This window comes from Chanodichthys erythropterus, chromosome 11 (assembly GCF_024489055.1).
Source record: "Chanodichthys erythropterus isolate Z2021 chromosome 11, ASM2448905v1, whole genome shotgun sequence".
Classification (NCBI taxonomy): Eukaryota; Metazoa; Chordata; class Actinopteri; order Cypriniformes; family Xenocyprididae; genus Chanodichthys; species Chanodichthys erythropterus.
Genome location: NC_090231.1, coordinates 32,518,460 through 32,577,136, shown reverse-complemented (window position 1 = coordinate 32,577,136; position 58,677 = coordinate 32,518,460). Strand labels below are relative to the sequence as shown.

General features: G+C 37.9%; 1 protein-coding gene across 2 annotated transcripts; it reads right to left on the bottom strand.

Moving 5' to 3' along the window:
• Positions 1-23,219: 23,219 nt before the first annotated feature.
• Positions 23,220-55,975, bottom strand: kcna4 (potassium voltage-gated channel, shaker-related subfamily, member 4). Of its 2 annotated transcripts, none has more exons than XM_067399472.1 (2): positions 52,649-55,975; positions 23,220-23,408 (listed from the first exon to the last, which is right to left on the bottom strand). In XM_067399472.1, the coding sequence occupies exon 1, from the start codon at positions 55,973-55,975 to the stop codon at positions 53,954-53,956; it is 2,022 nt and encodes a 673-aa protein (XP_067255573.1). In that variant the 3' UTR covers positions 23,220-23,408; positions 52,649-53,953. The 2 variants fall into 2 exon arrangements, with proteins under 2 accessions (XP_067255573.1, XP_067255574.1); XM_067399473.1 differs by lacking the exon at positions 23,220-23,408 and adding an exon at positions 23,603-23,633.
• Between the last annotated feature and the right edge of the window lie 2,702 nt (positions 55,976-58,677).

Here is a 58,677-nt window from a genome sequence, read left to right as displayed (position 1 = left end):
TGTTTAATTGGCAGCTTACAGAGCCTAGTTGCAGAGCGAGGTTGTAAAATGGATAATGTGCATGGCTGCAACAGAGCTAATTTGCAATAGACCAAATGAACCTACTCTTTAAACATGCAAGCTTTGCCTTTGAAATAACTATATTTATCAACTGATCATCACAGCATTCCTGTGCACAAGTCAGTGCTAGCATGAAGGAGAGGGAGCGATAAAGAGATAGGTCTGCGGTGGGCGTTTGACTGCTCTTGAGGAGCCAACGTTGTGGGAGGGATCCCAAAGTGCACACACGCTCCTCGAACGTTGGCAAAAACATTTACCCAATATCCAAGCAATGTCTATGATGATTGCATAAGATTAAGTGAATTTTTGCTAGCTAAAATGTTAACGTTTTTGAGTCTAGCAATATGAGACATATGTGCTCAAGCCCTTTTTCTTAATCAGATCGGTTAGATCACGACTCTGCTGTTGCTTTGAACCACTATCAGACATGAGTATGAGCACGCTAAGTGCTGCCTAAGGCTTAACCTAACCTGTGATGGAGTACTGGGAGCTCAGGAGAGGGGATGAGCGACCCGGTCATGTACACAAAAGTGAAGTGCACCAGATACACATTACACTGACAAAACCTCCTCCTGGCTGGAGATTTGTTTATAGCTTTCATCAGGAAATAAAAGTCACTAAGATGTAATGTACATTTAACATTATGCATCATTTAATTGCATTTTACAAACAAAAATGTTATATTATATAATGAAATATTCATCAAGAAATACAAGACACTAATACGTACTTATATGAATTATACAAATGCATTTTAGAAAAAATAGCTGACAAATAACATGTATGTTATTTTATTAAAATATAGAATTTTAAGTTTTTTTTTCCTTAAATTCTATTTAGTTTAATAAAATATCTGGATACAGTCAGTCAAAATCATGTTAATTATGGAAATTTATATGAATTATAAATCAGCACAGGTGTATTCATCTTCAGAGAGTGATATGGGAGAAGGTCAGAATACACCTCTGCTGTGTCATTATTTAGAGTCAGCCGAAGAGTTCATCGCCCACAAACTCATCCACATCTCACTGATGACTGTGTCGTTATGAAACCGTTGCCGTGGCACTCGTGCTTTGGCAGGAGTGAAGGATTCCAGGCTCTCACTCTCTGCAGAACAATGCCAAAATATTACACAAACAAACAAAAGAATAACATGGAATTAATAGGTCTATACTGAGAGGTCAAGTAAATGTATGCATTCATACATGTCAGATTTGTCAGAAATCAACGATGATTGGTCATGTCAAACTAGACACAAGTCTTCATATTTGAATGCCAAAAAATAATATTTAATGATATTTAAATTATAATATTTACACTACTGTTCAAAAGTTTGGAGTCTGTAAGGTGTTTTATGTTTTTGAAAGAAGTCTCTTATATCTCTAATATTGTGAAATATTATTACACCATTTTCTATTTTAAAGGTGCAATAGGTGATTCTCTACAGATTTTTTTTTTTGGTTGAAACTCTCCTCATATCCTGATAGCAATCACCATGTTAAACAGTCTAAATGTATTTTTATAAATATGTATCGTCTGTGGAAGGCGTAGGACCATAAAATGTTCATCCAATTATTATTTTCGGTTCAAGTTAAATAATACAATGTCCTACCTGCCTATCAATGTATGTTTTTACATAGCCTACCCTCATGCACCCTGTTTGCACAGACATCATCAGTACATTTCATGCTCTGCAGAGTTTATGTAGACAGACATCAGTCACGGAGCACCGCAAACAAAGAGCAGCCACCTTTTACAGTTCCTACCGAATCAAAACAATGAGCTTATGCTGCGTTTACGCCATAACTATTTCAATTAAGAGATGGCAACCCATGACGTTCTAACCATAGCTGTTCAGTCAGACTCTGAATTATGCGTATCTATGTCAACAGTATTGAACCACCGAAATTACAAGCTCTCTTAAGTTATTTACCATGAGGTGGTTTAACACTGTCTCTTATGACGCTTTGCCGAAAGCAGCTGTGTGTGTTTGCCTTCATGTGTTTTGGAGGAGACGTGGCTTTGGACGCCGATTTGCAGGAAGGGTGGAATCATATGCTTTCAATGCTAGCAGGTTAACGTTAATATTTCCCAGATTACCTTCTGCACTTTTAATATATTTTAAAATGCAATTCTTATTCCTAAGCTGAATTTTCAGCATCATTACTCCAGTCTTCAGTGTCACATGATCCTTCAGAAATCATTCTAATATGCAGGGTTTTGTTTTTTTATGCTTAATAAACTTTTCTTATTATTATCAGTGTTTAACTTGGTTGTGCTGCTTAATTTTTTTATGGAAACTGTGATACATTTTTTAAGGATTCTTTAATCATATAAAGTTCAAAAGAACAGGAAATAATTGAGATGGAAAAAATAAATTTAGAAAAAAAATTATCTGTTTTATCTATTTATGTATCTAGGGTAGTGTATCTTAAGAATATTTTAATATTTACATTCCTGTCTGCTCTACACTCAAAGCTATTGTATGACTTCAGAAAACGTCATATGGACTAACATTTTTGTCATAATATGAGTGTGAGTAAAATATGACACAATTTTCATTTTTGAAAGAAAATAAAAAAATATTGTGATTTTATGAGACCTTTATTAGCTCTATTAGCTTATTAAATCAGTGTGCCACTCAGAGATTTGGTATGGAAAAGAGCAAGCTGGATACATATGTCACAGCAGGTCTGACTAGGATGCTGGCTTTCATTCAGACACAGCTGGGATGTGGCCTGGATTTGATGTGCTTTGATTCAGATGACTGATGGTGGATCAGTTTATCACAACAAGCAGGAGCATTGGCTGTATTCTGTAAAGGGAAAATTGAGCCTCTGCATTACATTTGAAAAAAAGAAAGAAAAAAACATTAGTTTAATTCTGCACTCTTAAAAACCAGCCAGTGATTTTACAATGCAATTAGAGCTGTTTTTGATTGAGCCAAGATGGCCAAAGTGAAGCCAGCTACACTGAATGACAAGCATTATATTTGAAAGTCAAGACGTTGCAGAGAGTTTTTCGACATTCAGTTGTTACCCTTTTATGATTCACTGGAGACAGATCGGATACATTTTGCCCAGATGTGATGCAATGACAGTGTAACATCATCCAAAGGAGACACCTGCTTTGGTAAAGAGTAAAACTCATAGACACTCTATTAAAAGAGACATCATGAAAAAAAAAAGTTTATTTTGTTAATATGGGTTAATGATATGGGTTAATGTGAGAAGCATCTCTAAGGACAAATGTGCCATCTGTTTGCAGCAAGTGTGAGTCTGTCTTTTGCCACCAAGCACAATATCAGGACAGCACTACTTGTTTATTGTACCTCTCCTAGAATTCCTTCTTTATTCTTCTTCTTTTTCTTTTCGGTTAAAGGTGCACTAAGTTTTTTTTTTCCCCACCTAAAGACACATTAGTGACCTTGAAAAATATCTGTGAGTGAAACAACAGTTTACTTTGTATACTTACTTTTTGTGTCGGATGCTGACAAATTCATGAAGTTACTGCTGTGCTGTGACCAATGTTGGGGGTAATGCATTACAAGGAACGTGAGTTACATAATCAGATTACTTTTTTTCAAGTAACTAGTAAGTAGTGCATGACTTTTACATTTAAACACAACACAATATCTGAGTTACTTTTTCAAACATGTAACATTAGTTACTGTTTCCCCATATATTGAAAGATACCTGTCCTCATGTTGAGAGAAATCGGAAATAAGTGTGCGCTATGTAAACATGATGATTATAGTTGTAGACTAAATAAGCAGACATTTACTCATCTCACAAAAACAGATTCAGTATTCCTGAAAATGAATATAAACTAAAATGCAAACTCTGAATATTACACAAACCTGCAATAACTAAATATGTTAAATAACACAAATATACTTTGTGTTTAATCTCACTTTATTAACCAATGTCTTTGCTGTTCCTTCAATGATTCAATTCAACCATAATATTAAGCAAAAATGACTTCAGATAAACATCACATTTGTTTTTTTTGTTTTTTTTTGCTGAAGAAATACTTTCTTCTGTGTCCTGTTCTTCTGCAATCCAGAATGTCAGCACAGCTGAAAGGTTTGTTTGTGCTGCGCTATTGTACCTCTATTGTTTTGCATTTGCACTTTTGGTGTGAAAGGGCCTTTACATTTGCTAAATATAGAACTTTTTATTATTGTTATTAAATAACAAGAAAAGTAATCCAAAGTAATGTAACATAGCACTTTCCATAAAAAGTAACTAAGTAATGCGATTAGTTACTTTTTTAAGGGAGTATCACAATATTGTAACACATTACTTTTAAAAGTAACTTTCCCCAACACTGGTTGTGACATTAACATTGTTAAATGTGAAGTTTCATAAATACAAGGTATTGCAACTCTGCATATTCTAATCATACTGCATGTTATTCGGCCCTGTGTGCGAAATGCACATCTGTTGTGATATTGTCATGTGTGTGATGATTGTGAAACCTCCGTTGAAGTGTCCATGGTGGTGGTGGAGCCACTGGCATCTTTGCGTCATCCTAGCAACCTCCTGAGGGAAGACCACTGGGATGAGACAACTCTCCATCTGCCTCCTGTGCCAAAGCTAGCAGGGCCACTCCGTCTTATTCGGCCCTGCTGAGTTTACAGTCTTGGTGACTGGCACCAATAGCAGTCTCACGCTGCTACTGAATCATGAAACATTTCGCACTGAAGCAAAAGAGTGTGTGTGAGACTGAGGACAGATTGAATGATTGTAGTCATGTACAGTCAAGCTGGTTCATGACTGGTGCCCTTTGAAGCACTTAGCTGAGTCTTACAAGTGAATACAGTGACTTCTTAAGTGGCAGATATCAAATTCTCCTTTAATGCTTTAAATAAAAAAAAAAGAAGAAGAAAGAAACATAATCTTTATTTTGTTAACCACTATGCTATTCATGTTTTTATGCTAATTCATTTTGGTCTCATCTACTCCTACAGCCATTTCCTTACTTTCTGCCCTATAAGAAGTATACCGTGCGACCTTGGGTTTGCCATGCCTCAATTTGAAGTGCCAGCTGAACATTGACTTTTCTCAGGGTTTGCCACTCTTCTGAATCCAGACACACATGGTATACAATAGGATGACAAAAAGCATCACAGAAAAACCATAAACTCTAAGACCATGCAAACTACATGGACTTACATCGGCCATTGCTTGTAAGCGGTGATTTGCTTGTACAGTATATGTATATATACTATATATATTATAAAAGTATATACTGTACTATTGCTCTTTCTCTCAAGGTCGATGACAAAGCTTCAAAAAAGTGTGAAAACTTAAAACTAACATTTTAGAGCAATAATTAAAAAATAGAACAGGCAATCTTAAATGTATTATTTATTATATAGCTTAAATGTTTTTTTATTTCATAAAGGGACATGAATTGCAGTTGCGCCACCTGACTTTTGCAACTGTTTTTACATTGAACAGGTTTCTAATTGGATGTATGTATAGCGTTTGCCTAGTTTATACATGGAATTATTAAACAATAATGTTTATGATAAAACATTTTTCTTATTTTGGTTGTACCACCTGACATGGAAAGTGTAACAACTTACCCATACTTGAAAGTAGCTACTTTTAATCAGTATTTCAGAGAGAACTTTTCACTCTGCCACAAAGATCAACTGGGGTCCTCTGAATGCTGCATTATCATGCTACTGTTATTACCTTGTCAATTCATAATAAAATACTCATGTTTGCAGTTGTGCCACCTTGACGTCTGAGAATATTACAAACTGGACAGAAGTTTTCCAATTATCTGAACAGCTTTAAAACTACTGATATTTATACAATTTGTTAAAGGTTTCAAACATAAAATTATGCTATTTTTTTTTTTTATTTGTTCTCTATAATTAGCTTATTTATACATTTATTAAGATGTTCATAAGTTCCATACTGCATTCTTGCTGGGCTAATAAACAGTTTATTTCCCTATCTTTTATAATGATTTTAAAAAATTGCTCTTGTACAATACATAACAGTTATTATTATTCTGGCTTGTGATAACTCAGGCACACTTTATCACCACAAGTCAACTGTTCTTACATACCTAAATTTGAGATATATGAGCCAGTGCAGGCAGTATGACAGAATAGCTGAAGAGCACATTAAGATCACATATTATGATTCTGGGAGTGATGGCAGCAGAGTGGGTGAGTTATGCACACACACCTTGTACACATTCATAAGATAAGTAGACCCTGGAGCGGCTCTGGGTGAGTAGCCACAGGATGGATGTTTTAGAGGGATTTACAGCAGTGATGGCTTGTAAACATTTTTAGGCATCATGCCAATAAAAAAAGATGCAGCTGCGCCAAAGAAGGCGAGAGAGTTCCTCTGATCTAACCTAACTGTGCTCTCCTCACTTCACCTGAGGAATCGCTACTATCGGAGCATTTTTAACCAGCCATTACCTAGAATTGGGATGTTAGCATGCTCGTTTACAAATCTCTGCAAATGCGAGACAATAAACAGATGTTCAGGCAGCATTTTGGTGTGTTACTGCGCACGTCGCTGAATCGCTTTCACACTCGAGTATTCCAGATGGAGTTAGAACTCAGTACTTCACTGAGGCAAAATGTTTGTAGCCGAACCAGCGAATGCAGATCTCAACCCAGCATGTGAGATCTTTTTATATGAATTTATTTATTTATTTCGGAGAGCGCTCCACGGCCAAGCAGCAAACCCTCTGCAGGTAGTCCTGTTCATCACAGAGACAGCATGTGGATCTGAGCTTAGCCAAGTCCAATCCCAGCCTCTCTCTGCCTGTCACTTAGCCAGCACAGTGTGACACATTCAAAGCCTCTCCACTATTCATTAGCATAGAGACTCTGTAGAATGAAATAAATATCTTTCCCTGCCTCATCAGTTTGAATTTGAGGAAGGAATGGTTATGTAAGTCTGCTAAATTTATCAATGCTCATTTTATGCAAAGCCCAAGCTTACAGGCGGAGCCTGTGCGGTATTCCAACAGGAGGATGCCTTTCGTTTCCCTCCAAGCCATTTTATTCTATTTCTGTCCATGAAAAAAAGAGGAAAAAATGCAAGATATAAAAAAAAAAAAAAAAAAATGTCAGGCCATTTTTAGCAAGAATTTCTTTCATTTGGGAGCAAAAATTAGCTTGTATTTGCTGTCCGTCAAATTAGAGTCATCCATAAAAATAAAAAAAATCATTTGTGACTTTCCTTACTGTGTTTGGGGGCAAAGCCCTGCAAGAGAAAAGAGAACATGTACTGTATACCCTGTCATTGAAATAGCTTTGTACATGGCAAAATGAAAAAGACTTGTAGTGTGTGTGTGTGTGGTTTGAGTCTTTGATGAATGAATTGGTATTCTAACAGTGTGAGGCTGAAAGTGAACTGCTCTGCTCCCACAGGAAACTGTTAGTGTCCTTCTTTCTTTTGGTCTCTCTCTTCTCTCTCACTTACTCTCTCTGTAAGGCTGAATGATATGCCCCATGCCTGTGAGCTGCTCAGCCGTATACAGGGCTGAGTGACAGCTCCCTCAGAGCAGCTTAAGCTAAGACGGCACAGTGTAACACAGCACAACATAGTTCAGCACAGCTCAGCTGAACACTACACTGCATACCATTTATCTGTACAGTACAAAATTAGATAAACGCAGGACTACATGTCTAAAGTTCTGGATTTAGACATAGCGTGTTTCAAACTGTTTCGCAGAGTGGAAATAACTAGCTCAAAATGTGAGAATCCGTTCATACCATGCCATAAATAAAAAAAAAATAAAATAAAATAAAAAAATATATATATATATATATACGTTCTGAAATCAATCAACACGTTAACGAACACTTCAGTGAATGGAATCAGTGGGAGCAGCTAATGAATCAATAAACTGCAGGTTCCATGCAAAGAATCATTAGAATCATTCAATAAATCCACTATTTGCTTTGCAACCAAGAAAGCAAAATATATATTCCATCTGTATCTTTTATCTGTAGCTTACCATAACCCTTACAGTAATGCAAATGAAAAGTAGGCTTGCCTAATTTAATACAAATGACAAGAAATATAAAAAAGAGAACTAGAAGAGAATCAAAATAGAACAATCAACATAATCGCACTGCAATTTGTAACTAATGTATGTTTTGGCAAATAGAATTTGTACTGTATCTCATTTGTACATTTTCATACAATCTGCTTACGCCCTGGTTATGTTAAAGGTGGGGCTGGGGTGGACCTTCATGCTTTTCTTTTTTTTTTTTTTAAATCATACATTTCATTTTCCTGTGAGATCGTGTTGGAACAAATGCATGTATTCTTATTTCACTCTAAAAATTTGTTTGTTGTCTTGAGATTTATTACCTCTCTAGGTGGGTCCTAGTATAAAATAGTTTGGGAACCCCTGTTATACAACACACTTCATCACAGAATGCTGCAGTTATCTGCACCAGAAATGCTAAACAGGAATTCTAAAAATGTGCACCACAGCATGTCTCAACACAGGGGGCAAATCTCAAGATGGCATAACTTCAATAGGAAAGAATGACACTTATTCTTATAATCCTTAAACTGTCCTGCCAATCAAACCACATGCATGAGGAATGCCACTTGCATTTGCAGCTTTTCCAAGAGATGTTCTCTGCATGCAGTCTCTGTCGCTCCATTGCTATTTCATCCCAAATTACCACACACTCTTCTGCCCTCATTGAAATCAGCTAGTGACTCACTGTAGGATCAAAACACAGCAACTGCAAAAATTCCCATTTTCTCCACATCACCCCCATGCATTATCTCAACCTCCTCCGAACATTCCTCGTTGAAATCCGAGTCCAAAGCTAACTGCCTTCAACACCAAATGTTTATGCTGCAGCTCTCATAAACGTCTACCCATTGTTAATCATGCAAGTGTACACGGGAGGATGTGCATGAAAGTGATCACATGACCTCTGTTCAACCTAGCACGGCTGTAAACACAACTCAAATTTGATATCTGTTTTAAATGCGCAAATTTTTTTTAGCCAAAGTGACTTTGTGGTACGAGAATCTGAATAGTTCTAACACGTTTTTGTGCTTTTTATATCAAACTTTGAAATGTTCCCACAAAGTTTCTTTGAAATCTACAATTTATCCTGAACAGTATAAATTAATATTCTTTTTTATAAATTAAAGTACATTTTGTTTTTAGCATTTTTATTAAAACAAAAAAGGTTTTTAAAAACAGTAAAAATTTAGTTTTATAGGGTTAGTTCACCCAAAAATGAAAATTCTGTCATTAATTACTCACCCTCATATCGTTCCACACGCATAAGACCTTCATTCATTTTCAGAACACAAATTAAGATATTTTTGTTAATATCCGATGGCTCAGTGAGGCCTCTATTGCCAGCAAGACAATTAACACTTTCAGATGCCCAGAAAGCTACTAAAGACATTTAAAACAGTTCATGTGACTACAGCGGTTCTACCTTAAAATTATAAAAGCGACGAGAATACTTTTTGTGCGAACAAAAAAACAAAATAATGACTACAATATCTAGTGATGGCTGTTTTCCAAACACTGCTTCGAAGCTTTACGAATCTTTTGTTTTGAATCAGTGGTTCGGATCGCGTATCAAACTGCCAAAGTCACGTGAACTACTGAAATTTCTAAACGCTTATGACATAACAAAGCCTCATTTACTGAAATCACGTAACTTTAGCGCTCCAAACCACTGATTCGAAACAAAAGATTCGTAAAGCTTCGAAGCAGTATTTTGACATCGGCCATCACTAGATATTGTTGAATAAAGTCCTTATTTTGTTTTTTTGCCACACAGAAAGTATTCTCGTCGCTTTATAATACTAAGGTTGAACCACTGTAATCACATGAACTGTTTTAAATATGTCTTTAGTAGCTTTCTGGGCATCTGAAAGTGGAAATTATCTTGCTGGCAATAGAGGCCTCACTGAGCCATCGGATTTTATCTGAAATATCTTAATTTAATTTAATTAATCTTTAATTTGTGTTCTGGAGATGAACGAAAGTCTTATGCTGTGTTCATACCAAACGCTAATAGAGCGTCTGGCGAAAATGATTTCAATGTCAAGTCAATGTAAAGACGCGTTTACGCGTGTCTGGAGGTCTCGCGGCACGAATGAGGCATTTAGCACGGCGCGGAAGACGTGAAGTTCGTCTAGTTCGCACGAATTACGCAAATTGAGCGTTTCGCGCAAATTGAGCGTTTCGCGCAATACGCGCGAATGGTGCTTTTTGTGCATTTACACGTTTGACGCGAATTCGCGTCTGACGCCCGAGTTGAAAAATTTGAACTTTGGTTAACGCGGTGCGAATTTACGGCAATCAGGAGCCTGCTTGCTGCTGTGGCGGCAGGCCTGCCCGGAGTCACTCATTCAAAATGGAGGAACGACTGATATTATCAGTGAGCAGTGAGATCATTTATGACACAAGTTCATACTTTCGATAGAGACAGGAATAAAAAGGACCTCGCTTGGAAGAGTGTCGGTGAGGAGATTGGGCAACCTGGTAAGTTTCACTTTTGAGTCACGTACACGTTTATCGACACCTCCCACAAGAAGCGGATTTCGCCTCGGACGCGCGTAGCCTGCATGCCAGCCGAACTTAGCCCCGCCCACAACATTTTGAGGTCGGGGAGTTCGGTTTGGACTCGATCTGTAGAGGAGTAATTATGCCCGAACAGAAACTGTTCGGACCAATCACATTTGTCAGGGCGATGATTGACAGATTATCACCAGAAACGTGATCAGCCACCTCATCAAAGAGCGCTTGGGTTGAATTAGTTTACAACAGTGCCCAAGGAAGTCGACCGGAAGTTGAAGTCGGCCGGGTGCCGCCATCTTGTAGCAGAACTTCACTTGCGTTAGCATCCCCATTGACTCCCATTCATTTTGGCGTCATTTAGACAGTGAATAACTTTACATCTGAGGCGTTTAAAGACTCCATTTGTCCATTATTTATTTCCAAAGATACACGACAATGTATAAAGGGCTCCATTATCTTCTATGTTACATTATGGCCCCGTAGAAACAGTTTTTGTAAAAGTAAGCTAACGATTGCGTCATAACCACTCGACTCTCTGTCGCACAGTAGAGAAATAACCGTACAGACAGGAAGAGAAGCTCGCAGGCAATCGGGGAGATTATCTTAATATGGCGTACTGGCGTTACATTTTAAAATACTATACAAAATAATTAATCAGAATACTTTCTCCTGCTCACTCACGCCAAAGAACTCCCCGCTCAAGCTCGCCGTCTCTGCAAGATTAACGATGGCAGTTTTCACGCACAGCTACTAGAAGATTTACATCTGTCAGACAGGTTGCGGACGTCATCAAGCTTAGTGTGAGTCTGCGCGTCAGAAAGGGAAGTGCTAAAAATCGCTAAAAATGGGCTTCACTTGACTCAATTGAGTTCCAATGGGGTCGCTGTGTCCATTTCTTTTACTGTCTATGGTTTACAACAATGATGGCTGTTGTTGAAGAACTGAGATGTGTAGATTCCGCCATCGCGTCCGTTATAGAAGATATCGACAGCGCATTAATTGGCAAGTACTCCGTGTATACTTATTCTTTTTACAACACTGGCAAAGATTGTTTACGCTCATCTTCTACTAGTTCCAGCATGTGTGCAGTTGAGTTCTGTTGACAACTATGCGTCGCTCAATATACATCACTTACTCTGTAGCTCTGATTGGTTGTAGATCTATCCAATTGAGGTCTTTCCTGGATCGGTTGAAATACGCCCCCATAATCAAAGCCCAATGGAGCAGTATCAGACTCATATTCGAACTAGAATTGAGTATGACCACGTCAGGCTAGGACGCGCGTCAATTTAGATTCGAACGCTTGTTTTTCAAGCAGCAAACTAGACGCGGTAGATGCGAATTTGACGCTCTATTCGCGTTTGGTGTGAACGCAGCATTACAGGTGTAGAACGACATGAGGGTGGGTAGTTAAAGGTGCCCTCGAATCAGAATTTGAATTTACCTCGGCATAGTTGAATAACAAGAGTTCAGTACATGGAAAAGACATACACTGAGTTTCAAACTCCATTGTTTCCTCCTTCTTATGTAAATCTAATTTGTTTAAAAGACTTCCGGAAAACACTCGGATCTCAACATAACACTGACTGTTACGTAACAGTCGGGATCATTAATATGTATGACCCCAATATTTGCATAATGCCAGCCCATTCGACGCATTAGACAAGGAAAGGCAGTATTAAAGTCTGGATCTGTGCACAGACAAGGTAAGCAAGCAAGAACAACAGAGAAAAATGACAGATGGAGCAATAATAACTGATCCATGATATCATGATATTTTAAGTGATATTTGTAAATTGTCTTTCTAAATGTTTCGTTAGCATGTTGCTAATGTACTGTTAAATGAGGTTAAAGTTACCATCGTTTCTTACTGTATTTACGGAGACAAGAGCTGTCGCTATTTTCATTATTAAACACTTGCAGTCTGTATAATTCATAAACACAACTTCATTCTTTATAAATCTCTCCAACAGTGTGTAATGTTAGCTTTAGCCACAGAGCATATAGCCTCAAACTCACACAGAATCAAACGTAACCATCTAAATAAATACTTTACTCACATAATTCGAAGCATGCATACAGCATGCATGACGAACATCTTGTAAAGATCCATTTGAGGGTTATATTAGCTGTGTGAACTTTGTAAATGCGCTGTAATATAGTCGAGAGCTCGTGTGGCAGAGGAAGCGCATCTCTTAAAGGGGCCGTGCTGAAAAAAATCAGTGCATAGTTAATGATGCCCCAAAATAGGCAGTTAAAAAAATTAATAAAAAAAAATCTATGGGGTATTTTGAGCTGAAACTTCACAGACACATTCAGGGGACACCTTAGACTTATATTACATCTTGTAAAAAAACAAATCTAGGACACCTTTAATGACAGAATTTTCATTTTGGGTGAACTAACTTTTTCATTCATTTATCAGTTAAAAATGTATTTGGATAATGTATATTATATATTCAAAAGTTTCTGCTGATTGATTTGATCCAAGAATATGATATTCCGATTCCAGAATATTGGTGCTTTTATGTCCAACCAATATGATTCAGGAATTCTGTGACATTGTTTTAAGGTCATTTCTAAATAGTCTCTACACAGCTGTGTACAAAGGCTTTCATTCTCATTTAGTCTGAAACTTAATTTGAAACTCTCATTCCTAGTCTCACGCACACACATGCATACATACATGCACGGCCACCTAGGATGATGAGGGCACTGGCAGGTCAGGGGTGTAACAGCTAAAAATATCAGGCTGACTCCTGTTGCTCAGGTTCAGCCCAGGCCTTCGATGAGTGGCAGAAGCCTTTGAAAGTGTGTGCCTGTATATGTGTCCATAATGATTTTGTGCGTCAGTCAGAGGCCTTTCCAAAAGGACCCGGCGCATTGTGTACTCCAAAAGGTTGAGCGGGTGAATGGAAATATCCATTGTAGGTGATTGACATGGCCTGACACCCTTATATATCACTCAGTTGAATGCTCATAGAAAATATACATCCCTCCCCTGAGTCTAAATCCTCAGAGATAGAGCCGCTTAAGCAGAGTGCTTCTGCACGACTGTGTTCACGCACTATTCAGAGGCATGAATGTACCATTCAGTCGCTCACAATCGGAATAAATGTAACCCGACACCTATTCCGCTGTGAGAAGAAGAACGCCTCAGAATATACAGCGTATATGAATATCTGCAGCTAGACTTGACTAATATATCATGTCAACTTCATAAACTTGACAAATCCAGTTATTCATGTTTGTAGGCATGTTGGAAAGCTTTAGCTGTGAGCAGAAGAGGGAGATTTTTGCAATAAACTGTTTACAATAGATAGTAAAAGAGTGCACCTCAGCCCTAAGGTGCATTTATATATATAAAAAAGTCTCTTCTCTTCTCTTCTCTTCTCTTCTCTTCTCTTCTCTTCTCTTCTCTTCTCTTCTCTTCTCTTCTCTTCTCTTCTCTTCTCTTCTCTTCTCTTCTCTTCTCTTCTCTTCTCTTCTCTCCTGCACTTGTATTTTTGCTCCAGACAATTCACACTGGCAGTTTCCATGACAACAAATAGAAATTTCCCTTCACACCTCATGCGGGTGCATTTCACCGCCAGTGCAACGAAGACAGCGCCCGCCTCCCATGTCACAAACTGTCTGTGCCATGCTCATGTGCTCCAACCTCCATTTCTCCCCCCAAAATACCCTCTTCCCCGCACTGCTACCCATGTCACTAAGCCTTAGCTCCAAGCTAGAGCCCAATAGCTTCTTCAAGGCCTCACGCTGACGCGAGGGCATGAGTGTCATATAGAATCACGCTCTCTGGTCCTCATTTCCCTATCTCTCGGAGGTTGGTTTGGTATTATGGGTGGCTTAAGATGAGTCCCATGTATGGAGTTATCAGAGCTGAGAATGATGTCAGTAATTGCACAGAGCGGCTGAGGATGTGCCGTGTGCCTGTGGCGGTGTGTGTGAGTGTGTGTGTGAGTTATGGATGGCTGAGTACATGCAGTCTTATGTGTTCTGTTCTCTTACAATTCAATCGTTTCTGCATCAACAGTCTTCTGTCTTTCTGCCATAGCATTATTTCCATTCACTCTTCCATGCTCCTATTCTTGTTCATACATTTTTTTCTTCTGCACTCTTTCACAATTTTATCTCTTCCTCTCATTCCTGTGAAACTGTCCCTCGACTGTTATTCTGCTCTGTCATCCATTGTTCTACTCATTTATTTGAGTCTTTTTTCACTCTCTGCACCTCTCCCTCTCTCTTATCTCCCTCTCTTTGTTTCATAGTCCTGCAGAGTTACCAGACAAGTCTAACATATATTCATAGCTGCCGAAGGGACCCATTTCAAAAAGAGGCTTTTGTTGCCAAGACAGCAGATTTTCTCTCTGCAAATATTACAGGGTGTAGTTACAGCACATTTAAGAGCCCGTCCACACGGAGACACGTTAAGCTAAAAATATTGTATGGTATCGGCATTTCGTCCAGACAGATCTGACGTTTTGGGAGCCTGAAACCGCTACTTTTTGAAACCGGGTCTCAGAGTGGATAAATCTGAAAAGGACACCCTTGTGTTTTCATGTGTACAGCCATTTAGGGCTGCATGATACATCGCGATTTATCGCAAATTTTATCGCACGCGATTTGGCAAAGGTTGTGATTATTTTATGTGCAGCTTGTCAGAGCTGTACGGCACTGTGATCAGTAGTAAATGCTTCTCCATCTGAAAGTCAGAGGGCGCTCTTGCGCAGAAACTCCAAATGTGCCCTGGCACAGAAGTAGATAACATGAGTCATTCCCCCAAATCCCTATGTGGATCATATTATCGCTGAAGCTGAATAAACAGAAGATTGAAATGCTTTGATTGATTAAACGTGACTAATTAAACACACGACTACAGAGCCCTGCACATGACATGCAAGAGAAAAAAAAAGTAAATCGTGCACACAATTTACTATTTCGTTCCCTCGATTTGCTAAATTGTGCGATCGTAAAACGTGCGCACGTTTTATTAATCGAGGGAACAACTTGGTAAAATTGCACACGATTTAATAAATCAAGGAAACTAATTAGTTAAGCGTGCGCATAATTTATATTTTGAGGGAACGACTTAGTAAAGCGTGCACATGATTTAGCCTACCATTTCGATTGCGATTTCATAATCACACTAAGAATCACGGTTAAGTGAAATTTTATTTTTCGCATTATGCGATAAATCGTGCAGTCCTACAGCCAATCCGTATATTTTTTGAAACATTGATGTCTTCACCCCACGTCTCGACCCCTCGACTTGCATGCACCAAATCTTCTTCTCTTCTTCTTCTGTATCTCTGTGGCAGAATTGCAGCGCCACATACTGGTCTGGTATGTATACTACTACATCGTTTTGTGACGGTTTCAGTGGTTTTGTGTGTGCGCAGATATTTCTTGAGATGACGCTATGTTTACGGAATTTTCATTTAGAACGAGGGGAAAAAAAAGATTGACTAGGGAAAGCTCTGGCTTTGTGTGGATGTGGTCTAAAAGTGAAGTGATGTTGACAGCCCTTTGTATGTCTTATTGTGAAGTAACTCGTTGTGATTGCTATCATCCATCAACATAAGTCAGCTAAGGTTGAAAGAATTGGCTCCCTTCAGATTCTTGAGTTAGAATTCAATTGAATTGGCCAGTTGAACTGGAATGTGTTGACTGTCATGTTAACATTCAAAGATGATCTCGATAAACCTGCTCTAGTTAACATTACAGTACTTAATGGCTCACAACCCTGTCAACGCATGTTATCAAACTTAAAACTTTGACAAAAACTTTGAACTCAACCTGTCAAAAAGATGGATGGAAGTTAGTGTTGTCACAAGGCAAATATTCAAAAGATACGCATCACCATGATCACTAAATAGTCCCATAATTGCTGATCATGACAAGCATGTCATTTATTTCGCACATACCTCATAAATGATGTTAAACCATGATTGATCTCTTCCTCAATTGCTGTCCAAAGGGGGAAAATAATTTGGCTAAATCTTTCACGGCCCATGACCGACAATCATTTTTGGGCAAATCAAAATTTTGATTATCACTTGATTGCTTTAATTGCTTTAAAATCAAACTGCGTCTGGAGAGGCCCTGGGAAAAGAGCTGGTAATTAGGCTACAGATTCGTGATGAGGAAAAGGGCACGATAGCGTATCAGGAGAGAGATTGGACATTATCTGAGGATAAGTTTGGGGAACCTAAGAACGGGGGAGATTAGAGTGAAAAGAGAAGGACCAGAGGTACGGCGCAGAGAGAGTCAGGTTAAAGGAAACTGTTGGAGCGTTAAATGGTGTAGAATTTCTAGGGACAGTAACGGGCCAGGGATTATGTTTCCAGTAGCATTAGGGATAAGGCTAGCCACTTACAGCCACGTTCCCTGGTAGTGTGAACGCTACAGAATGCCCACCATGTGCTTGGCTATTGTTCTGTGTCAGGTTTAATGTTACACCTTTGAATGATGTGTCCTATTCCTGGAAGACAGCCACAAGCTCCAACTCAAAGCCAGCAAGACTGACTCCAAACCAAATATAATACTACTCTGCACAGGGCATTCATGGGCTGTTTCATTCAATGACCTTGCATCAGAGTGATGCATATAGTATCGTGCTCCTCAGACCAAACACGACTAGCACATTGGCGAGCCAGTCTACACAAATGAGCGTATGCACCCTGACTGTTCCAGCCAATGGTAACAAACATGTTCGGACACAGCTAATGCGAATGTGACAGCTGACATTCCACGTCCGAAACGTTACGCAAGCGTGCCGAAGCATAGTGTTTGCAAGCTGGAGTGGAAACGAAGACGGGAAGACCTCAAAGATTGTTCCGGGTTCTCTGACAAGTTCACCCCCGTTTTACAGACAGCAATGATGGGTGCTAGTCTATAAATATCAGCACCCCAGTGCTGATTTACACCCTGTGGCCGTAGCCCAGAGTCCACAGGCACTGACCTTCAAGGCGGAATGCAAACACACAAAGACAAATCTGTCACTTTCCACGTCAGCTTCTGCAGTTTACAGTAAATAAAGAAGCCCACAGAGAGTGGGACGATCTATAATTAAAGTAGAAAGGTCACCTGTACCCTAGTACCTGTTGACTCTCGTCCTCTAGCCACTGGTGACTTTTCCCTGAAGTCAAACAATGGCAGGAGATAAGACTGGGACTAATTAACACCTCGTTTATTTTGGTGCACTGGTGTGGACAAGTGAATGTGCGTAACAGGGGAAGGACCACATCAACATTCAAGTGTTATTGTGTTTACATCGGCGCATTTGAGCGTATGCGTGTGACCCCTAGATGGAGCGTGGTGCTGTGCTATTTTGTTTGCAGGGTGTGAGCTCAGGCACATTGTCTTCGGTGGGAGTTCAGCTACTGCGTCTGGAGCAAATCCAAGAGTCTAGTAATTACTCCATGCAGCTTCCATGTTAAATATTTAAACGCTGCCATACATGAATGACTGGAGGATCAGGTGTCAAAAACAAGTCCATGAGCCCTTGCATCAGAAAATGTCCTTTAATGGCAAAACTCCTTGTCCTCGGTCACAGGCCTCAGTAGGAGACGGCACGAACACACGGCGAGGGTCTTGTAAGACTCTTGCTACATCGACTGTCACATACACACACAAATGGAGATTTGAGTCTCAGAAGTGGAGCAGGATGAGTGCTAATATAATGAAGATTAATTCAAAAATGCACACACAGAAGAGAGATAAAAATGGCCTTCTTTGTTTTTATTTAATATATTATGTTTTGTTTTTTAATTTTCAACATTGCACATAATTTCATTTCCATCACATCTCATATTGCTGCCTACAAAATGATATGCATGTAGAAAAATCCAGAAGATTAATGAATTAACCCCCCCAAAAAAGGAAAAGAAATAAAGAAATGATACAGGGTCTCCAATATACAAAAAAAAAAAAAAAAAAAGAAATAAAGAAAGAAAAAAAAAAGGAATAAATAAATAACACAAATACATCGTCAATCAGGATGCAAGTTTTTAAAACCAAAGCATCATGCAGAAAGAAAGGGCAAGCCCATCCAAAACTCACATGAATAGAGGAACATCTGGTTATTTATTTACTTCTTTGAGGGGGGTGATTCTATACACTTTCCTGCCGTTCGGATTGTTCATCGAAAGAATGAACTCACAGACTCACCAAGCGCATCTCCCTCAGCATGCTTGTTAGGAGGCACAAAAGCTGACCCAACACACACCAACACACCTCTCATCAAAAGCGGAAATACACAGAGGTCCACCTGTGATTACCAAAATGATCCGATATTAGATTCATATTTCTGGCGTGCGATTGCCTGTGTTTGGTTAGTGACCTGTAGCTGTATACAGTGCTGTATGATGGACACTAGAAGTAAGGTGATCTGGTAATTGAAAGAGATCTTTTCCAGTCAGCAGTGTTCTCTTGCGATTTCGTTACTGTGTGAGCAGCCAAGCGTTACACTGGTAACTCTGTCCATTACGACACTTTACAAAAGTGAAAAAATGCTTAATCATGATTCTGAAGAATTTATCTAAGCTCACTGAAATACATTAACAATGAGCAGACACTCACTTGTACACAAAGTACAATATATTTCATGCTGTAATGAAAGCCACAACAGAATTTTTATTGTTCATACATTACATCAAATATCACATTGGTGTGCTCAGGTTCTCTTTCTATGATTGCTATATTTTCTGAAGAGTCTCTTCATTTTGACTCAGTATCTCTCACATAGTAGTTGGGAATCAAATAGTGATAGTCAATATTACAGATATTTTCATCTATATATTGTGGATATGTCGATCGATACTGAATATAATTTTATGCATGCTCATTTCCACCTTTACATTTAGATAATCTTTGCCGATTTAATAAATAATCAGTTTGATAACACTGAGCAAATCTCAAAATGAATGTCGTTTACGTCGTAATGTTGTAAAGCCTAAACACCACCTCAAAATTGTATTTTTTATTTATTTGAGTTTTATTTGAAACAAAATAGCATTGAATTTTTAATCTAATCCATTTATTGTCCATCAGCCATGACATTTTTATTGTCAGTGCAACCCTAATAGTCTTGTGTGGATTAAATAAGTGAGCTTTTAGATATCTCTCCATTGCCTTACACATTCCTGTGTAAATCAGTTTAATCGCAGCGAGTTGAATATGAACAAAATAATCGATCAACTCAATGAGAGGATGTGCTGATCTGGTCTATCTCGTTTAGCAGGTAATTCTCCTTCTTTTTCACAGGGCAAAGCTTCCTTTTCCTCCAAAGCCAGCTGACCAGTCAGCACTGGCAGAGCATCTCCATGGTAACAAAGTCTCCTCACGGTTGGCTGGTAATTCTTGGCTGTTGACTCAGTGTGTAAAGAAAGAGCCATGCGCATCGCATCGTGGATGTTAAGGAATTCTTTTGTTCTCAAGTGTAAACCATTCCGATCCACTGCATCGAGCAACATGTCGTGGTGACATCATAATAGCACTAACACATATTTACATATTAGAGTCACATGCAGATCTACAACATGTGACGTGACGCAGCGCTCCATGTTTAGTTGCTTCATGGCGCTGCTCCACCTGATGATCTCGGCTTCAGTTTATGAAACGCACTCAGCAAGTGGTCCTCTGCTAGAGAGTCCAGTCAACTAACTAACTAACACACACGCTAAAAAAAGAGAGAGAGAGCTGAGGAGAGAGAGTCTGCAACCGGCAGGATCGGCTTCCACGAGGTGCACGAAACCATTAAGGATTTAGAGAACGAGAAAAAACAGGGCCTGGGACTCGAGAAGGCTAACAGTCAAAAAGTAGATCTGCCTAAAATGACGCGTGACCTTGAGGACACAATAAAATAGACATCTGCTTATGTACATACGTCGTGTTTCATGTGCATCTATTTTTACTAGGTCTAAATCTCTTCAAGAAATAAAAAGAGGTCCAAACATAAAACATAGATTTCCAGGGTTCGACTTTGGTTATATAATATTCAAGGCTAGGTTTAAAAAAATAGATAGTACACTTCCATAGAACTTTGCATACAGATTACTTGAATGTATTTCCATGACAACGAAGCAGCTGGTTCATTCTAGGTTTGAGTTTTAATTCTATACGATCAGACCACGTTTATCCTAGAATTCTGACACGTCGCCTATTCAGAGTAGTTCCAACAGGAAAGACAGACAGACAGATAGACAGACAAAGACAGAGAGGGACAGAGATAGAGAAGACAACTGTGTGCATAAGTCTGCATGCTTGGTTGCATGTCAGATAGGCAGGGAAGGAAAGCAAAAAAACAAAGAACGAAAAAGGAGTGGGAGATGAAAAGAGAGACAGAGACAGGGAGGATTGTGGGGCAGAGAGAGTATCGCCTCTTTCTGTTGCCGTGTCTCCCAACAGAGTGTTAGCTAACCTGGAATATGACTTGCAGATCTGTTTATATGTGGCTTTATTGTCTTGCTGTCGGTGTGTGGCACTGTAATTTGCAGTCATCTGTTTGAGGGCACTATTTATAGTGGGTATTGCAAAGAGGCGAATTGAACTGCAATACCAAAATTCCCAGTCCACAACAGCAGAAACTGTTATTCCTATTGCAATAAACTAGTCGGTAATATTTATTAACCAAACTCTGTAATGGTTCACCACTGATATTTAAAGTGGATGCAGACAGAGAGAAGCAGACTCGGCTCACCATCTGAGCGCTGGGCATCAGTCCAGTAATGCACCAACTCAAATGAATAACCAGCTGTCCACCAAACCTGATGGCACCCACAATTCAACCTTCATCATTTATCTGCACCTTGGAGACCATGAAGGCCACCAAACATATAGGTCTATTATTCAGATGACTATAACTGATTACTGTTTTACTCCTCCGGGTGTGGAAGGGACAGTTCACCCAAAAACGATTTACTCACCCTCGTGTCGTTCCAAACCTGTATGACTTTCTTTCTTCTGTAAAACACAAAAAAAGATATTTTAAAGAATGTTTCTGTTCATACAATGAAAGTTAGTGGGGTCCAAAACAACACTGGACCACATTAGGTATGTTTACATGCACTAATTTTCGTCATTCGAAATGAGTCCAAACCATTTTTAGATTCTGAATGATTTTTTTTTTTATATTGTTTTTTTTTTTTTTTTTTTTTTTAACATTGCAATCCGATTCATATATTGGTTTAAGTGCCAAAATAACATCACTGGTGTTGCGCGACTATAAAGTTTTTTTTTGCCTTGATGATTATCTATATAAAAAGAAAGCCGACATTTACGTCACAAGAGCTTTTTTAGCAAATGTTTAGTAAATATACAGTCTCCTCCACTGTCCAGTTTGTAAGACGTGACAATTAAACATACGCACGTTTGTAAGATTGACAGCACTGCGCATGGGTATTTATGAATTCGATTGAGAAAATAGTTGGATTCAAGCATTTACATGCACATTTTTTTTCTGTTTACCAAGTAATTTCAGGTCTACACAATCCTTTTCAATCTGTTTGAAATTTAAATCAAATGAGATGTTTACATGAAAGTGTTGACTATAAATAGATCGCACGTCCTGATTTTGCTGAGTTAGACAAATTCCTGGGTCAACATATTTTGTTGATCCTGGAACAACACTCCTGTCTGAAAATTTAATCGTAACCATGTCCCTAGCTCTAAACCTAACCCTACCCATAACTTATCCCTAAATAAGAGGGAATGACAGGTGAATAACAATGATGCAGAAGCACCTCACCCTGGTTGTAAGCCTAAACTTGACGTAAACCGTGGACTTATCTCTCAAATCTGATTGGTTGAATGGAATGTTGTTCCAGGAACAACAAAGATTTTGATCCAGAAACATGTTGTACTTGGTGAAATCAGGTTTTGCAAATAGATTATTTGGGTGCATGTAAACGTTGCTATTGGCTTGCATTGTATGGATAAAAACACTAAGGTATTTTGCAGAAAATAGAAAGTCATACAGGTTTGGAATAACATGAGTAAATCATGACAGAATTTTCAGAAATTTGGGCCGAATTATCCCTTTAAAAACATATAGCACAGACACAGCCACACTAATCTAAAAAACAGACTGTTCTTGATCATTGAAGATTTGAACAAAAGCAATGAGTCTGGTGCTGAGGGGAATGTGATTTGACCCTGCATTCATACTGTAAATGTGTGACCCGTCCAGACTGACATCATTGAGCACTGCCGCTGAATTTCTCCATTTCAGCTGGCAGTCTTTTGGTTTAGGAAATGAAAAGAGATAAAACTAGATGGAAGAGGCTGCCACAGACAGACAGTAGACTTTCCCTTCACTTATATTTAACAGCTTTCACCAGGCCTACCACAAAAAAACAAGTGGCAATATTACACCCAAACAAATATTTCTCTATTATAAGAAAATATTCACATCTGTTCTTGCAAGACACTGATTCACTCATAAAGAGAAAAATGAAAACATGTCAAGCTTTTTTTAAGAAGTCTCCTGCTGCAGGTTCCTCTACATAGAGATGTAGTGTACTGTGTCTTTAAGGCATTTATTGGGGCGGGTCTTAAACAGTTTGACACCTGGCTTGATGATGGACTTCCTGTCTTACTGCTCGTCGGAGAGGCTGCAGTGTCTGATGTGCAGTGTCAATCTGATGTCCAGCAGTGGCTTCAGTGACACCTGCGTCAACGGGTCCGTCCCGTTCACTTGCCGTCCGTTGACTGGCAGTCATGGCCGTCCCCCTCCGTAGGAGTCCAAAGGCTGACGGAAAAGTCTCTCATAGGCAAGACTCACAACACTGCAACAGAAAGTAAACAAAAGTTTTTGATTACTGACTTTTACCATTTAAATGGACAATTATCACATTTTTCTCAATGTCCTTCACCTGGCATAGAAGCAAATTAAAGTAAGAGTTTCCTCAGTGTCATTACAGCGTCAGTATTTAAAGTGACAAAGAAGAGCAGTGTCAGGTGACACACATGAAGATTGTCCTGTCTGGCCCATGAACCCAGACAACCTTCACCTGTAAAGAACATACAGTACTTTACCATTGCTCAACAACAACAACAAGCTAATGAGATTAAAGGTGAATTCATTAAAAGAAAAGTACCCTACTCACTCCAAAGGGCAGAGCACTTGAAGTGAGCACTCTGAAGGGTGCAGGTATTATTGTCTCATTTGTGGCACAATGACGTACACTACAGTTCAAAGTTTTTGAAAGAAGTCTTTTATGCTCATCAAGATGGAATTTATGATCAAAAACACAGTAAAAACAGTAATATTGTGAAATATTACAATTTTAAATATATTATATATATATATATATATATATATATATATATATATATATATATATATATATATATATATATATATATATATATATATATATATATATATTAATATTAATTATAATTAACATTATATATATATATATATATATTTAATTAGACTGTAGAAAACAAAAGTTTCTGTCAAATATATATTTTATGCACCTTTAATTGTATAAATCACAGGTAAGTTGAGGTAATACCTCAGTATTAAAAATGAATCAGGAGGATACATCACCCAGGATCACATGATCGTAAATGGTAAAATGACTTCCTCAATCACATGTACTGTTCCCTAATGGCTTCTGTATTTGGTTGCTCACTTTTGTTTGGAACAACCCTTCCAGTAATGTCCCCTTCCCGCAGTGCCCTTCAAGGACACAAAAATGCTGTTTGATATTCACCTTAGGTAGTACCATGCATATTCTGCTCTTCAACAGAAAAAAACATACTTACAGCACATTATTAATGGAAAACCACTTTTGAAACCGAAAGTATGTTGTTTTCTTCCATGGAGCTATAAATGAGACGTTAGGCAGAACGACAGCCGCAGTCACCATTTACTTTCATTGTATGGAAAAATATGCTATGGAAAAAGACAGCAGTCTGCCTGACATCTCCTTTTGAGATCCGTGGAAGAAAGAAAGTCATTCAGGCTTGGAACGAGTGAGAGCAGGTGAGAATTTTCAGTTTTGGTTGAACTATTCTGTTCCTTTAGGTCATTTACAATACAGCTTTAATTTACAAGTGGACAATAACATCAAAGACCAAATTACATGTACTTTAACCATAGAGCTCAAAACAATGCCAGATAAGTTATAGGTCAGTGCAAGAAAGCCCACAATTAGTCATTTTCAGTGCATTCCATAATGCCTAAAATGCCAGCTGTGACAAGAGCGAGGGCCACTGGATGACGTGCTGTTGCACATTTCACTTACCAAAGAAGCAAGACACTACGTGAGCTGCTCATCTAAGTCAGAGAAGGTTTCAGAACAGATGAACAATCCAACCTCCAGTATAGAGTGATTATACCAGAACAGCACCAACATGTCCAGAAACACAAAGCCTTTTGCCTGCCAAAATTTGTGGGAAAATATCCCACGAAGTATGATCTCTTGCAATAGACAGTCACGCAAGATACTGGAAGGATTGCAAAATCAAGATTGATAATGTTTGCAGTTATTTCTACTTTTTTTTAACTTTTCTTTTTCAGTGAAGTATTTTATTAAATACAGCTTAAATGAAGTCTTCATTGTGTATACTGATACTGTTTAGTTAATCAAGCTCATAGGAAATGTGAAAAATGTTCCCATTCTCTAAACATATTTGATACATTTGATATCAGCGGTCTAATATGATAGTTCACATTTTATGTTTATAATACTCAGCGACATCATTACATGCATGCATCGTGGTGTTCAGGTGAACAGTATCGGCCAATTATGAGTCGCTGTTTTGACGTAGAAACTGGAAGCGCTGCACTGTGTTTACTGTGTCAACTGCGTAGGAGACTGACATGGAAGAGAAGAAATTGTTGAATAAAGTTGTTATTTTTGTTTGTTTTTTGCACACAAAAAGTATTTTCGTCATGTTCATAACATGGAACGACATGAGTTTAAAATGTATTTTATTCAAAATCATTCAAAGTATATTAAAATAGAAAACAGTTATTTTAAATTATAATAAAATTTCACAATATTTCTGTTTCTACTGTATTTTCTGATCAGATAAAGCCTTTGTGAGCATAAGAGACTTCTTTCAAAAAAACGTTAAAAAAATCTTTAAAAATGAATGGTGTACAAGATTAAAAAAAATGACTTTTTACACAAAGTATTTTAATAATTGTAATAATCTCTATTGAATTTAATAGGGCTGGGTAAACTATCGATTTCTCAATTTTAATCGATTCTCATTTTTTACAAACCGATATCAATTCTTAAATCCCAAGAATCAATTAGTCTGTTGAATGAATGAACAGAACATGCAGCGTTTGTAGCGTCAGTGTTTCAACCGAAAGACGTCAATAAAACAGCTTGTAAACAATGTTACGTAACGTCACATTTACCTCAGAAAAACATATTCAGTGACCATAAACTCATTAGTCAGCAAGAAAAGTGAACTCTAGAAAGCAGCATTCTGATAAATATAGCTATGCACCGTTACATATTCATTGTAATGTTCTTCAATATTTAATGCATGTTTGAATAAATCTGTTATGACAGCCACGACTTAAATGTTTATATTTAAAAAAAAAAACAATTGGAGAAGAAATATGATTATGTAATTATAAACTTTATTTATTATTAACAAAAAAACATAACTGAGTGTAATTTGTTTGTATAAGTTAATTTTAACCTTCAACATTATAGTAAAGCATACCAACTGACTCCCATGTGTAGTTTACAGCATTAGTTGAGAGATTTTTTTCCTCTAGAAAATTTGCCATGTACTACATCCAAAATAATCGATACTGAATCGAATCGAAATCGAATCAAAGCAAAAGCATGTGAATAGAAATCGAATCGAATAGTGAAAATTGTGTCAATACCCAGCCCTAGAATTTAAATCTATGAAAGAACTGAAGATGATTATAGTTTTGTGCAGTTGTGTAGTTGAGTAGTTAAATACTGTAAATACTGTAATTGTGGATGTGACAGCTTTATTTATTTTGGACTTCAAACTAACATGCCTAAACTATTTGAAATGCCTGTTTGTTTTTCTAATTCTTCTCTTACATCTGAATTCTTAATAAACACTAAAGTAATAAATAAACACTGATAAACACTGGCACACTGTTGGGCTGGCAAGCCATCAAATGTGTGAGATCTGATTCTATCCTGAGAAGTCAAACGTATAAACAGCCAAGCATGTGGTCTAATCAAGCCATAATATTTTGAGTTGATTCGTGCCACTGGAAACAAGCGTACCCTCAGAGCCCCTGACGAACACATTCTCCCTCTGACTCTCTCTTTGCTGCTCTCCTCTTTTTCCTCTCTCTGCTACTAAACGACGTTCATATTTTCCTGGCACAGGAGAGGTCAAAACATGACTGAATAAGGAATTCTCCAGTAATTGAGTCCAATTTTCCTTTTTCTGAGACATTTCATTCCATAGCTAATTTTAGCCCTCCTGCACAGTCTTTTTGTGTTGTGAACAGGGATCCAACAACAACCACAAATCCCATGAACTCAGGCGAGGTTGAAGCAGCACTGCTCAGATTTACTGTACAGCTGGGATCCACAACTAATAAAAGTGGAGGTAAGAGAGAACACATACACTGAGTTTCAGAATAATAATCAAAATGAGTCATTTTTTACAATGATAATATTTTATATACACGTCACTCATCTTTTTTGTACCCAAAATGAAATAATTATATATTTAAAGGTGCCATCGAACGTTTTTTTACAAGATGTAATATAAGTCTGAAGTGTCCCCTGATTGTGTCTGTGAAGTTTCAGCTCAAAATACCCCCTAGATTTTTTTAAATTAATTTTTAACTGCCTATTTTGGGTTCAAAATTTGTTTACATTTGATTCTGAATGAGTTTGAGGCTGTGATCTGTGGCTAACGGCTAATGCTGCTGTTGGAGAGATTTATAAAGAATGAAGATGTGTTTATGAATTATACAGACTGCAAGTGTTTAATAATGAAAATAACGACGGCTTGTCTCCGTGAATACAGTAAGAAACGATGGTAACTTTAACCACATTTAACAGTAAATTAGCAACATGCTAACCAAACATTTAGAAAGACAGTTTGCAAATATCACTAAAAATATCATGATATCATGGATCATGTCAGTTATTATTGCTCCATCTGCCATTTTTCACTATTGTTCTTGCTTGCTTACCTAGTCTGATGATTCAGCTGTGCACAGATCCAGACGTTAATACTGACTGTCCTTGTCTAATGCTTGAATATGAGCTGGCATATGCAAATGTTGGGGGCGTACATATTAATGATCCCGACTGTTACGTAACAGTTGGTGTTATGTTGATATTCGCCTGTTCGTCGGAGGTCTTTTAAAATTATATTCATATAAGAAGGAGGAAACAATGGAGTTTGAGACTCACTGTATGTCATTTCCATGTACTGAACGCTTGTTATTTAATGCCATGGCATATTTTATGCCATGGTAAATTCAATTTTTAATTCTAGAGCACCTTTAATAATTATTTATACACAGTAGTTGTCCGCCAATTTGATTGAATAAGCAGCGTTCCATGTGTGTTAGGACTTTTTATTGTATTGCTTGTGTATAAGTGATGTTGATTCTTTAGTTTGTTTTTTATTTTTTCTTTATTTTTCTTTCTGCAGATTTCATTGTTATGCCAGTAGGTGGCGACAAGTGAAGAATCATTCACTGACCAACTGTTCAAAATCATGAGAATGACTGCTTCTGAAATCGCATACAGTACTCATAAATGAGTAGGCCGAATGTACCTACTACTTCTGGCAAGATTATGAAGTGTGCATACAATGGACACTTTACTATCCCATGAGGCCACGGTGAATGTAGTACATACAGATTACATTCATACTACACACATTCATACTACAGTATACAGAACATACTAACTTTATGAGCGCTAAAAAAGTATTATTCAAATATAACTACCTACTCATGCGAGTATGTGATTTCAGATGTGAATGATTCAGGAATGCCACAATAACTGTGTTGCATGATTAATTTCACTGTAGCTTTGTTTGGAACTTTTTTGGGCAAAGCAAAAATATACTGTAACTGATAATATTCTGTCTACAACTTAAGTTACTCAGAATTATTTTTTGTTTATTGAACTGTTGTAAAAACGCAAGATCACAACATTGTATAAAAGCAAGATCACACTCAACTGCATTGTTGGGCTGAAAGTCAACACAGCCAATATCAACAGAGCGGTAATGATACTCAGAAACAACAGCAATCTTGCTTGTGTGACATAGCCTATTTAGCCTAAAATATAAATCTGGCCATATAGCAACAATAAAAAAATAAACAAACAGCACAAGAGATTCCTGTAGGTTTTTATATATATATATATATATATATATATATATATATATATATATATATATATATATATATATAAAAAAATCACTCCTGATATTCAAAGCAAGACCATCATACACTTTCAGTCGAAAACAAAATGTTCATAGCAGAAAAACACATCATTTATCACTGCAGATCTATCCTCTTTGGCTTGCCTGATTGCCTACATAGCTGCTGTTGTTTTTTCTCTCGTTCTCTCTGTCTCTCTCTCTTCTTATCCCTCTTTCCCTGTCTCTTGGCTGCCATCCCTGTAGCAGGCAGAGCATGTAGTAAGTATGTGACAGAGTGTAGCAGTGGAACCCTCAGCATTCTGATTTCGGGGGGTGGGGGTGGGGTGCACAATGGAGGCACATGTGCCTGATGTGCCTCTGAGTCATCTGACTCTATGACAGACCGTCAGTGCGAATTAGCAGCATCCCGCTCATAGGGGCGGGGGCTATGGAACATCATTAAAGCAAAGACGTCCTCCGCCCCCTCAAAACAAGGCACAAACACAGCCACGTACGACTAAACGCATCTACCCAGAATACCTCCTTCAGCACAGAATGCCTCTTATCAACAACACAGGAATGAGAATCGATCCTTGACAAAGTCAGAGTTACATCAGGGGTCTCTGTGAGACAATGAAGACGGCAATGTGAGGTGCTATGCCCTGTCGAGCGATTATTGATTTTTAATCAGAGGAAGTTTCATTGTCTCTACAAACAGCCTTGAGTTTGACAGCAAAGCATTTACAATTAGAGATCGTTTTCTTGATTCATCCATCACAAACATCTCTAATTCCATAAAATTGAATGAAGTGGATTAAGAATTGGAGAGCTAAAATACGACACATGTACACTGAATATACACTGTATAACCAGTAATGTGACACAAGACTTTGTATTAAGCTCTTAAAAACCCTTCACTAATTTAGTTGCGCAGTGAAGCTTGACCTTGAATATTAGTGTGCACTTTCCAGGGTAAAAATGAGACTGGAGCGCATACACTTGTCATGTTAAACATACACCCTACTTACTTCATATTGAAAATGGGAATAGCAAAAATGTATCTAAAAAATTTAGTTTTAAAAGAAAGAAACTCAGACAATGGAAATAAATTAGTAAAAAGTTTAATGAGAGTCAGGACCACAAACACAGTTATATCTTTTAATTCTCTTCCACATACTAAAGCATAAATCAAAGTGAATATATCTGTTATTAGAGGTTATTTGCAGGTTTACCCTTCTAACAGCCAACAAAATAGTACATTCCCCAAGTGGATGAGCAACCAATTTTGCGTCAGTGTACGGACGTTTTAGCTTGTAGAGGGTTATTAAACTCCATTTTTAGTGGATTCTTCTGGCAGTGTTAACAAACACGTTCTTGTAGCAGCATGGTGACTAAAAAGGGCAATGTTCAGAATGACGTTAAAAAAGGCTTGTCAGTGGTGTTGCTCTGAGGCAGTGTTTATTAATAGATTTAAATTAGGGGAATAGTAAAAATGGATAAAGTCTAACAGATTTAATTGTACACTCTCCCTCTAGCAACAAAATGTTAAAATGTACAAACAGATGTGTGCATGAAATTTACATAAACACTTGAGAGTTACATGTCCAAATAGGGACATCACTGTCTGACTAATTCCTCTGTAAAATGATGTTTCAATTAAATTATCAAGCTTCAGTTAATTCAGAATTCTCTCTTGGCACCGGACTCGATTTCAAATACCCCAATAAGAAACTTAAAAGACACAGTTAAGCTGTTTTTATTTACTACATTCTTGTAATCTGGTATGTGGTTTGGATTCACCTCAGTTTATGTAAAAGTAAATACCCATATCAGAAATATTTTATATATATATATATATATATATATATATATATATATATATATATATATATATATATATATATATATATATATATATATTTTATGTACAAAAAAGAGGGTCAGTATGAACCAAAAACAGAAATATTGTGAAATATTATTACAATTTACGATTAATCACATCCAATATTATATATATATGTGTGTATACTGTGTATATTTATTATGTATATATAAATATACAAAAATGCATGTAAATATTTAAGAATTTTTTAGATTTACATATAATTTATTATTATATAAATATAATATATATATATATTATATATAAATATATTTTGTGAAATATACATGCTTGTGTATTTATATACATAAAATATACACAGCATACACACATATTATGTAAACACAAACATTTATTTTAAATGCGATTAATCGTTTGACAGTACTAAAATTAACTCTTTTCAATTTAATTGTTTTAAAATATAATGTATTCCTCTGATGGCAAAGCTGAATTTTCAGCATCATTACTCCAGTCTTCAGTGTCACATGATCCTTCAGAAATCATTCTAATATGCTGATCTGCTGCTCAAGAAACATTTCTTATTTTCAATGTTGAAAATGGTTGTGCTGATTAATATTTTTGTGGAAACTGTGATACATTTTGTCAGGATTATTTGATGTATATAAAGTTCAAAATAATGTAAAACAATGTCACTTATGATGAATGTAATGTGTCCTTGAAAATAAACTTACTGACCCCAAACTTTTTAACAGTACCATGTACAGTCTGTATATTACTTTTAGTCTAATTTCCTCTTGCCTAAAGACTAACTAAGAATAAAACACACTTCTACATAACGCATGTGATCATGTAACTGATCTTCATCCAGGATAGGTCAGAGTTTTGTGAGCCGTCATAGGTGATGCTGCTGTGCGTAGACTTTGGTGTCAATGTACAGTGTCTCTTACAGACTATAATCATTACCAATCAATCCATTAACCAAAGAACATGCAGAATGTGACAGAGATGATGAAGCCAAGAGTGTCTGCTTTTGATTCACACATCTCTCTATCTGTGATAGAGTTGAATGCCAATATGTCTGATCATTCAGAGCATAAATGGATTGTGAGTGATCTAAAGGAGGGACACAAGTGTGCCAGTGCCTTTCTGCTTCTCTTCACCTGAGAGGAGATTTATTGTTTGGTTTCAACCTCATCAATCACACAGACTTATCTGAAACAGAAATGATATCAGCAGTCATCCCATGCCCGTTTTCATCTCTTTTCATGTGCTAGATTTATGCTGCCAATGACCTTCATCCCTATTAGAGGAAGACAGATCTAATGCCTCAGACGGGATCTGCCTAATGCCAATTATGTCTCGCTGTACAGCCATGAGAAACACGTCTGGCCTTCCAGCAATGGGTGGTACAATGTAAGACTATCACAATGTCACAGACCGCTACATTGAATATGCCCTGTACTACTGCTGCCCTAATAAAGTCAATGCTGGTAAGTTAGTGGGTGCCTGTTAACAAACATGTTAATGATCATTTCCTACATGGTTTCTTTCCAAAGCAATTTAAAATACAATGCACATAAGCTGCAAAATGTGAGCCTTTTGGGTGAATAACAACTTAATTTAGGGCCTGTAGCTCACAAAAAAAGCTATTGTATTGATTCAAAAGACTTGGAATAATGAAAACATGGTGCACAAGTCATGCGGGTTACTTGTATTGTATTTCTGGAGAATAACAGCTCCATTTATTTAAAAAAAAAAAAAAATACAGCCTGGACATTTTGATAATTAACTACTTTTGTGTTCCACTGAAAAGAAGTCATACAGTTTCAAGACATTGACACAATTATAGTTTTTGGGTGAACTATCCCTGTCCCAAGTGCCTTGCTCAAGCGCAAAGTGATTATAGCTAATGAAACGTGAAAGTGGGGTTTGATTTTAAGGTTAAATACTTCAAGGCCACATCTTTAACTATAGACCAACTCAAACTGCTAGAAATGTTTTGTGAAACAGCAGACAGACTGCAGAACACAACAGAATGTCACTAACAGAAAAGACAATTCCAATACCCAACTTTTTGTGACTTTCCATACATAATCAGTCCAAAACCAGCCTTTAAAGGGTTAGTTTACCCAAAAATGAAAATTACCCCATGATTTACTATCCCTTAAAGGGATAGTTCACCCAAAACTGAAAATTTGATGTTTATCTGCTTACCCCCAGTGCATCCAAGATGTAGGTGACTTTTTTTCTTCAGTCGAACGCCAATTATGATTTTTAACTGCAACCGCTGCCGTCTGTCAGTCAAATAATAGCAGTGATTGGGAACTTGAACAATAAGAGTCAAAAAAACTTCCATAGACAAGTCCAAATTAAACCCTGCGGCTCGTGACGGCACATTAATGTCCTAAGACACGAAACGATCGGTTTGTGCGAGAAACCGAACAGTATTTATATCATTTTTTACCTCTAATACACCACTATGTCCAACTTCGTTCAGCTTCCGGCTAGTGAGGTCTGATCGCGCTCTGACAACGGAAGTGATGTCTCGCGCTCATTGAAGTATATGGGCGAGACATCACTTCCATCATCACAACGCGTTTTTTGACCTCACTAGCAGGAAGCTGAACGAAGTTGGACATAGTGGTGTATTAGAGGTAAAAATCTTATAAATAATGTTCGGTTTCTCGCACAAACCAATCGTTTCGTGTCTTAGGACATTAATCGTCACGAGCCGCAGGTTTTAATTTTGATTTGTCTAAGCAAGGTTTATTCACTCTTATAGTTGAAGTTCCCATCTACTGCTATTATTTGACTGACAGAGGGCAGCGGTTGCAGTTAAAAATCATAATTTGCGTTCGACTGAAGAAAAAAAGTCACCTACATCTTGGATGCACTGGGGGTAAGCAGATAAACATCAAATTTTAATTTTTGGGTGAACACGGGTATTTGAACTCGAAGTCTAAAGTGAAATGACGGAGAATTTGATATAAGAGGAGCTTGAGTTTGTTGCCCAGTCCTATTTGTTTGAACAGCTTACACTACTCCTACATCACATTAGGGGTTACTCTTTTGGCGTAAGTCAACGTGCGCACGGACATCTGGAAGCATGTTATTTTAGTTTTTAAGTTTTAAATATGGTTATTTTTATTACACAAATGCATAGCATCACTTTATTAACACCTGGAGCCATATGAATTTTTTTTTTTTTTTTTTTTTGATGGATGGTTGCACTTTTTTGGGCTTTAAAATCCTTTATTCACTGCCATTATAAAGGTTGGAAGAGCCAGGACATTATTTATATAACTCCGATTGTATGAGTCAGAAAGAAGAAAGTCATACACCTTGGATGGCTTGATGGTGACTAAATCATGGGGTAATTTTCATTTATGGGTGACCTATCCCTTTAAATGGAAAATGTGTAATTTCTGAACCACTAGCATCACCTAACAGAACAGAACTGAAAAATAATGAATAATTTCCCAACCCTCTACCGCATAGTGTTGCCATATGGCAACATACACTTTGTGTTCATTTCCTTGCCACCGTCTCTTTAACAGAACATTCTTGTTTTTTTTGTTGGTAAGAGAAGACTTTAGTTTAGCCAATGATGTGCTTTGGTTAAGTCACATGACATGCGATTTTTTTCTGTTGTGCGATTTTCTGACAGACTGCCGTCTCTTGTATGTAGTTGCTGAAAGCAAATTAAAACGTCAGTAACAAAAAAGGACCCGCCCATGTCACATTCACAAAAAAATTGTTAACATCATCTCAGGTAAGTTATGATAACATATTCACCACAAATTTTTTTTTTTTTATGAAATTAGTTTTTGGTAAATCGATTAAATGTCTGTGTTGCCATATGGCAACACTGCGCAATAATGGAATGGCATTAGGTAAGATAGCTAACAAAGGCCAGCTGCAGTCTGTTAAGCTGTAACAATAAAAACATTAATGCTAGTGATATAATGTTGATTAGTCATATGTCAAGGACTGCCATGGCATTTATATTATGGATTAAATCAACATCATAGATCTGCCACCACAGCCAATATACTGGCCCAGACCTACCACTGGCCTACCATGGTGTCTCAAAAAGGCAGGTGCAAGTGGTTGTAAGTGTATTGTTAGGGTGAAGTGCACCAAATGTGATGTGTACGTGTCTCACCTCTGAAAAAAAAAAAATGCTTTTTGAACTTTCATACAGAAAAAAGGTGAAGTTTCAAAGATTATGGGGGGTTCATGTTCATAACCTTCCTCTCATAAGATTGTGTAATGTTGAATTTTCATGAACTACAATATTTTTGGTTTTATGTAAATATTTTATAATACATGAACAGTATTAGATTTGTTTTTAACTGTCTACATTTGCAATTTAAATAATATTCACGAAAAACGTAATGAAATTCAAAGAATATAAAGCATTATTCAGCAAAATAATAAATTCCATAGTTAAAAGCACAAGATGTTGGAAAATAAGTATAAGGTGTTGTTTATATTTACTGCTAAAGCTTATAATAGCACCAATTTATTCAATACAAACAACATTTCTGAGGAAAAATATTAACTATATACACTTACACTTATTTTAAGTCATTTCCACTATTGCGCGTTGTTGCCATATGGCAACATATCATAAAGTACCTTAAAATAATATTTTTTTCCAAATTTTTTTACAGCACTTCAAGTTAGGCCATTTTAAGAAAAGAAAAAGAGTCAAATATTTTTTTTTAATAAATGTATCATAATGCGTGCAGTAGAGGGCTAAACAGTCCACCCCTTAAACGCACAGTAGTTCTGCCTCAAATGCATACCATAAAATAATAATAAATAAACACAAAATATTAATAATAAATAATATTTAATTAAAAATGATTACAATTTCGGTTGATGAAATCTGCCTAATATGTTGCAGTTGATGGGTGATACAGTCGATGGACCCATTGTTGGTGCATTCAAACCAAAGAAGCAATAATAAATTGCGATTTCAAGCTGTTGCAGCTGATAGACATTTTGCAGCACTGAGTGAAGGTGAGTGGGAGGTCTTGAGAGTTTTATCAGCGTCAAGCATCTTCATCATGCTGTTGCCCTGTGCATGCTGAAAACACCCTCTGCATAACACCTGCACGCAGCCATGTACTTATTTGCGATTCAACAGTCACTGCCTTTGATATTACCTCACAAAGTGAATTTAAAAGCCATTGATTTTTCTCCTTCTGCCCTAGCAGCCTATGATTCAGCTGTCAGCGTCTAAGCTGCACAGTCGTTGGATTAAAATGCTTTCTCTGCCTCCTCCAAACACAAATTCACATACATAAACTCACACATACGCATACACATAAACACACATATGTATGCACGAATCAATAATGCTTTACCTGACATTATCTGTTGCAGGAATACTTAGTTTTGTCGTATGCACTGAGGCATAGTGTTATGCATTTCGTGTTTGGTTATTGCAATTTGTGACAGATGAATGAATACTCTCAGGGCTCAAGATGCCATTTACATTAGCAGTCAGGCTAATAAAAATGAATAAAGCGACGGTGGTTGAATCACATGTAGCCACATATATTGCGGCTAAAGAGAATGGAAAACAAATAAAAGGAATTTTCAATGAGAGAAAAAAAAGAATCCTTAAAGAATGAACATCTTTGAGGAATTAAAGAGACTCTGCTACTCTAAAACAAAACCAATATAGATGTAGACTGCCTTTTAACTTATTATCTAGCAGAAATGTTACTTTTACAGTATGTCAACACAATTTTATGAAATGTCTTGCTTCAAAGTCTCAAGCATTTGCTTTACTGTCTGGACAATCCACTTTATATAAGCCTGCTTCATCTACACGGGTATTTGAAGCATAAGAGTATTTCTAGAGTGAGACAAATCTCCCTCACAAGCTCACAATGTGCACTGCAGTCTACTGCCATTTTTCAAACTTCCTATAAATGAAATCAGGGCAGCTAGGTGGTGGGAGATGCAAGAAAGATGTAAAGTGCAATGTCACCAAAGAGAGAACGAATGTTGTGTGACAAGACCTAAACAAGTATACACTGGAAAGATTTGAGGAAAAAATAATCTAGCTGTATCTAAAAGTGTGTGCTTAACATTATAAAAGGTAGAAACTAATTTGAAATAGGAGAAGAATTACGTTGTTGTATTGTTCTTGTCAATTGCAGTATAAGCTTATTAAAAGGGTTAGTTCACTAAAAAAATGAAAATAATGTAATTTATTACTCACCCTCGTGTCGTTCTACTCCCGTAAGACCTTCGTTCATCTTCGGAACACAAATTAAGATATTTTGATTAAATCCGATGGCTCAGTGAGGCCTCTATTGAGAGCAAAGCCACTGAAACTCTCAAGGTCCATAAAGGTACTAAAAACATATTTAAAACAGTTCATGTGAGTTCAGTGGTTCTACTTTAATATTATAAAACGACGAGAATACTTTTTGTGCGCCAAAAAACCCCCATAAATAACGACTTTTCAACAATATCTTGTGATGGTCAATTTCAAAACACTGCTATGGAGCTTTTACGAATCAGTGATTTGGATCTCCTATCAAATGGCTCACCTGCTGAAATCACGTGACTTTGGCGCTCCGAACAACTGATTCGATTCGTAAAGCTCCGAAGCAGTGCTTTTGAAATCTGCCATCGCGAGATATTGTTGAAAAGTTGTTGTTTTGGGGTTTTTTTGCCGCACAAAAAGTATTCTCGTCGCTTTATAATATTAAAGTAGAACCACTGAACTCACATGAACTGTTTTAAATATGTTTTGAGTGTCTTTATGGATCTTGAGATTTTCAATGGCATTGCTGTCAATAGAGGCCTCACTAAGCCATCGGATTTAATCAAAATATCTTAATTTGTGTTCTGAAGATGAACAAAGGTCTTACAGGTGTAAAACGACATGAGGGTGAGTAATAAATTACATTATTTTCATTTTTTTGGTGAACTAACCCTTTAAGAAGAGTCATTTAATAAAAAAAAATTGTTTTCCTTAAAGGCTTTGCAAACAAATATTCCATTGCACAGAGGTAGAATAACATGAATAATACTTTAGATATTTAAAATAATTCATAACCTTTTATCTTCAGATTCTCCACCTCTGAAATGACTTTCACTTTAGGCTGATATCACAAATCCCTCTAACTCCAACCACCTGGCTTCATTCTGATTTGTAACACCCCTTTTAATGATCCAATCAATTCCTGGAGAACAAAATCAAGTCTCATCCGATATTATTTTTTGTCGAGTATTCCGTTTCTGATTACAGAAGAGAAATAGGTTGCAAGCGTCTTGAAACTGCTCCTTTGGAGCGCTCAAATTAACACATTACTGAACCCAATGCCGTAAGCAGGGTTTTATAATCACAGAGGTCCCAAATTTGATCTTGTTACAGGGGCTTGGGCATATATATATAAAAATATACCAAAATGTATTAATACATTTATTTTATAAGTGTACTTCAAATGCATTTACCTTTTTATGTTTCTTAATGTAAATATCCTGCAATTGTACTTTTGGTATACTAAATTGGTATACTTAAAGTCTGCTAAATTATAACTACTAATTTTGTACTTGATGCCCTTTAGTTATTCGGAAATAGTGCTGAGGTCCAACTAAAGATATATTTAAGTATATTTGATTGTGCTAAACTATTTCATGTATACTTCAGGTACACTTTAAATATCTTGCATTTAAAGAATGATATTATACAGTGATCCTACTATCCTTACTAATAGTGATATTAAAACACATTTTAGGCTTAATAAGAAATGTGCATTGTGCAATAAAGAAGTACTCCAAGTAAGTTAAATTATACTATTTATATCAGTAAGTCTCAAGACATATGTCAGTAAATATGTTAATGGTTTTGTGCTACACTCTTTTCTTTTTCTCTTAGTCTCCTTATCTTGCCCTGTCTCTTCCCCTCCTAAAGCTGAGCTTTGACTGATTGTCTTTTCATTTTCATCTGTGTCAGTGAAGTAAATATAGGGCCAACAGATATTTATGTTTTACAAAAAAGTTAATTTACTGAAGGCTACCAGGAAAGCTAGGTAACCAAGTTCACTAAATTTATTCACAATATGTGCACATTCATTATTAATCTTATGCCTAATATGATGAAAATGGCTTTGTTAGTGTTTCTTGTCCCCTCACATTAGTTACTAATAATTACATTACATAACCACATAAATTATATAGGCCTATTTTCAATTCAAAATGCCGAACTTAGATTAAAAATAAATAAATAAATTGTTTGCATCCCTGATTATTTTTGTCGATCATTTAACATTTTATATTCTAAAACAGCTGTCAAATATGAAATATTTAGTTTAGCTACCTGCATCTTATCTTGGTGCTGTGCAGCACTAATGCAGAGTTAATGTATTATGCAATTATTTCACAACATTTATATTTATTATATACACCTCGGAAAAAATACAGAGGTCCAGACCTCGGTCACCCCATAGCTGGCTATGGCCATGACTGAACTGTAAGGAAAGACCTAAAATTGGACATTTCAACACATCTCTATGATTTACTTATAATCCTCTTGTTTACTGGTAATATTAAAAGTGTACAATAATCGTCAGGACACAAATCAGCCAATTGTGTAATTCTTACAGAAACATACAGAACAAACACACAGTGTCATTGTGGTTAACTGTGCTAAGCTGAGGCAAGAGAGTTTGCATTATTTAAGCGACAGGGAGAAACTTGTCAAAATCCATGTGGAAAGAGGGCAGCAGCTGCCATGATGAGCTGTGCTTGGGGATCCAGCCTTCTCTCAGACAGCAAGGAGAAGGAAAGCACTTAAGTGCTCCACATGTTGCATGCAGCAAAGCCTGAGGGAGCGGCAGCGATATCATGAGCCGAGTCGTGGCGTTTACCGCCACACTGCAATGAATATGGAATCAGTATAAACAATACAGATAACTGAGCGAGAGAACACAGCAAGCGAGACGGAGTGTGAGTGATGGAGGGGGAAAAATATCATATAGGCAGGTTTAAGAAGTGCCAGGCGGGGACACGACTCCTCAAGTGGCCAGTGCTGAAAATGTTTTACTGTTGTGGAATGAGCGTGTGAATAAAATGAAGAAAATGAATGACCGTTGTGGGCAGAATGGTTTAGAAATCTACCCTTTTCATTCTGTGCCTTAAACTTGACTGTTTCCATGACAACCAGTGTTGCCTATGATACACTGTTTCCTACAATTGTGATTACTCTGCAAATATATTCATGTCCCTTCAGCTCATTAAAAAGTTCTGTGTAAACATACCTTTCTCATATATGTGCCCAGAGTTCAAAATTAACACTTGCCAAATGTCAAATTAAAGAAAATCTGACTCAAATTTACATTTGACTGGTAGCTTTATTAGGAGCTGTAACGTAATGCACTCTTTCAGTGCCAATAATGATAGTTTTCTCACTGTTTTTTGTACTTGACATAACTGAAATGAGTTAATCAAATGTAAGACATACAAGCACTCTACTAAAGTGACTGTATAATAATGATTGGTGTGTGTTTACATACACACAGTTCTCCAACTCTGATCTTTCTGGACAAGACGTTCTGTTTGCTCATAAAGTGATGAGCTCATAAAGTGACTGTCGAGTCCTGCACTTCTTCTAACAACTAAGCTTTTTTTATAGAACTGCATGTCATGTCACATTTGTGACATTAGTTGCATTAAAGGGTTGGTTCACCAAAAAATTGAAATTCTGTCATTTATTACTCACCCTCATGTCGTTCCACTTTTTGTGCACAAAAACAAAACAAAAATAAATACTTTTTTCAACAATATCTTCTCTTCTGTTTCATTCTCCTACGTTGTTTACATTCAGCGCTTCCTGTTTCTACGTCAGCTTTGAAATTGGTAATGACGTTGAGGTCTATCAGCCAGAAGTGTGACGGGTTTCATCAAAAATATCTTAATTTATGTTCCGAAGATGAACAAAGGTCTTACGGGTTTGGAACGACATCAGGGTGAGTAATTAATGACAGGATTTTCATTTTTGGGTGAACTAACCATTTACGGGTATATAATTATTATGAGAGAGAGAATTTCACACAGAGACCGGCCAATATAATAGCGACACTCTTTTTTCTAATGTAAATTCATACTTAATTTCCATTTGAGATTTCATCAACATTGCACAAAACAAGAAAACAAGACTATAATATTCTCATGTTTATATAAACATACAGTCGAGTCACATCAAAATCTCATCAAGCTTATGCCTTTTTTAATTCACTAACTTCAAAATAAACATTCACCACCTCCTTCAGTGACACACGTTAAAAAACTCTGCCTGTTATCATCTACTGTATATCATCTAGTTATTGAGCAAAACTTAACAAATAAATAAAGCAACAAGCAAGTTCTGCTTGCGCTCTCATTCTCCCTCAAACACACACATAACTCTGGAGGTAGTACCATAAAATAGATTTTAGCTAAGGTTTCCATGGCAACATTAACATTTCCGCCCCCCAAACTAAGACAGCTTTATAGCTATACAGAGGCTGGTAGAGGGTGGGAGAATGGAAAGGGAAGAAGAAAAAAAAACTCTCCCTCCATTCCTGCAGACAGAACAACAAGGGGGAAGTCAATCATCTTGCTAGGCCTCATCTGTCTATCTGTCTGTTACTCTAGAGTGGGGAAGGAAAGAGTCTTATTTGAATAAATATGTAAAGTTTGCAGATACATTTTGGCAGAGACTGCATACAAGCAATCAAGATAAAATGCAATACATTCATTCTAATACATCAATGATTTAATTTGGTGCATTTCAAGTTTCAATCCACAAAGTAGAAATGCACCAAATTAAATCATTGATGTATTAGAATGAATGTACTGTAATCTAGAGTTATTACTTGGTTGTTGTTTAGTTTAAATTATTGTAAACACATCTGGCACTTACAATAGGAAGAATCAAAACCAATTTCAATAAAAAACTCATGGCAGGAGATTGGTTATCATGTCACCTCATTACATTCACAGTGTAAATCTGGATGGGACTTTCATAAAATTATCATACATTAATGTCACCTCACTTTGTCTGTTCCTCAATCATGAAACTATATCTTGTAAAGTAAAACGTGTTTTTCTTTGAAGACAACATTACCAAACCAACAACTATATTTTTATAGTATTTTTTCAAGTGTTACAAGAAAACATTTTGTCACTATAAACAGATTTACAGTAGGTCCCTGTGATGGTCTTTGAATGTTTGGTTAGCAGAACAACTAAATGAGGCAAATAAAAAAAACTCTCCTGAGAAATGCTCTTGTACCCACCACAGCAGTACTATAAATAATAATAACAAAAAACACATTAGTCTCCATTTATACTAACATCAGTGTGTCGGTCCCACAGAGAGACAGGAAGCGATGGCTAATTCCAGAGGCCTAGACTGCAGTTTCTCAGCCTGCTCTCTGGGGGCAGCATGACAAGCCAATTAAAGCACAGGAAACCCACCAAGATAAACATTCAGACCAGAATTATCACAACAATGAAGACTTCCTTGCTCAGCAAGAGGGGAAACTTAAATGGCTGTCCAATGCTAGAAGCTGATAGGCTATTTCAGCTGCTATATCATAAGATCCATAGACAACATGCAGGAAATTATGGGCTTGCTTGTGCAGCAGCATACTGCATTTACAGCTCAGCAGTTTCCATGCTGTATTTCCAAATGCATGAATGTCAGAAGGTCACTGACTCCCGCTTGGCTTCGCTGTCTGCTTATAACCAGCAAACAGAGCAGGAATTACATCAGGGCATAGTCAGTCCCGTTTGTAATTCCTTTCTCCTGATGAGTGTGTATGTGTGCTCTGGATTGGAGATGGTCTATAATGCAGAGCAAGGCCACGTACCTCCCCAGGACACTACAATGTCACATCTTGAAAGATGGAGTCATTTAGAGGGAATGGATGGTTGAATAACTTGACAAGGAAGGACAAGAAACTGAACTGTTATACAATTTGATCTTATGCATTTGGGAAATGTGTCTTTGCTGTGATGCAACTAATAACTAGGGGTGTAATACTTCATTTGTTTTGCCAATAAACCACCAATAACAAGTACAGGTGTGTTCAGACCACTGATTCAGTTGGTAATCCAACTCAGTGCAATGGCCACTAGAGAAACAAATATGGAAGCTTGTTTCCACCACAGAATATATATATATATATATATATTAAAAAAAAAATTAATTTCGACTTTTTATCTCACAATTCTGACTTTTTTTCTCAGAATCATGATAGAACTCACAATTGCATGTTATAAAGTCAGAATTGCGAGATATGTTTGCAATTCTGAGAAATAAAGTTGGTCTTTCTTTCCTCAGAATTGAACTCTCAATCGCGAGTTTAGCTATATCACAATTCTGAGAAAAGAAGTCAAATTTGTGAGATGTAAACTCGCAATTGCAAGAAAAAAGTCATTTATATATCACAATTCTGACTTTTTTATTGCAACTGTGAGTTTATATCCCATAATTCTGAGAAAAAAAGTCAGAACTACAAGATATAAACTTGCAATTGTGAGAAAAAAAGTCAGAATTTTCTTTTCTTTTCTTTTTTTTATTCTGTGGTGGAAACAAGCTTCCATAAACAAATTAATTTAATGTGCACTAAGTAATTTATTGATGCCAATGGTCACCATGGACTTTATGCTGACCTCTAACAGAGTGGATGCAGGATCACACTAACTTCCATTGTAGAAATGCACTATTCGCAAGTCAGTGACATAAAATTTATTCCACAAGTGTCCAATAACAGCAGGGTAGTCATGTGATATTAATATGTCTGCCCCCATGAAGGTATGGGTATGTTAAATAGCTCATCTTTTATTTGAGCTATATATCATGTGAATGTACATGAATTTAAAGGTGCTAAAGAGGATGTTTATACATTTTTGCAATATTACTTGAAACTGTCGTTACTAACTGATAAAAGACTACTTATTAGGTGCACTGAAAGGAATAATAATAATATACATTATCTGTGCACGAGGTAGAGCCTTTAAAACATCAGCCAATCGCGTAAACGATTGGCCCTCTGGCTTGTCAATCACTGCCGTGACGTTCCTTGTGAGAGACGAGCGCAGCGCTCCAGTAACTTTCCACACTCCACAGGCACCGCATGCAATGTTTTTGTCAGGAGACAGGAGTAACAACTGCAGATTATGAGTTACCTGCTGTGAGTCCGACATAATGAATCCACTAACATGACACATCGAATGCCGATGGTAAACACTCGTGTTCCAATACGAGCGTTTACGAGTTTTGGGAGGCGTTCCTTCGAAGGAGGGGGTTGTTCTTACGCATGCGCTCATTTAAAAAACTCAGTAACAGTCTTTGGTTTCTCAGTCGATGAAAAGATCCTCTTTAGCACCTTTAACAATGAAAATACATTTTTCAAATGTACTATTCATTTCGTTGTGTGTAACTTTTTAATTCAGAAATAATTGAGTACAAAATTGAGTCTTTAAACTTCATCATCATTATCTGTATGCAATGTGGATTTAAAAACAAGTGGCTTTGAGGTAACCCAAACTCAACTAAAGCTGATTATTTCACATTTACATTACAATCATATTATTTAGATTATATTATATATAGATGGGTATTTTCTCTATCTCAGGCCATGAGGTTTGTTTTGAATTATTTGTTGCATTCCAAGTAGCCTGTATATAATGCTTTTCCTTTTAAGGAATGCAATAAATAGTCTGTCCTTCTTCTCTGTCTTGGCCAAGATACATTAGGGAATCATATAAAAGTATCGTAGTTCAGATCGAATTGCTGTCAACTCTAATAACTACATTTATATACATAAATGATTAGATCCTTTAAAATTGAGGTATTGAGAATAAGATTCTGATATCTCTCCAATTCCAGAAATGTTCTAGCACATGCCAAGTTCAATTGTGATGATGATATAATGATGTTATTTATGCTAGAAATGTCTTTGTCAGGGATTGCCTTCGATCTTCACTCTTCTTATTTAAATTACAGTTTATTCTTGTTCAAAACTGACAACAACTTTAGTCATTTTTTACAACAGATCTGGCATCTAGTGATATTCAGATTTTACTGTTTATCATATTGAGCAATCCTGCAGCATCAGTCATTTTTTCCACAATATCTTGAGAACAGGATTTACTCTGAGCAGAATTCAATTGCATTGCCTATCCTATTCCCTCAGCATTATTGCCATTCTGAAGTGTGTTCGCAAGCATATGTCGGTCAAATGAAAGACAACTCAAGTAGATATTGCTTGCAGTATACTAAGGAAATACATACGTATATAGTCAAAATATAATTTGATACAAAATGGCAGGTCAGCTGGAGGGAACATCTGTTTCATTTCCAATTGAAATGTTATCATTAATTGCATGTTATCACACTACAGCAATGAACTAGGTAGTCATATGACACAGACATACTACCAATCATTTTCAAAATAGCTTTGGGAGCATTTGGCATTGTATTTTGATTACTTTTTCAATCACTTGCTCTTCTTCTTGCTGGATGTGAATGCAGAAAGCAGACATGATATGCTGGCCTCTGCTAAGGTCATGAAGTTTGTTAGAGCATCCCATTGCGTGTGTCCCATCTTGGGTCTCTCATCAGAGGGGTCAGTCCTATTAGTACAGACAATGCACCCTGACCCTCCGGGCATAAGCCGTCAGATAAGAGAAACACAACCCAACAAGACAGAATTGCTCAGCAACACACACATCCTGACCTCCAGTGCCCTGCCCAATGGGAGTGTTATTAAACCCCGAAGGGAAGTGTTTTTGTCTATGTGTGTGTGTTTGTACGTGCTCGTGACAAGTCAACCACACAAACAAACATGTCAAGGAGGGATATGCTGACAACAATAGAGCTGAGCTTTAAACTTCCTCATGGAACACAAGCGGGAGAAAAGGAATATTTGTTCAACAAGTCTATTCTTCCACACATTTAGGTGCAGAGTCACTCTGTCTGTATTCCAGGAAAATATGACTATTTAAACTCAACAGGTTTGACTTAAGGGTGAAAGACCCTTCTGTTATAAGCACTAAATCTTCCCTGAATAAACTCTTGGAGCAATGACGTGACACTTATTTTCTGTCCTATCTATTAATTTATTCCAAAATACATTAAAAGGACAAAATCACACATACAGTTGCAAGAAAACGTATGTGAACCACTTGCATAATCTGTGAAAATGTGAATAATTTTAACAAAATAAGATGGATCATACAAAATGCATGTTATTTTTTATTTAGTACTGCCCTGAGTAAGATATTTTACATAAAAGATGTTTACATTTAGTTTACTGGACAAAACAATAGCTGAATTTATTAAAATAACCCCATTCATAATTATGTGAACCATTGGTTCTTAATACTGTGTGTGGTTACCTGGATGATCCACAACTGTTTTTATGTTTTGTGATGGTTGTTCTTGAGTCCCTTGTTTGTCCTGAGCAGTTAAACTGAACTCTGTTCTTCAGAAAATTCCTCCAGCTCCTCCAGATTCATCAGTTTCCAAGCATTTTTTTTTTTTTTGCATATTTGAACCCTTTCCAGCAGTGAATGTATGATTTTGAGATCCGTCTTTTCACACTGAGGACAACTGAAGGATTCAAACACAACTATTAAAAAAGGTTCAAACATTCACCAATATGCTCCAGAAGGAAACACGATGCATTAAGAGCCAGGGGGTGAAAACTTTTGAATTCGAATATTAAGGTAAATTGTACTTATTTTTTCTTCTGCGAAACATGCAAGTATCTTCTGTTGCTTCTGAAGAGCAGTACTAAATGAAAAACAATGATATTTAAACAAAATAAGAAAAATTGTGACATCTTCATCCTGTTCAAAAGTTTTCATCCCCTGGCTCTTAATGCATTGTGTTTCCTTCTGGAGCATGTTGGTGAATGTTTGAACCTTTTTTAATAGTTGTGTTTGAGTCCCTCAGTTGTCCTCAGTGTAAAAAGACGGATCTCAAAATCATACAGTCACTGCTGGAAAGGGTTCAAATATGCAAAAAAAAAAGCTTGAAAACTGAAGAATCTGCAGGAGCTGGAGGATTTTTCTGAAGAACAGAGTTCAGTTTAACTGCTCAGGACAAACAAGGGACTCATGAACAACCATTACAAACAAAGAATCAATGGTTCACATACTTACGAATGGGGTTATTTTTATAAATTCAGCTATTGTTTTGTCTTGTGAACTAAATGTAAACAACTTTTAAGTAAAATATCTTACTCAGGGCAGTATTAATAAAAAATAACATGCATTTTGTATGATCCCTCTTATTTTATTAAAATTATTTACATTTTCACAAATTATGCAAGTGGTTCACATACTTTTTCTTGCAACTGTACAATGACTGAATACATCTATTCTTTGATAGGCATGTTTTTATTTCTGGATTACAATGACCCTTTTGAAAACAAAATAAAACTTTCCTGATATCATACTGAAAAAAAGCCTAATTAAAAGAGAAATTCTTGACAATAAAATAATTGATTTTTATTTACTGTTGCAATAAAAATTATTCAACCCAATACATTTTGCTGATGAGAACAACATTTTATGAAAACAATTCATCAAAGGCATTTTATACAAAGTTTATTATTACGCATTTGAGTGATTCAGAGAATGTAAAGTTGGAGAAAAAAAATGTCTCTAAACGTAAGTGTACAAAATTATTCAACCCCCATAAGTTAAATTCTGTGCAGAATCTTTTATTCTTTATAACCTCTGTGTAAACGTGTAAGTGCTTAGAAGATTCTGTCTTCTCTCTACTGCAATCTTGGCCCATTCCTTGCTTGAAAAAGCTTCCAGATCACTGATAGTCTTTGGTTTTCATGTTACCACTGCTTTCTACAAACTTTGGGATGGCTGTCCTGCAGGAAAGTCCATTGATCCTCAAGCTTCAGTCTCTGCACTGAAGGTATCACCATCTTTGCCAAAATGGCTTGATACTTTAAAGAATTCAAGATGTCCTTCATACAGTCAAGATTTCTACTTCCTGCAACAGCCCCGTAACAAGACTGGACCACCTCCATGTTTTACCATGGAGATGCTCAGTGTTCAGTGATCTGGAAGATTTTTCAAGCAACGAATGGGCCAAGATTGCATTAGGGAGGTGACAGAAGCTTCTAAGCACTTACAGGCAGCGTTTATTGGAGGTTATAAAGAAGAAAATATTCTGCACAAAATTTGACTTTTGGGGGTTGAATAATTTTGTACACGTATGTTCACAGCCAGTATTCGGGTTCAAATAAATATGGCTGAGCAAAAAAAAATGCAAGTCTTCCTCTGTGTCGAAATCCTTAGACATGTTTGTGAAGGTTGTTTTGTTTACAGCGTGCGTCTCCCTCAGACTGTAAACAAAGCTCGGGCGCACCAGATAACACGTCAGCAGCGTCACTGCGGAGTCGTGAACGCGGATTGACAACAGACCCGGAAGAGAAGACAATGCTGAATAAAGTCGTAGTTTTTGTTATTTTTGGACCAAAATGTATTTTCGATGCTTCAACAAATTCTAACTAACCCACTGATGTCACATGGACTACTTTGATGATGTTTTTATTACCTTTCTGGACATGGACAGTATACCGTACATACATTTTCAATGGAGGAACAGAAAGCTCTCGGACTAAATCTAAAATATCTTATTAAACTGTGTTCCGAAGATGAATGAAGGTCTTACGGATTTGGAACGACATGAGGGTGAGTCATTAATGACATAATTTTCATTTCTGGGTGAACGAACCCTTTAAGGGGGTTGAATAATTTTGATTGCAACCGTTATAGAAAAAAAATGCTTATTGTTCAAAACAAAGTCACGTGGCGCAACTTTGCAGAAACACGCTGGAGGGGAGGGGGGAACATAAAACAGGAAATGATATAATAGAGAGGACCCCTGCAGACCCTCATGACTGTGCGTAAAGGCCAATAAGTACTGTATCTTAAAATATCACATGATTTGACCTTTGCATGACAAGGCAAGGTTAGTTCTAGTTATAAAATGTCATGTGATGTAACTACACAAAAACATAATGATTATATATATAAGTGATTAAAGTGTTTAATCTAATTAATTACATGATGTGGCGATTAATTAATCTAATTAATCACAAATTAATCACACATCAAATTTGGCTGACAAATTACACCAAAAGATAATATAAAGGGATATTTCACCCAAAAAAATTTAAATTCTTAAAATTAAAATTTACTTAACCACAACTTGTTCCAAATCTGAATACATTTCTTTGTACTGCTGAGCACAAAGAAAGATATTTTGAAGAATGCTAGAGACTTCCATACTATGGAAGCCAATAGTTCCCCACAAATGTTTGTTGGGTATCTTGATATCTTTAATTTTAGAGGCATTCTAAAGGCTACATCATGTTCGTCACCAATCAACTGTATGAAATGTAAAACGACTTACGTAGGTCTGGGGCGGGGCGGGTGTGTTAAATGCGTTAATAATTTGTTACATTTATATAGCATTTTTCTGGGTATTCAAAGCGCTTAAATCATTTTATTACTGCTATTTTTCTATAACATTACCAAAGCGATATGAAACCAACATGAATACAAAGAGTATTTTATAAGATTGTTCCTTTTCTTGATCATGGTCAATCCTTAACTTCACTGACCCTCTTGTCTTAGCTGCAGGACTCTGAATTAAACCAAACTCCCTGTACACTGGCACTATCAAGCCCTGTGATCCTAAAAAAACCCAGTCTGTACCCCTCTGGGCATGAACATGTACCTCTGTCATTAAGATGTTAAACATTGCTCTACACAGAACAAGAAGTAATGCTAATTTGTCAGCTGCATCACACCACCTGTGCTTGGGGCCACACAATGCACTTGACACTAACAACGGTTCAGAGGACAACACTTAACGGCAGAAATAAAATCGCTCATTTAAAAGGTTACATAAGGGTAACTATAGCTTGTGTTTTTCTGCCCAAATGATTTTAACACCTGCAGTGCTGTTGTGTATACTGCCCAGATGTACAGGGAGAAGATGAGAGGATTACAGAGTGAAAAATCTGCCATGACAACCCGGTTTCTAATCTGTAGTGCTGTTTATTTTCCCATCATCCGCTAAGCCCCAGTGTATGTGTGGGTATGGTGATCAAGCCAAATACAGCTTCACTTCTGTGTCATACTACACACATCATGCACGGCAGCTAATTAATGCCCTGAGTGGAGTGATGCTGATTGCTTTCGGTTGGACTAATGCCACATTATTCTGGCCCTCCACACTGCTCAAATGCCAGTCTTGATATTTACAGAGAGTCAGTGTTTTGGGAATGAGTGCTGCTACACTGATCTATCAATATGGCAAAATGTCTTTCATAGTCATGGGTGATTGATATTAGGAAATCTAGTTTAATATCCATTTACTGTGGCATTGAGCCTGATATTTATGAAGGTGATGTGGGTGAAGGGTTTTATTGATTTATTACGCTCTCGCAGACAAGCAAGCGCACACATACGGACTTACATTTTAAACAAATAACATGCATTGTGAACTGTATAGTCCATTGATCTCGCATGAATTATATTGTTTTGTTTTTTTCGTCTCTGAGGGAGGCTGCCACAAATGGAAGGATATGCTTCCACCCTGTAGTACTTGTTTTACAATGACTGTGAAAGAAGGATAAGAGGAAGCAAATGGAAGAAACAGAGACAGAAAAGAGGAAGACAGATTGAGAGAAGATGCCAAATAATAAAGTGCGAAAAAGAAGCCAACTTTTAGTTTGACAGACATTTAAAAAATGCAAGACCTGGACTACAGCACAACAGACTGCTTTCAAAAATATCCTCAGAAGTTAAGCAGATTCAGCTTTTGGACTCAACGAATCATTAACAACAACATTTAGGCCCAGAGAAACTGCTCAAGATGGGCAACAGTCATTACTTCACAGCCCAAAAATGTTCAGCACTGCAAATAACTAGAGCTGTGAAGTACGGGTGAATTCCAATATGAACTACACCAGCAGAAAATGAAGATACAGAGCTAGCGTACCACCTCTCCATAGGCTATGCAACATTAACCTGTAAACGAGTGCTTAATAGCCTGGGTTATCATGAATATGAGTACCTGTGTGGATATGCGCAAAAGTACTGCATGACTCAGCAAGCAGAATCCCATAATGTTTAAGGACTGTCAATATATCTTCATTTACTAAATATCATATCAGATTTGAACAGTAAACCTAAAGATTTAGTACAAAGACTACTCATTACCACTTTTTATTTAGTGCAATGGGACAGTCAATACACTCCCATAACAGTGAAAACAACACACAAAATCAAAGGGCATGAAAAAAAAGTATATCATATACACCAGTCTATTCTCTTTCTCGTAGATAGATAGATAGATAGATAGATAGATAGATAGATAGATAGATAGATAGATAGATAGATAGATAGATAGATAGATAGATAGATAGATAGATAGATAGATAGATAGATAGATAGATAGATAGATAGATAGATAGAAAAGGTGGACTAACACAACCCAAATGTAAGGCACGTCACCTTTTATATTGAATGTTTAAATACTAAATATTAAAGTCAAGTGAATTACTGGTCACAACCCATTTGACATCCATGATATGATGTATTTAAGTCATACATCATTTAAGTCATGTTGGGTTTAACGAATATGAGCTTGTTAAAACAATTCCCAAGTATGACTATTAGACTATTAAAATATTAGACTGTTAAAATGATCTGATAGTCCGTGCAAAATAAGTGATGTAAAAAAGGAAAGTCATTTCACAGCAAGAGCTAAGTAACATTATTGACTTTTGATTAAAGATTATGAAGGCTTCAAAGATTTTTTTTTTTTTTTTTACCAAGCACCAATAAATCATTCATAAACGCAGGAATGTAGCAGTAAATAAGAAAGTATGGAAAAGTATTAAGAAAGTTCAAAGATTAAAAGATTTGCATAACTGTAAACTATAAGCATGAAGTCATATAGACAGCAATAGTACACTTAAAAACATATATTTTACTTAAAGACAGCACACTGCCTGTAATTTAATGTCATTATTATACAACTTGTTATCTACTAAGCTGTAAGAGGATCACTGCTGAAAAGGGACACTGCACATTGTGTCCATAGTTTATAGAGGTGACAGCATTAACAGCGGATAAATGCCAGTTTTCTGTTACGTTTTCTTCTTACGGTTTCTTGTAACAAGTCACTAGATTAACATGCAGAAAAGTAAGGCACTCATGAGAATCTAATATCAAGTGTGCATATTTGACACAAGTGCAGGTTGGCCAAGTAATCGTGTTGTTGTGAGAGATGTGTAGGCCGAGGGAGGCCATAGTTATCTCCCTGTAGTGTGTGCTAAGAGTATGTCTAATTAATGACAAAATATCGGTTTTCTGGAGATTAAATGGCAATTATCTTGTCTACAAAAACAGTAACAGCTATTATGACATCAGAAAATGAAGCTCGGAAGACTTAATGAGCAATGAGGATTTTTGATTCCGAGGGAACACAGCACGGTTAGTCGGCTCTTTGACAATAAGCCCCTTGTTGCTAAGCAATTCAAGGCATTGTTGATATATTATTATGAAGCGAGAAAACATGAGATCTGAAGACGCATGCATGCTGAGAACATGTGGAACACCTGTTCCTAGCCCTAACAGACAACTATAGGTCCACGCAGACGCGTAAACATCTGGAAGCCGTGTAAAACTGAGCGTGAATAATGACAACATGATTACTGTGTGACTAAACAATTTCTTAACACAGAAAAAGCTTACCTGGGTTCCGCAATGCACTGCGCATGCTCAGTGGTAATCGTGCACTCCAATAGGATGAGAATTCGCTGTGCATGAAGTCCACCAAGTTCATGTTCCCTTCGGTGCTGTACATTTCCGTCAGCATTTTTTATAAAGGGATGCATTGTCATTTGGTAAAGGGATGAAGACAAATAGTTGCATGAAGCATTCCCTTGAAATATACTCCCATGACAGTAACTTGAAAACAGTGGCCAAACGGATCCTTCAAGCCATGGTGTCGCTGACTCTGTTTTACAAGGTGTTGTTTGCTTTGTGAGACATTGTGAAACGGTTATTTTGGCCTCGGTAAGCCAAAATGTGACTTTGATGCTTAGAAGGAAAAAAATAATAATAATAATCTTCGATTTCGTGATGATGTTTCAAATATTGTGCTAATGGACAAAAACTAACATGACTGATTTGTTTTCCAATACTCACAAAAGGGACTGACTATAATGACTCTTCAGTCACCGTGGACAATGCACAAATAACTACAGAGGGGTGTGCTAAAAGGGGTTTTCACCAGAGTGTAGTACTGAATACTGCCATGCGGACACAAGTTTGCCATAATGGGATTTAAGATAACATTGCTTTAAGTTACGCAACATGCTGCTCTCCAATTATGTATAATTCAAATAGGCTATGTTCAAATAATTCATCACTATTAGCTGAATTGGTTCTCGACAGTGAAGATTGCAGCGTATGTTTGCTATTATTTCGAATTAATTAATAATGCCGTTCATATTATGATAGTTATTGAGTTGTTTTTCGACGTCCTCCCTCTCTACCTCAGTGTTTCTTTCCTCTGCAATAAACTGGGAGACTATAACACAACTGATGATAGTGCAAACGATTTAAACGTTATTGCATAATAGCATTAGATAAGAACTCGACTTTTTTCCCCCTACAAATACTGACAAATGTAACTCATAAAGTGCCTATGCAAGTTCCTTTTTGTTGCCTTCATTAATGAACCGGGAGTCGTTCAGTTCCGTCAACTGAACCGAACAGGTGGGCAGATAGAGACACCTCTCCACGTCACGTAAAGCTGGTGATTTTCGCGTTGCCTGTCACGTGATTGCAGGGTATGTTTCTCTACAAAAGTAGCCACATTGCAAAAAATGTTTCAGCTCAGGTCCAGAACTTAACGAGTGTGTTTTGTGTGTGTTAGCGCACGCGCGTACTGTAGGCTATATGTCTTCAAGTTGTGCATGTGTGCTGTTAACTGATTCATTTGTGCAGTCATCCTCATGAAAACCTCCCGAGGAGGTTATCGTTCTTCCATAATCATACATCTGTCTGTAGGGTTCGTGAATGTGAACTGTTTTTTCCGCCTATGTCAGTACCGTTCCCTCTGCTGGGGCTCTGTGTGTCACCCCCACACAGAGATTCTGTCACGCCCTCCTCCATCTCCATATACTCAGCCGCCTTGTCACCCAAAGACGACCCCGATGGGGACCCTTTGAATTTTCTGAGGAAATCCGGGAAATACGGGCAGCCCGGCGGGGGTTGTTCCACAACGGGCGCCTGGTCCTCGTTATCAGTCTCCCGGTGGTAGAAGTAGTTAAAGTTGGACACGATGACAGGGACTGGAAGTGCAATGGTCAGGACACCGGCAATGGCGCACAACGAGCCCACGATTTTCCCCCCGACCGTGATGGGCTTCATGTCCCCGTAGCCCACCGTGGTCATGGTCACTACAGCCCACCAGAACGCGTCTGGGATGCTGGTGAACTGTGACGATGGCTCGTCCGCCTCTGCGAAGTACACCGCGCTGGAGAACAGGATGACACCGATGACGAGGAAGAAGATGAGCAGCGCCAGTTCTCGCATGCTCGCGCGCAGAGTGTGCCCGAGGATCTGGAGACCTTTCGAGTGTCGAGACAGTTTGAAGATCCTGAACACGCGGACGAGTCGTATTATTCTCAGGATGGCGAAACTCATTGCCTGTTGCCCGTTGCCTTGCTGCTGAGCCAGGTCTGTGCCGAGAGTTATGAAATAAGGCAAAATAGAGACGATGTCTATGGAGTTCATGACGTTTTTAAAGAAATCAGCTTTACTGGGGCTCGCAAAGAAGCGCACAATTATCTCAAACGAGAACCAAATGATGCACACCGTCTCAACGATGAAAAAGGGGTCGTTGAATGGCGTAAATCCATTGTCTGCCTTTGTGGAGTTTTTACCTGGGCTGAGGAATTCTTTGTCGTCCCTGAATTCTGGCAATGTTTCCAAACAGAAAATGACTATGGATATGACGATGACCAACACTGACACGACCGCGATCCCCCTGGCTGGGCTTGAACTCTCGGGGTACTCGAACAGCAGCCAGATCTGACGTTTGAACTCGTCCTCGGGCAGCGGCTTCTCTTCCTCCTTCACGAAGCCCTCATCCTCGCGAAACTTGAGCATTGCCTCTTCCCCGAGTTCATAGAACTTGACCTCCTCGGAAAAGATGTCAAACGGCACATTGGCTGGTCTCTTTAAACGCCCCCCTGACTGATAGAAGTATAGAATGGCGTCGAAGCTCGGTCGATTCCTGTCAAAGAAGTATTCGTTACGCAGAGGGTCGAAGTACCTGATTCTTTTCTCAGGGTCCCCCAGGAGAGTGTCCGGGAACTGCGCGAGAGTCTTCAGCTGAGTTTCAAACTTCAAGCCCGACACGTTGATGACAACTCTCTCGCAGCAGCCGTACTCGTTGTAAACATTTTCATACCCTGACTGAGGACGTCTGTCCGTCAGCGAAACCGTCTCCTCTTCATCATCCATGTTATAGACAAAACTCGACCTCTTGCTTCCCCTGTCCTCCTCTTCCTCCTCGCCCTCCGCCTCGTCCTCCTCGATCATGACGTCCTCCTCGGATCCTAGGAGCGCCAACTCTGACTGGCGTAGATCCCCGCCGAGTGCCGCGCGGTTCCGTCTCCAGCGCGCGACGCCTCTTTGCTTTTTTCTCTCTCTGATAACTTGCTGTTGTGGCTCGTGGTGGTGTTGCTGCTGCTGCTGCTGTTGCTGCTGCTGCTGTTGCGGCTGTTGCGAGGAGGAGGAGGAGGAGGGGCGCGAGGCGGTCCCGGCGCTACTGTTGTTGGCATTCGTTGAAGAGGCGGTGCGACTCTGATGCGGGTGGTTCTGGGGATGGCCACTCGACCCACCTCCTTCTCCGACCGTTCCGGTTTCAGCTGCCGCTGCGGCCGCCGCTGCGCGAGACTGTCTCTCCCTCTCGCGCTCTCTCTCCCGTGCGCGAGCCTGGGCATATCCATAGGGCAGGTGGGTGTTGCAGCCCCCGCTGTCCGCGCCCACCATAGCAAATTCCATCTTCTCAAACTACGAAGCGTTCAGAATGATGGAACACAGGCTGAGGAGCGAAGCTGAGCAGAAGACGGGCTCAGCAAGTTCATAAATGCACTTGACTGGCACTGCAGGTCCGCTACCTTCACAAGTGCTTTAAGGTCTTCTAATGCACTTTTACTTATTGTAATTGGACTTTACAATTGTAGCGAAGCGACGTGCTTCTGGTGACATCATCATCATGAGAAATATGTGTCCAACAGTTCTAGAATCCATGTGCGTAGAGCGCGCGTGTGTTATCCAAAAGGAAAGTGGATGCGGGAGGAGAGAGCGGCTCCTTTCCGTTATCTGAGGTGCTCGGTCACCTTAGAGACTTTATTCGCCTATGAAATCACTGGTTCCCATCTTCGCTGCTGTGTGAGGCAGGGGTGGGGTGTAGGTTTGTTCCGTCCTCTGCCCCTTCAGTGGCTATGAATGAATCACTGAATCAGCTTGACATCAGCAACAGCTGCAAAGAAAAGAAAAACGTGTTAGTGTGAATGCAAACTGCACATCATAATGTAGCCGAGGCAGACCGTGATGGATATGCTTATGAGCTAAACAATTTTAAAAAGTAATCAGGAACAAAGGCTTAAGTCGACATTCTTGTGCTACATGGTAATAATTATTATAATAATATGAATAATAATATGGCACACCCTTATTAACAGGCCAGCCAAGCAAGGAAACAGCGCTTGATATTACTGAATCAAAATCCCTTGACAATTAATTATAAACAGTCGTCGCATGCAATTTATCAGCCCTCTCGTGCACTCCACCTTCCATTATTCGCGATAGGCTACTTACGTAGGAAATGATTTGAGGACGTCTTCACAGCTTCCACCCTTAATATAACAAGCTAGAGATGGCTGAGGATGTAAATCCCAGATTTGTCCAAATTTCCCTCTTGCTCAGGGAATCCAGATATTCCTCGGCGTAGCCAAATGCAGAACATGACACCTTACCAGTCAGGTGTGATCGCATTCGAGGGATGTCCGTTTTGGCCACGGCTCGCCGTTGGGTCTTTATTCAACAGGATCTCTCATCACCTGCCCATCTCCCCCTCCCCAAAAAACATGCACCGCTGCATTAAGCCTGGACTCGCACTCACCAAAAAGCAGGTGCTGCTACCGAGAGCATGCTGTGTGGCTCGATAAATCACACGAGCGGCGTCAGAATCGAGATGTATCAAAGTTTTAGGATGCCATGTGAAATATCCTTAGGTAAGTATGCGCAGCGCGCATCTGTCTGCCGCTCAGTCTCGCCCGTTGACCATTGTGCTCGTGTTATTGGGGAGCTGAGCTCCTCCGCGAGAGGCACGTTTGCGCAGCGCGCAAAGAGCTCGATCGCCCCCCAGTGGCTGCGGAAGGCCACTGCGCGCGCACCGGTGTGCTGCAGTTCTCAAACTTCGACAGCCCCTTATGCATCTGTTGACATCCAGTTCATCGCGACTGCTTACCCGAGGGACTGCTGCAGAGCACGAGCTGCACACACTAAGCAGCCTGTGTGTGTGTGGCTCTGTCAAAAAGCCACATACACTTTCTGTCACGGCCTGTTTGTGTATAGTCATCGTTTGGAAAAAAAGATAAGAATGTAAACATAACATAAAAAGACTAATGTGATTGTGGCATGAGGGCTTTGCAGTTCACTCTTCCACGGTCTATTAAACAAGCAGGAGTTTATACAAAGAGCATAAATAAAAAAATCACCTCCTTTAGTTTAGCACATCAGGGGGGGTTCAAACTAAGGTTTGGGGACCCCAAGGGAACGGAAAGGGGGTGCTACAGGATCCACTAAAACTTGAGGAGAAAAAAAGATTTTACATCATTTTGTTTTAGAGTTGTCACAGTTGAAATGTTGACTCAAGATATGAATTAAATATGTTTAACATGGTAGTTTTTAAAGACATTTATCAGATTTTGAAATTATTACTGTTCTTAAAACTAAACACCAGTTGCATGAGATTAATCACAGGGTTTTTTGTTTTGCTTTGTTTTATAATAAGATCTAAATCTGCATATTTAAAATTGGATGGAAAATATATTTCTTAACATGTCTTAAGTGAGTAAAAGACTGGAAAGTATATTTTCCAGATAATATTTATATCAATTTATTTTGGCTTTAGTACAATGGTAATATAACGGCCAATAATTTAATTCTGAAAACAACATGTGGTCTATAATATGATATAATCATCATATATATGTGGGGTCCTTGACATTAAAAAGTTTGAAAACACCTGGTTTAGCACTCAGTCATGCAGACTGATGGCACAAAATGTTTTGTGCCCTTCATGATGTTTGTATGAAAGCAAAATGCAAATGATTACTCCCACTATGCCACCTGCCTGTTTTTCCCGGCACTCTGTTATAACAGAGAGCTTTAGAAAACCAGTATCATCAGCAGCACCGTGTTTAAGCCATGGATGCTTTATATGTACCACGGAAAGCAAATCTTTTTCCTTGCAAGCCACAGAAAACCTCAATACCCAGGTCTGTTGTAAAGTGGGAAATGTGTATGTGCTACCAGAATGATTGAGCTGTGGGATCCAGCTCATTAGTAATGCAGCAGGCATTGTGTTTGCTCTTGTTAAAACAGTTTCCATTGACCAACCTTTACTAGTGCATTGACATCTTGCTGTTTTATTATTCAAATACTCTACCTCACTAAAGAAATGTAGTAGCTTGTTT

Coding starts and splice junctions, on each gene's coding strand:
- kcna4 (XM_067399472.1), bottom strand. CDS start 55,975: ATGGAATTTGCTATGGTGGGCGCGGACAGCGGGGGCTGCAACACCCAC.